At 42.2% G+C, this 60,797-nt stretch overlaps 2 protein-coding genes across 2 annotated transcripts in view; one reads left to right on the top strand and one right to left on the bottom strand.

Moving 5' to 3' along the window:
- The first annotated feature begins 6,579 nt into the window (after nt 1–6,579).
- KPNA1 (karyopherin subunit alpha 1) lies at nt 6,580–49,044 on the top strand. The gene is made up of 14 exons (XM_060763366.2): nt 6,580–6,829; nt 13,686–13,819; nt 17,058–17,165; nt 19,983–20,082; nt 22,185–22,279; nt 24,813–24,944; nt 28,035–28,123; nt 29,825–29,924; nt 31,748–31,911; nt 36,346–36,424; nt 37,831–37,956; nt 40,519–40,646; nt 42,615–42,793; nt 48,062–49,044. The coding sequence occupies exons 1-14, from the start codon at nt 6,673–6,675 to the stop codon at nt 48,247–48,249; spliced, it is 1,779 nt and encodes a 592-aa protein (XP_060619349.2). The 5' UTR covers nt 6,580–6,672; the 3' UTR covers nt 48,250–49,044.
- A 5,909-nt stretch (nt 49,045–54,953) lies between these two features.
- FAM162A (family with sequence similarity 162 member A) overlaps nt 54,954–60,797 on the bottom strand; it is a 17,939-nt gene continuing 12,095 nt past the window's right edge. The window contains exon 5 of the mRNA XM_060763367.2: nt 54,954–57,781. Coding sequence (XP_060619350.2) covers nt 57,686–57,781 — 96 coding nt within the window. The 3' untranslated portion in view covers nt 54,954–57,685. The remainder of the gene's footprint in view (nt 57,782–60,797) is intronic.

The following is a 60,797-nucleotide window of genomic DNA, read 5'->3' as shown; positions in this document are numbered from 1 at the left end:
AGCTAATAGTTACAACTCAAAGGCAGTGTATTGGTATTATTATTATAATTATTATTATTATCTTTATTTGTACCCTGCTAGCATCTCAACACTGACCTTGAGGGAGCTGGGGGTGGTAACGGCCGACAGGGAGCTCTGGCGTAGGCTGGTCCATGAGGTCACGAAGAGTCGGAGACGACTGAACGAATGAACAACAACAGCATCTCCTAAGGGGGGGGGGGTACAAATAAAGATAATAATAATAATAATAATAATAATAATAATAATAACACCAATACACTGCCTTTGAGTTGTAACTATTAGCTACTAGTTTTTTGTACCCTGCTAGCATCTCCCAAGGAGCCCCCGGTGGCACAGTGGGTTAAAGCACTGAGCTGCTGAGCTTGTTGATCGAAAGGTCGCAGGTTCAATCCCGGGGAGCGGCGTGCGCTTCCGCTGTCAGCCCTAGCTTCTGCCAACCTAGCAGTTCGAAAACATGCAAATGTGAGTAGATCAATAGGTACTGCTCCGGCAGGAAGGTAACAGCGCTCCATGCAGTCATGCTGGCCACATGACCTTGGAGGTGTCTACGGACAACGCCGGCTCTTCGGCTTAGAAATGGAGATGAGCACCACACCCCAGAGTCAGACATGACTGGACTTAATGTCAGGGGACTACCTTTACCTTTACCTTTTAGCATCTCCCAAAGGACTCGATGCGGCTTACAAAGGCCAAGGCCTCAAAAACATAGCATAACAAATACACAACTTAAAGCAAATCAAAAACAATTAAAGCAATATCAAAACTACAAAACAATAAAAACAATACACCAAAACACAATAAAACTGGGCCGGGCCAATATAATGGGTACAGATTAAAAGTGCTGATATGACAGGTGGTATGTCGGATTTTAGGGTAAGTGCAGTGTGCAAGCATCTTAAACTCTAATAAAGTGCTTCTGGGACATGTTGTTGGAGTTTTCCTATTCTGGAAAGGCACATCGGAACAGCCAGGTCTTCAAGTTCTTCCTAAAGACTGCAAACGTCGGAGCCTGTCTAATGTCTTTGGGGAGGGTGTTCCAGAGTCGGGGGGCCACCACAGAAAAGGCCCACCAGACACGCCTGAGACACTGGTGGAATCGCGAGCAGGGCCTCTCCAGATGAGCGAAGAGAACGCATGGGTTCATAAACGGAGATGCGGTCACGCAGGTAGGATGGTCCCAAACTGTTTAGGGCTTTGTAGGTAAGCACCTGCACCTTGAATTGGGCTCGTAAAATAAACGTAAGGAAAGATAATTTGCCTGATGCCAAAATAATTAATACTACTGTCAAAGGCTTTCATGGCTGGAATCACTGGGTTGTTGTAGGTTTTTTCGGCCTATATGGCCATGGTCTAGAGGCATTCTCTCCTGACGTTTCGCCTGCATCTATGGCAAGCATCCTCAGAGGTAGTGAGGTCTGTTGGACTATGAAGTGGGCTGAGTCCTTGATGTAGTGTGTAGTGAGCCTTGTAACTGTGCAGCAAGAAATTTTGCAGCAAGAAAAAAAATTACCAGCTGTTAGGATGTCTGGGAGTTGAAGGCCAAAACATCTGGGGACCCACAGGTTGAGAACCACTGATCTAATAGCTCTTGATTCCAGTGTACCCTATATGGTTTCACCAGCTTCCCACTAGTTTTTCGCTTCTTTACCTTTTCCCACTGTATGCAGCTTGGAAAACATTATTTTTTTTCATTTTCTGTCTTTGACAGTTCATCCAGCTGATGTTGACACTGACAGATGTCAAAATCTTCGCTGAGATTTCTACAAGCTCTGATTCACACCTTTGATCTCTGCACTCTGTGTTCTTCTGCAAGCAACCATCAAGAGGCTCCCTGTTGTTTTATGGACTTCCAAAGTGAATAGACTTCCCTTCAGCTACTGTTCCTTTCACTGTGAATTACAACTACCTTTTGAAACAGTTTCCATCGTTCCAAGCCTCAGAATTGTTTGTTATATTTACTTTTCCTTCTTTCAAGCTTTTATTTATTTATTTATTTATTTGCTGCATTTGTTAACCGCCGTTCTCAGCCCTAGGGCGATTCACGGCGGTGTACAACATATAAAAGACAATTTACAATAAGCCATAAGGAAAAAAACCAACATATCACTAATACACAATCATCTAATTACACTAAAATAATCCGCTCCGTCTTATCGTAGAATCATAACCAATCTCGTAGTCCATATTCCGTTCCAGTTGTCATTACCAGTTAATATAGCACTCAGTTAAATGCTTTTGTCTAGAAGATGGGGGGAGGGGTTCCCTATTTGTCCGATTGGCTCTCAACCAAACCCATTTTTTGTCAAGATCTGTCTCAAAAGATTCTGAACACTGGTGATTTCTGCCTGTCTAGTGATTTCACCACCAGCAGCCTTTTTGTGACATGCTCTATAAAATGAAAGATCTAGCCTCTGGTGTTCAGGAAGAGATAGCGCTTGTATTCCTCAGGGATTGGGGCAACCGTCATAATCTTGTCATCTAACATAGACCAATCTGCCTTTCTGAAGTTGAATCGAACTTCCTGAGCTCTTACAGCTGGAAACAACTGGCATATGATCGGCCAATGCTGTGTGTTTAATGTTGGTGATCCCACTGATTGATGCACAATACTGTCGCTCACGAGCAGGTTTGGGTTATATCCTCAGTACCATCTCATACTGTTGTAGGATGATGGGAACTTATGATCATGAATAAGCAATAGTTTATGCAATTCAGCCCAGGAAAAAACAGCCTCTCCATTTTTATACTCCTGTGCATAGCCCCCTACAGCTATTAAAGTCACCAATTACTACCGCCCTTTGATGCCTATCAAAGTTCTCAGGAGAGGAGAAACAAAACTCTTCATTTGGGGGCTTATATAGAGAGGTAATTGTGATATTACTAAGCTCTACTGTTATAACCTCTCTATCAGGCATGGGCAAACTTAGGCCCTCCAGGTGTTTTGAACTTCAACTCCCATAATTCCTAACAGCCATAATTCCTGTCACTCCTTTCTACCTGCTACTAAGGAGGCTGTTCAGGTCCTGAACCGGTGCTTGGCCGCTGTTACGGTCCAAATGTCCAAATCTGTCACTGTTTTTGTAGAAGTCCAAAATGCCTGGAGGGCCAAAGTTTGCCCATACCTGCTCTACATTGTTTTCTCCAGTATTGTGGGCACTGCTGACTTTGAAGCTTAGTTTTACAAAGCCAGAACTTCCATACTGCACATGTGGTCTTTCCGCCACTAAGATCATTCCTGGAACTTTTGGTCATTTCTGTTGATTATCTCTGTGTGTTTCTTGGACACAAAAGAAATTTTGCAGCAAGAAAAAAAAATTACCAGCTGTTAGGATGTCTGGGAGTTGAAGGCCAAAACATCTGGGGACCCACAGGTTGAGAACCACTGATCTAACTGAGCCAAGATAAATGTGATGTTTCTTGGACACAAAACATCACATTTATCTTGGCTCAGTTCATAAAGCAACAGTTCATTGGTAGCTGACATGCTTTTGATGATAATTGAGATTATTGTCAAAGCTGGTCCTGAAAAGGTTTGCTTGTTTGTATACACCAGCCATTGTATACACAGTGTCATCTGTACGTGGATGATGTCCAACTCTGTCACTCCTTTTTACCTGCTACTAAGGAGGCTGTTCAGGTCCTGAACCAGTGCTTGGCCGCTGTTACGGTCCAAATGTCCAAATCTGTCACTCCTTCTCACCTGTCACCAAGGAGGCTGTCCAGACCTTGAACCGGTGCTTGGCCGCTGTGTCGGACTGGATGAGAGCTAATAAATTGAAACTGAATCCAGACAAGACAGAGGTACAACTGGTCAGTCACAAGGCCGAACAAGGCATAGGGTTACAGTCTGTGTTAGATGGGGTAACACTCCCCCTGAAGATGCAGGTTCGCAGCTTGGGAGTGATCCTGGACTCATTGCTGAGCCTGGAACCCCAGGTCTCAGCGGTGGCCGGGAGAGCCTCTGCACAATTAAAACTTGTGCCCCAGCTGCACCCGTACGTGGAGAAGTCTGATCTGGCCATAGTGGTCCACGTTCTTGTTACATCCCGAATAGATTACTGCAACGCACTCTATGTGGGGTTGCCTTTGAAGACTGTTCGGAAACTTCAGTTAGTCCAGCGGGCGGCAACCAGATTACTCACCAGAGCGTCATACAGAGAGCATACCACCCCTCTGCTATGTCAGCTCCACTGGCTGCCGATCCAGTTCCGAGCACAATTCAGAGTGCTGGTTTTGACCTACAAAACCCTATACGGCTCCGGTCTGGCGTACCTGTCCGAACGCATTTCCCTCTACGTCCCACCTCAGAATCTGAGATCATCTGGGGAGGCCCTGCTCTCGACCCCACCTCTATCACAAGTGAGGCTGGTGGGGACAAGGAGCAAGGCCTTCTCGGTCGTGGCCCCTCACCTGTGGAATTCGCTCCCGGGTGAGATCAGACCAGCAACATCCCTCCTCTCCTTTAGAAGGAAATTAAAAACGTGGTTATGGGACCAGGCCTTCGGGCAACCCGGCAGCTAAGGACAATGGACTACTAGAATTAACAGGACTGACAATGTGGAATTGAAACTATGGACTCTGAGACAGCGAACGCTGAATGCTAAACTGGTTTATTGACGTGTTGTAGAACTGAGAACCGACCGTTTAATTGTTTTTAACTTTAATTGCTGCTATACTGTTTTTATTGTTGTATTGTTTTGTATTGATGCCGGCATCGAATTGTGCCTTTGTAAGCCGCTCTGAGTCCCCCCCGGGGTGAGAAGGGCGGGGTAGAAGTGTCTGAAATAAAAAATAAATAAAACACCGGCTCTATATAGGCATTTAGCCTTGTGGGGGGTAAGTTCTTTCCAGTTAATTATTTTTTGAGTGGAGAACATAAATTGGACTGTTAGGTGTCTCGTGTCCAAATTTGGTGTCAATTCCCCCAGTGGTTTCTGAGTTCTGTGAATAGCACAAACGAACATTACATTTTTATTTATATAGATTATCAGATAGATAGATAGAAGATTGTTATTATTATTATTATTTGCCATTGAACGTTTGCCTTTTTATGTGTTGTAAGCCACCCTCTGGGGAGATAGGCAGAGAAGAACTAAAGTTTTAATTCATTTACTCCACAAGGATGATAAAAACATCAAATCATCCGGGTGTCTCCTGGGCAACGTCCTTGCAGAGGGCCAATTCTCTTGCACCAGAAGCGACTTGCAGTCACTCCTGACACATGCGCCTTTCACCTTAAGAACAGACAAGCATCCCAAGCTCTGAGGATTACCTGGGAAGGAATCCCACTGGAGCATTGCAACACACCCAAATACCTGGGAGTCACTCTGGACCGTGCTCTGACCTACAAGAAGCACTGCGTGAACATCAAACAAAAAGTAGAAACATTCGAAAGCTGACTGGCACAACCTGGGGATCACAACCAGACACAGTGAAGACATCTGTCCTTGCACTATGCTACTCTGCTGCTGAGTATGCATGCCCAGTGTGGAACACATCTCACCACACTAAAACAGTAGATGTGGCTTTTAATGAGACATGCTGCATTATCACAGGGTGTCTGCGCCCCACACCACTGGAGAAATTACACTGCTTAGCCGGTATTGCACCACCTGACATCCGCCGGGAAGTAGCAGCCAATAGTGAAAGGACCAAGGCAGAGACATCTCCAGCTCATCCCCTGTTTGGGTATCAGCCAGCACATCAACAACTTAAATCAAGACATAGTTTTCTTAGATCTACAGAGACACTCGCTGGAACACCCCAGCAAGCGAGAGTCCAAAAGAGGCAGGCCCAAACCCAGCACCTCAATCCGTGGGTGATACGAGATGAAAGACTCCCCCCTGGGCACTCAGAAGACTGGGCGACTTGGAAGGCGCTGAACAGACAGCGCTCTGGCACCATGAGATGCAGAGCCAACCTTCAGAAATGGGGCTACAAAGTGGAATCCTCGACATGCGAGTGCGGAGAAGAGCAAACCACAGACCACCTGCTACAATGCAACCTGAGCCCTGCCACATGCACAATGGAGGACCTTCTTACACCAGAAGCACTCCAAGTGGCCAGATACTAGTCAAAGGACATTTAACCAAATACCAAATTTGCAAAATCTGTGTTTTTTTTTCCTTTTTTTAAAATCTCTGTGTTTGTTTTGCTCTGTTAGAATTGTAATACAATGGTTCTTGATGACACGATAAATAAATAAACTCCTGACACGACAAACAAACAAACAAACTCATTCATTCATACTGCAAGTTGCTTCTAGTGTGAGAGAATCAGCCAGGCCACTTGCCCTGCGAGGCCCTCCCCCTGTCACCGTGGGGCGGGGCGTGGGCAGGGAAGGCGGCTTGCAATGGCGCGTCCTCGCTCTCCAGGGGCTTCAGGGCCGGCCTGGCCTCCCCATTAGAAGGGCCGAGAGGGAGAGACACGGAAGGGAGCGGCTTCCAAGGGCCTCTTTGAGGCGAGTGGCGCTGTCGGCCTGCTCCTCCACCCTTCCCTCCCTCCACAAGAGCAGCACTTCCGGGGTGAGAGAGGGCGGGACACCCCGGCTAGCTCTTCCTCTCCAGGCCGCAACATAACCATAGAGATAAGTAAACAAGCCGAGCGGAGCGGAGCTGAGGAACGTCACGCGCGCACCGGAAGCTGCGCCAAATGGCCGGCCCGGTGGCGCGTGCGCGCTGGGAGCGTGCGCAGCCGGCTTCGCCTGGCGAGGAGAGAGGGGCGCCTTTGCGCGCCGGGGCGGCGGCGGCGGAGGAGGAGGAGGGCCTTGGCGTCGTGGGCCTGGCCGTGGGGCCGGCCGCAAGCGCAGGTGACGGGGCTGGCAAGGCCGCGGCGGAAAGAGGCCTGGGCGTGGGTGTGGGCTGTGGGGCGGAATGGCGGCGGGAGGCCCGGGAGTTGGGGGCGGGGCAGCAAGGCCACGCCAGGCCACCAGGCAGCTGCTCCTCACCGTCCCGCCCACCCACCCACCTACCTACCCACCACCCGCTTTCAGGGCAAAATCTTCATCACTCAACTGTCATCCACCGGAGATGCCAGGCTCTGGGCCTCTTAGGGCACTTCCAGACAGGCCCTATATCCCAGGATCTGATCCCAGGTTTTCTGTTTATCCCAGATTATTTGGTAGTGCGGACTCAAATAGTCGAATTTAAAGCAGAAATCCTGGGATCAGATCCCGGGAGATTGGGCCTGTCTGGAAGGGCCCTGAGAGGCCATTCCACACAGCCATATAATCCAGAATATCAAGGCAGAAAACTCAATGTATTGTCAAAGGCTTTCATGGCCGGAATCACTGGGTTGTTGTAGGTTTTTTCGGGCTATATGGCCATGTTTTCGGGCTATATGGCCAACATACATTATATAGGCTGGGATCTTTAGTATTATTATAATTACTTATACAAATGAAATTATATAGTTCCCCCTCGAATGGATCCATGCTCTAGTGCAGTGTTTCTCAACCTGGGGGTCGGGACCCCTGGGTGGGTCGTGAGGGGGTTTCAGAGGGGTCGCCAAAGACCATGAGAAAACACATATTTCTCATGGTCTTAGGAACCCTTTTGGTAGAGAAGGCTGAAGATCTCTCCGCCTGTCCTCATCCTTTTTGGTGTTGGTGAATGAAAACTCCCAGAATTCAAAAACAGCCCCCCCCCCCCAATCCCACCAGTAGTTAATGTTGGCCATGTCAGTAGTGTGCCAAGTTTGGTGCAGATCCATTTTGGGCTGGGTTCAGAGTGCTATTTGATTGTAGGTTAACTATAAATCCCAGCAACTACAACTCCCAAATGTCAAGGTCTATTTTCCACAAACTCCACCAGTGTTTGCATTTGGGCATATTGTGTATTCGTGCCAAGTTCGGTCCAGATCCATCATTGCTTGAGTCCACCGTGCTCTCTGGATGTAGGTGAACTACAACTCCAAAACTCAAGATCAACGCCCAACAAATCCTTCCAGTACTTTCTCTTGGTCTTGGGAGTTCTGTGTGTCAAATTTGGCTCGATTCCTTTGTTGGTGGAGTTCAGAATGCTTTTTGATTATAGGTTAGCAACTACAACTCCCAAATGACAAAATGAATCCCCTCCAACCCCACCAGTATTCAAATTTGGTCATATGGGGTATTTGTGCCAAATTTGGTCCAGTGAATGAAAATACATCCTGCATATCAAATATTTACATTACAATTCGTAACAGTAGCAAAATTACAGTTACGAAGTACTAACAGAAATAATGTTATGGTTGGGGGTCACCAACACATGAGGAACTGTATTAAGGGGTCGCGGCATTAGGAAGGTTGAGAACCACTGGTCTAGAGGCATTCTCTCCTGACGTTTCGCCTGCATCTATGGCAAGCATCCTCAGAGGTAGTGAGGTCTGTTGGAGTTAGGAAAAAGGGTTTATATACCTGTTGAATGACCAGGACTCTTGTCTGCTGGAGCTAGGTGTGAATGTTTCAACTGATCACCTTGATTAGCATATGATGGCCTGGCAGTGCCTGGAGCCAACTTTTGTTGAGAGGTGATGAGATGTCCTTGTTTGTTTCCTCCCTGTTGTTGTGCTATCAGGCCATTATATGCTGTAAATGAATAAATAAATTAATAACTCTCACACATCTCTTTTGACAGGCCTACCCAGTCAACTTTAAACAATGAGTTTTGCATTTTCATTCTGTTACTGCTGTATTTTGATCTTTGTACCATGTGTTTTACTGTGAATATTTTATAATGGTGTGTTTTGATATAGCTGTTTTATTTATTATTTATTTATTTGCTTTGCTTATATACTGCTGTTCTCAGCCCAGGGGCGACTCACAGCGGTGTACAACATAAGAGGAACAAAATTCAAAACACAGTATCAAAACAATTCACACTTCAGCATTATACAAAAACATCATCATTACTACAGAAACCATTCCACGTCGTCTCATCGTCCAAATCATAAACCAGTATCATTTTCCGTTGTTCCATTCCTATAGTCATTACCAATCATTGCACTTCTTGTTCGAACGCCTTCTTGAACAACCAAGTCTTTAATTTCCTGCGGAATATCATCAGGGAAGGAGCCAGTCTGATGTCCACGGGAAGGGTGTTCCACAGCCAAGGAGCCACCACCGAGAAGGCCCTATCTCTCGTCCCCGCCAGCCATGCTTGTGAAGCAGGCGGGATCGAGAGCAGGGCCTCCCTGGAAGATCTCAAAGTCCTGGTGGGCTCGTAGGTCGAGATGCGGTCGGATAGGTATCTTGGGCCGGAACCGTTTAAGGCTTTATAGGCCAACGCTTGTTTTGTTGCATGCATTTTATGTGGATGTGTTTTGACTGTGCCCACCTCAAGCTGTTAGGAGAAGCAAGTAACAAATACAAATTATTATTATTATTATTATTATTATTAGTGCTATAATTAGTATTCTTATTAATAGTGTTTACCATTTTCCTACCATTGTCAGAGACACTTCAGGCAAAAGTCGCAAGTGGAGATTTACACATTTTAGGGCATTAGAGGCATTTGGTTAACAAGAAATTATGCTGCAGTAATTAATGTGATGAACCCTCAATCATAATTGCTGTTGCTTCAGAGACTAATTCCACCATTCAAATAACTGCAGACTTTCAAGTGAATGATTCAAAAATCTGAGGCACTGCTTATAAGTATGGCAGGTGATAATCAAAAGGCCTTAGATTGCCGTTCTGTATACACAAAGTCAGAGCTTTCAAAACTGTGTTGTAATTTTTTTTGTGTTGGCCTCAGAGTGTAGATGCATCACTAATGCAACAAAAAATGTCTGAATCCACATGAAATAAGCAATGCCACTGAATTGTGGAGGATTAAAAAAGGTTGAAGATGAAATGCAAGTGTCTTTAATTTTCAACCAGATACTCAAAAGCCATGTTCATCCCATCAGCCTCATACATTTTATTAAAATGCTAAATGTTGTTTTGTTAGTTAGAATTTTTAAAACTCTTCCACATATTTTCATATTACTCATAAATGACAAAGATCTTAGAAATGTATGCTTTATTTTACCAATCATATATATTTAAAAATATAAATGAAAGGTTTTCATGAGACATGTTATTACAGTTTACGCATGTATGTGTCCATCTATCCAGTTTGATAGTAAAACTGAGTTACTGTATCACCAAATGATTCAGTGAGGCAGAGAGTTCCACTGCTGAACAGCTCTTAGAGTCAGGAAGTTCTTCCTAATGTTCAGGTGGAATCTTTCCTGTAATTCAAAACCCATTGCTCTGAATCCTATTTTCCAGGGCAGCAGAAACCAAGTCTGCTTCCTCTTCCTTATGACAACCTTTTAAGATATTTAAACATGATCATGTCTCATCTCAACCAACATACCTAATTCTTTAAGCCGCTCCTCATGGGACATATTATTCAGACCTTTGATCATTTTAGTCACCCTCCTCTGTATACGTTCCAGCTTGTCAATATCCCTCTTGAATGTTGGTGCCCAGAATTGGACGCAGTGTTATTCCAGTGAGGTCTGACCAAAGCGGAATAGAGGGGTAGCATGACTTCCCTGGATCTAGACACTATACTCCTTTTGATGCAGCCCAAAATCCCATTGACTTTTTAGCTGCTGCATCACATTGTTCAACCTCTTGTCCACTAAGACTCCAAGATCTTTTTCACATAGAGAGTATAGTAAACCACAAAAAACCTAGAGAAAAAACTGGTATAGGCCAATCAGTTTAATGAACCAAGATTATAAAAATTTCACTAAATATTAGCCAACAGATTAGAAAAAAATACTGTCAAAATTATAAAGGAAGATCAGTATGGATTTATTAAAGGTAGACGTATAGGACATTCAGTCAGGGATATTATAAACATATTAGGACATAGACAGAAGGATAAGCTAACACTACTGAAATTACAGGTATATAAGGCCTTTGACACAATAAACCAATTTTTATGGGAGGTAATGAAGAAATTTGGACTAGGGAAAACATACATAAATACAATTAAGGAGATTAATTAAGAAACAGCAGTGGTAAGCGTAAATGAGGGAATATCAGAATAATTTTTCATTCACAGGGAAGTTAAGCAGGGATGCCCATTGTCACCACTTGTATTTATAATAGGCATAGAAGTTTTAGTAGACAGAATAAGTTATAATACAAAAAATAGAGAAAATGTTAGAGAAAAATTACAAAGATGCAGGAAAGAAAGTTATAAAGATGATAAAAGGATGGAAAAATAAGAATCTAAGCACCTCAGGTAAAATTTAAGCAGTTAAAATATTCTTTACTCCAAAACTATTGTAATTATTCCAAGTTCTACAAATGAAAATAAATTAAAGATCAATCAAAAAAACAGAACAAAATAATAAAAGATTGAACTTTTGGGCGGAAAAAAAATCCAGACTCCCAAAAAATGTATTACTTACTCCAGAAAGAAATAGAGTGGGGATTACAAAACCTAGAAATCAATTATGAGGCATTTCAATTAAAATCATTATTAGCAATTAGAACTGACAAGAATTTAAAATGGATTGGGATAGAAAATGAAAGAAACAAAAGTGAGGAACAGCATGGGGTGTTCACCAGTAATTTAAGGTTAAGTATTTAAAAAAATATGGACCTAGGAAAACAGCCCTAGAAATTTGGAAAAGATGGCAATCAAAATGGGTGCAAGAAATATATATATAGACACTAGGGTGGTAGAAGGAAATGAGGATAAAAGGTTAGGATGAAATCAAAGATATGCATGATCTGAATGGCCAGTGAATCACCATAGATAAAATAATAAAGATGTGTGATAAAAACTGCGTAAAATTATTAGGTCTATATAACAAACTTAAACAAGGAAAATATGAAGGAAAAATAGAGATGAATTGGGAGAAATCTCTAAAAGAATGAAAAAATCAAGGAGTAATACACAAATTGATGGTGAAGAACAATTACTATATGGTAAGAACAATTCCAAATAAATGGCAAAGAGAAGGGCCACTTATGAATCAAATAATACAAGATATAATGAATGGGATGAAGGAAATCCAAATGGAGAAATACGAAGAATTAGAAAGGAAATTTATACTAAAATGATATAGGACTCTAGCCCAATTCTCTTATATGATAAAAGGAATATGCCAAATGTGCTGTCATTGTGGAAAGAATAAGGGATGGTACTAATATATATGGTGGGAGTGTTAAAAAAGAACTGTTTAAAACGGGTCCTCAAACTAAGGCCCGAGGGTTGGATACGGCCCTCCAAGGTCATTTATCCGGCCCTCAGTCAGGGTCAACCTAAGTCTGAAACGACTTGAAAGCACACATTATCAACAACAAATAATAATAATAACAGTAATACTCTATTTGTACCCCGCTAACATCTCTCCAAGGGACTCGGTGCGGCTTACATGAGGCCGAGCCCAAATACAACAATACAAGCAATAATAACAACAATACAAGCAATTAAAATAAAACATGGACAATAAAATAACGAAACATTAACAATAAGACAACACACAGCAATCCTATCTCATCAGCCAAAAGCAGGCCCACACTTCCCATTGAAATACTAGTAAGTTTATATTTGTTTAAATTGTTCTTCATTTTAATTATTGTATTGTTTTAAAGTGTTTTTTGCACTACAAATAAGATATGTGCAGTGTGCATAGGAATTCATGTTGTTTTGAAATTATAATCTGGCCCTCCAACATTTTGAGGGACTGTGACCTGGCACTCTGTTTAAAAAGTTTGAGGATCCCTGGTGTAAAACTATGTTTCCAGCTGGAGAAGCAGTAACCGCATGGGTGTGGAAAGATTTAAAAAAATGTGGACATTGGAGAACTGGAACAACTACTTATATGAACGTTTCATTTTTATTGCCAAAGTGAAGTACTGTTCATTTATTTATTTATTTACTTTACTTTACTTTACTTGTATACCGTAGTTTCTCAGCCCAACAGGCGACTCAACGCGGTTTACAACAAGGATAAGAATCAATCAACGATATACAATTTAAAACCATAAAAGCATAATATACAATATTGACACAACAATAGACAACACAATGCATCTCATAACTAGAGTCGTGATCCAATCCGTCGTCCAAATTTCCATTCCTGTAATCATCACATTCATTGCACTGTTTAACCGAATGCCCGTTCAAACTTCCAAGTTTTTAATCTTCTTCGGAACACCATTAGCGAGGGGGCTGATCTTACCTCCATAGGAAGGGCGTTCCACAGCAGGGGGGCCACCACAGAAAAGGCCCTGTCTCTCGTCCCCGCCAGCTGCACCTGTGAAGCAGGCGGGATAGAGAGCAGGGCCTCCCCAGAAGATCTCAGGGTCCTGGCGGGCTGATAGGCAGAGATACGTTCGGATAGGTAACTTGGGCCAGAACCCAAGTTCTGAAATTCATTTTGATAGTTTTGGCCCACCTCTCTAATCTTTTAAGGTCATTTTGGATTTTGATCCCGTCCTCTGGCTTGTTAGCTATTTTTTCTACTTGGGTGCCATCTGCAATTTTGATAAGCATGCTCTTCATTCCATCATGCAAATTACAGAGGGTTGGCTTATCGAATGATAATAATGATGTATTCTGTCTCAAATTCATGGTTTTGTCATAGCTTCTGTTTGAAGTTTAAACTGCAAATTACACGTAGTATAATTCATGATGAATCTCACATTTTCTTTCAAACAATATTATCATTAGGAATCATGACAACTTCAGGAAAAGAGAACTTCCGCTTGAAGAGCTATAAAAACAAGTCTCTGAATCCTGATGAAATGCGTCGTCGGCGTGAGGAAGAGGGCCTTCAGCTACGGAAGCAAAAACGAGAGGAGCAGGTACAGCGGAATGTATTCAATGAAAATGAAAATCCTGTAATCAGTGTGATCTGCTAGTTTGGATATTACCTGTTTGACAGGGGGGAAGCCTGAGATGAAAGGAGCCAAAGAACTGTTTGTTATTAAACCAAGATATACACTACAGTATAATAAAGTGTCACTCAGGCTTGTGTAACAAATAACAGTATCTTTACTTCAGTTCAAACAGGGTAACAATGTATACAACAGTCTCATTGAATTCAGGCAGAGAACAGAGGGAATAAAACAGTCCATTTTTATTTATTTATTTATTTATTCAACTTGCATACCGCTACTCCCAATTTGGCTCGGAGTGGTTTACAGAAACAGATTAAAACAATACAATTAGCTTTAAAATGACCATAACAATAACAATAGGCAGTGAGAACAGGCATAGCCCAGATTGTTCACCCATCAAAAGCTTGCCGGAAAAGAAAAGTTTTACAGGCTTTCCGAAAAGCAAGTAGGTCTCGGATGGTTTGAGTTTCAACCGGCAAGGCATTCCATAAATAAGGGGCCACAATCAAGAAGGCTCTATGCCTAGTAGATGACAAATGATAGGTCCGGATGTTAGGGACTGCAAGCATATTTTGGTCTAATCTCTGGGGTTGGTAGGGGGATAAGCGGGCCCTTAGGTACGCCAGCCCCAGACCATATAAGGCCTTAAAGGTTAGTACCAGCACCTTGAAAGTGATTCGGTACTCAATCGGTAGCCAGTGCAGCTGTTGGAGAATTGGGGTAATATGACACCTCGCCGGCACCCCGGCGAGAAGACGAGCCGTCGCATTTTGCACCAACTTCAGTTTCTGGATCACTGACAAAGGCCAATGTAGAGGGTGTTACAGTAGTCAAGCCTCGAGATGACCGTCGCCTGGATCACCGTAGCCAGGTCGTTCCTAGATAGGAAGGGAGCTAGTCGCCTAGCCTGACGTAGATGGAAAAACGGAGATCTGCTCACAGCAGAGAACTGGGCCTCCATTGTGAGCAGCGGGTCCAATAAGACACCAAGACTTTTTACCGAAGGTGACGGACGTAGTGTCTCGCCATCCAGGGTAGGCAGCTCGATCTCCCATCCGGATGGCACAGAATGAACTGAGTGTTGTCAGCGTACTGGTGGCACTCAAGCCCAAAGCTTCGCACCAGTCAGGCAAGTGGTCGCATATAGATGTTAAATAACAGAAGCGAGAGAATGGCTCCCTGCAGGACCCCGCATACTAGCGGAGACCTCTTGGAAACCATCCCTCCCCTCAGGAAGATATAAAAGAAAATCTCAGACAGGTCACATTACAACTCTTGTCCCCCTGTATGGAATGCACAGAAGGAGAATTAGATTAGGAAATTGACCAAACTTACAGGATATCAACTAACTATGCCAAAAATAACGTAACTCCAAGATATATAATAGTCCAATTTACAAAAAAGAGAATTAGTCGAAATTCTCTGTAAAAGTAACAGAAAACCAATCTACCATAAGGGAACAAAAGTTGTGATTCTCAAGGAATTTCCCCAGACAACCTTAAACAGAAGAAGGAAATATTTCTTCTTAACATAAGAATTTAAAAAGCGCCAAATTAGATTTTGTTGGGAAAGGCAAGAGGGGTAATGGTTACCTATAAAGAGGAAAGGCATTGGCTAACCTCGGAGGAGAAAGCAAAAGTCTTCTACGATAAGCTAATGAAATAAAGTAAGAAAGACCTCCAAGAACCAATGGTCTCAGCAGCAAGCCGGAGACAGCAGCCAATCAGAACTCTGGCCCCTGGCATGCTCAGCCAATCAGCTGCTGACTTTTTCAAATCCTCACAGAATTTTAACTGTCATTCTCTTTCGATACGTTCTCCCTTCCTAAAAGTACCTGGCTTAGTACATATGTTATCTGTGTGTCCATTACTAGCTTAGAATGGAATTTCTTCTAGATGCACAGTTCAACAAACTTTCTAGCTGGCTGTTCAGATGGGTCAGTAACTAAGCAGATTAATGTGCTTTTCAAATCAGATCTATGACAACAAACTAATTGACCCAGCACATTTGGCAGAAGTTGTTGGGATTTAGTTGTTTCCTAAAAATAATTCCCTCCTTATATCATTCATTTTTCTTTAAAAGTTTTTTTTCCTTTTCACCATTTAATTTTACTTTTTCTTATAGATAATTGCTGTTATTTTCATATTTTTAAAGTAAAATTTTCTCTTATGTTGCAAAATATTCTGTCTGAATGATACCGACTCCTAATTCTGTTTTAGATCTGTAAGGATTTAATTCAGGGTGAAAATGTTATATTTAAGCACTCCTGTATTAATGACCAGTGACGACAAGAACTGTATATGTGTATGGGTATGTGGGCAACTCTTTGAGACATAGTTTAAAATCAGTACCCTGCCTGACTGTCCTGCTTGACGATCATAGGATATAGTCGTAGAAGCAAAGAATCTTGGAGTTGAAAGAGACCCTAAGAGCCCTTCTGTGCAATCTATTCTGCCATGTAGGAACACACAAACAAAGCACTCCCAACAGATGGTCATCAAGCTTCTTCTTAATTCCCACCACACTCTGAGGCAGCATATCCCATTGCAGAACACCTCTTCCCATTAGGAAGCTGTTTGGCAGTGGAAAAGAGCAAAAAAGAGTTCTCTCTTTTTACGTACCCTCCCTATAGCTAATATAGCTAGAAACATTTTTGTCTTCCTATTTTTTCTAGAGGTTCTCACCCTGATTTCATTTCATTTCCATCCTCAAATTATCTGATAAAGAAAAAAACACAAATATACAAACCTGCCCACTGAATTTGCGGTAGGCTCCAAGAAGACAGTATTGTTGTTCCAGTGTGTGATTATGATGTGAGGTTTGATAAGTGTGACAGTCTATATAAATAAAAATGTAATGTTCGTTTGTGGGGTTAACATAACTCAAAAACCACCAGATGAAGTGACAACAAATGTTGACATAATACACCTATCAGGCCAACAAGTGACCATCACTCATAAAAACACTAAAAAACACAGCGGAATGGACTTAAAAAGCCAAAAAATAATAAATTCATTACAATGCATGCACATAACTACATATATATACGCATACACACATATATACACAAAAACACAAATATATACACACACAAAGCACATATACACAGACTGGGCCACAGCAATGCGTGGCAGGGGACTACTAGTATTATATAAACGTTGATATGTTGTCAGTATTAATGTCAATGTATCTTTTTTTGTAGTTATTTAAACGTAGAAATGTTGCCACAGCTGATGAAGAAGCAGAGGAAGAAGTTATGTCAGATGGCGGGTTCCATGAAACTCAGATGAATAACATGGAAATGACTTCTGTAAGTAGCAAAAGTCCTGACTTCTCCAATTCAAACATATTTTCTTGAAAGATGTTAACATCAAATGTCTTGAACATTCATATGCTGAGCATATTTGGTGAGAAGATGTTGCCTTCAAAAGAACACATTGCATTCAGTAAGAGATTGTTCTATTACATCTGCTGGTTTTGACCTATAAAGCTCTATACGGTTCTGGCCCAGCCTGCTTGTCCGAACGCATCCACCCTACATCTCATCTCGTAATCTAAGATCATCCAGGGAGGCCCTGCTCTCGCTCCCGTCAATTGCACAAATGCGTCTGGCGGGGATGAGAGACAGGGCCTTCTCGGCGGTGGCCCCTCGCCTATGGAACACACTCCCAAATGAGGTAAGATCTACTCCCTCCCTCCTGGCTTTTAAAAAGAAATTAAAATCATGGCTTTGGGATCAGGCCTTCGGTCGGTAGATGTTTGTAAAATTTAAAGGACATGGACTAGAATGACAATACAACTGGCGAGACTGTTTTTATTATTTATTGTTTTAATGATTGCTTATGTACTGTCTAATTATGATTTATGTTTAATTGTGGTTTTATTATTGTGATTGTTATGGTTTGGCATCGCGTCAGTGTCCAATGTATGGCATTGAAGTTTTGTCAGTTATATGTAAACCGCTTTGAGTCCCCCTAGGGGTGAGAAAAGCGGTGTAGAAATACTGTAAATAAAATAATAAATAATAATTCTCCCATATTCTAATTCTCCTTTTTCAAGGGCCAAGAAAAAAAACAATTGTTGTGGCTTTTTAGTACACCTTTGGGTTTTGTTTCAGTATTTTTGTCACGTGAATGCTCAGGTACTTTGGTGTATTTAGTTTTCCTGCAAAAAAATACTGGAGGTAAAAAGTGGAATATTTTATTCCCCAGAATCATAAGACATATAAACCATATGATAAAATACAAAGACAAAAACGGTAGAGATGCATTTTCTTAATATAAAAAACACATTACTACTACAACTGCTAGAACCCCACACTACTAAACATTACTACATACAAATCTGAAGTACATAAGGGCTTTACATTCTCTGCCTGATGGTTTATTTTCTCAATTTTCCACATCCATAAGAAGAAGAAGAAACATTAGTATATCCTTTCCCCATAATATGACAGACTTCTAGTTCAATAATGAAGGTTTCAACCCAAACCTTCATTATTTATTAGATTGCTAAAGAAATCTAATAAATAGGCCCCAGTCTTTCATGAAATTGACTGTTCTGACATTAGCCTACAGACAAGAGGAGTAGAGAAGATTCAAGGTAAAATTTTATTGCCATCTTATATCATTTTGTTCATTTCACAGATGTGCATACATTTTGCTACAAATAACTACTGTTAGTTTGCTTCAGTAAAATAATAAAGAGTTGACTGACATCTTCAAGAGCACGTAATTATGCTATGTTTCTTAAAGCCTGTTTGTTGTTGTTGTTGAAGGCTTTCATTGCTGGAATCACTGGGTTGCTGTAAGTTTTTTGAGCTGTATGGCCATGTTGTATTGTTTTAATCTACTGCTGTAAACCGCTCCAAGCCAAATTGGGAGTGGCGGTATACAAGTTTAATAAAATAAATAAATAAATAATGTTTCAGAAGCATTCTCTTCTGACATTTTGCCTACATCTGTGGCAGGCATCCTCAGAAGTTGGGAGGTCTGTTGGAAACAAGGAAAAATTGGGTTTATATATAACTCAGACCTCACAACATCTGAGGATGCCTGCCACAGATGTAGGCAAAACGTCAGAAGAGAATGCTTCTGAAACATTATTTTATTTATTTATTCATTCATTCATTAAACTTGTATACCGCCACTCCCAATTTGGCTCGGAGCGGTTTACAGCAGTAGATTAAAACAATACAACATAGATGGAGGTGAAATTTCAGGAGAGAATGCTTCTGGTACATTGCCTTACAGCCCGAAAAACTTACAGCAACCCAGAATGTTTTTTAATGTCCTTTATCTGCTCTTTAGACTAAGGTTTGTACATTTTAGTTGGATTATTATATTAATAGAAACATTTCTTGAAGGCAAATATTTACCAATATTTATTTTAGAAGCACCCATATATTTAATTAACTAAATGTCTTTAATAGGACAAGTGTACTAGTAGAAGCATTTTTTGTTTATACATTTTTAGGGAATGTTTAATTTTAACGTAAAATTTAGATTATTTGTCTAGTCCCTGATCCCTTTCCGGTTTCAGGAATTGTTGTCCCCTTTATCATAAATTGTGTAGCAGATTGGAAAACCTCCATATAAATTCTTTTGCTTATGTGGTTACTGTCAGCTGAGCATAATAGTAACTATTATTATTATTATTATTATTATTATTATTAAACTTTATTTGTACCCCGCTAGCATCGCCCGAAGGACTCGTTGTGGCTTACAAAGGTCAAGGTCTCAACAACACAATAGCATAACAATACAATTCAAAGCAAATCAAAAACATTAAAGCAATAACAGTAAAAACAACAAAACAATACAGCATAACACAATAAAAACAGGGCCGGCCAGGTAATGGGTACTACTATCTTGTATTTTGAATAATAGTAATGGTAATTGAATCCTGCTGCACATTATCTTTATTATTACTATGATGCACTAGATCATTCCTTGAATTAAATTGTGGGGGTGAACAGGAAGTACCTAATCAGTTCTTGGACGTATCTTGTATCACACTTGCTTTAATATGAAAGGCTCATAAATATACCCCAATGGACAACAATTCATATTTTAGTCTTCAGATTGAGGCCAATCTCACTTCTTCTGTATCCCCTTTGGAATTGTAGAGTGCCGTGATCACATCTGATATGACTGAAATGATTTTCTCCAATAGTCCGGAACAGCAGCTTTCTGCTACTCAGAAATTCCGAAAACTTCTCTCAAAAGGTGAGTGCTAGTTGTATCTATAAAAACAAAATGCTTGCGTTATTTATATTCAGAGATTATAGACCCTTGCTTGTCAGTAATCCTTTGAGTATCTTATTGTCATATATGGCTACTCTATGTCTTACCTCTGCTTCTTCTGCTAAGATTTTGGTTTTTCATTGCTTTTATAATAAGCGATTCCTCCATCCCACCCCCAAACAAGCATCAGCACAGCTAAGAGACTACTTTTAATGGTATCTAACTTTCCCCTGCCACGTGTTACTGTGACCCAGTCTGGTGATCTGGAAAATAATGAGAAAGTGTTGGTTTCTAATATATGTAATTTCTTTATGGTTGTGAGTATTTCTTGCTGTTTCTTTGTCAGTGTTGATGTAGAGATTGTCTGGTTTGCCTACTCTGGAATATGGAACATATAATTGTCCTTGTTTAGGGGGTCCTTTTCACATCTATCTTACTATTTTAATTGTCTTGACCCATTCCTTTTCCATGAAGAGCAGGCAGGATTTTTTGAGACATGGAAACAATCACCGTGATGGTGATACATAAAGAAAATACTGACCATGAAAAAATTAAAAATTATATTCCCATTTCCTTGTTAAATTTAGATTATAAAATTTATAGCTTTGTGGTGGCGGAAAGATTAAAAACCTTACTTAAAAAAAGAATAAATGAAGAACAATCAGGATTTTTACCGAATAGGCAGCAAAAAGAAAATGTAAGAATAATAATTGATTTAATTGAATATTACAAAATTAGAAATAAAAAAGGTAATGTTTCTGGCCCTAGACGCTGAAAAAGCATTCGACAATGTGAATTGGAATTTCTTCAAATTATTAATGAAAGAGATGGACATTGGGTATTATTTTCAAAATATGATAAATGCTATATACGAGAAAAAAGAAGCAAAAATTTGGATAAACAGACAAGAAACAGAAAAAATCAAGACTGAAAAAGGAACAAGGCAGGGCTGTCCCCTGTCATCCTTAATATTTATTCTAACATTAGATGTACTACTTGACAAAATAAGAGAAGACGATGAATTAAAAGGAGCAAGAATCCAAAAACAAGTCTATAAATTAAGAGCATATGCGGATGATATCATATGTATAATAGAAGAACCGGAGAAAAATTTAGGAATTTGGATAAAGACAATAAAAGAATTTGGAGAAATTGCGGGCTTTAAATTGAACTTAGAAAAAACTAAAGCATTGACAAAAAATATTACAAAAAAAGAACAAGAGAGAATAAAAGAAAGATGGAACATTCAGATTGTACCTAAACTAAAATATCTAGGAATAATATTGACAACAAAAAATCTACAGCTACTATAGAATAATTACATATAAAGTTGGAAAATCATAAAAAGGGACCTCGAAAATTGGAAAAATTTGAACTTTTCACTCTTAGGAAGAATTGCAAGCGTGAAAATGAAAATACTACCAAAAATATCTTTCTCTTTCAAAACCTACCTATAATAAGAAATCAAAATTTACTAAAAGATTGGAATAGAGATATAATGAAATATATTTGGCAGGGGAAGAGGCCGAGAATAAATTTCAAAAACATGACTGAAGAAACAAAAAGGTCTCTTCCAACTCTTCGATTCTATGATTCTAAGCCAGATGTCATCCATCCTATTTTTGTTCATTTCTTGTTTTCTTTCTAAATGTAGTACCTTACATTTTCCCCAGTTGATAGTCACCTTTTTAGTTTAGGCTCACATCTCCAATTTGTCAAGGTAATTTTGGATCCTGATCCTGTCCTGTGGCTACCCTGGTTACTTGGTGTCACCTGCGAATTTGATAATGCTGCTTCTCTATCCTAATATTGAGGGGTTTTTTTGTTAATATTTCTTATGCCTGATGTGTGGGAACAGCGTATTGCCCTTCAGATTTGTAGTCCCAAGCATTAAATAGGATGACCTTCCAAGTAGGGAAGTGCATTGCTTATCAAGGCATAGAAGTTGTAAGCTACAATTATAGATCTCTGTGGTTGAGTTGTTAAATTATTTCATTTATTCCATTCTTGTTTAAATGTACAACTTCACACAAAAAATCAGAAAGATCTATTCTGATACGTTCATTTTATGTCTCTTTAAATAGAACCAAATCCGCCTATAGATGAAGTCATTAGTACCCCAGGAGTGGTGGCCAGATTTGTGGAGTTCCTAAAACGGAAAGAAAACTGCACTTTACAGGTACGTCATATCTGTGTGAGAGAGAATTGCTTTACATAAAGACTTTGGTGTTCATAAAGTTCAGTATTTGCATTTAGATTTGAAAAATGTCCTAGATACAATTCTAATACTGTTAATCATCCTTCATCTGAAATGCTAAGGACCAAAAGTATTCTGTAGTGTGCAGGATGTCAACAGACCTGTATAGATATATAATGAGATGGGACCCAAGTCTAAGCATGACATTAATTCATGTTTCTTATACATCTCATCCATATAGTCTGCCATTGTTATTGTGATTGCGCTTATTGGAATGTTACTTTATGACTGTGTTTATATTTTTTTCCCCTTTATGTAATTTAGAAGATATTGTTTATGGTTTATGCTCTGGTTTTATCTTGTTGTAATATGTTGTCCGGGCTTGGCCCCATGTAAGCCTCTTCGAGTCCCCATTGGGGAGATGATGGCGGGGTATAAATAAAGATTATTATTATTATTATTATTATTACTACTATTATTGTTATTATTATTATTATTGCCTGAAGGTAATTGCATATGCAGTAATTTAATACACTTGTATGCATGAAACAAAGTTTGTGTATCATCAGAGAGCAAAGTGTCACTATCTCAGCCACTCAATGTGGACAATTGTTGAATTTTGGAACATTATGAATTCCAGAATTCCAGAGGAGGGATACTCAAACTTGTACTCTGCTTCCATTTTAAAAGCCAGTGCAAACGTATCAATCTCTATTGTTCCTTAATTACCACATTTTGTTCTATTTCTGTTGACATACCTGTATTCACTATTATAGTGCTAAGAATACTACAGATAGACGAGGGTGACTGTTGACAGTGACATGCTTCAAAACAGCCACCTGCAAATTCATAGATTTTAAGCTACTATGTTGCACCATCTCTAATTGCTTTTATGAAACGTATTTTGAGAATGGGATTTTAATTGCTATCAATATTACCGTATATTCTGGTGTATAGGACTACTTTTTAACCCAAGAAAATCTTCTCAAAAGTCAGGGGTTGTCTTATATGCGGGGCTGTCTTATGCACGGGAGTAGCCATATACATGGGGGGTGGTCTTATATGCTGGAGTAGTCTTATACATGGGAGTAGTCTTATACGCTGGAGTAGTCTTACACATGGGAGTAGTCTTATAGAGCGGGTGCTGAAACTTCCAATCGGATTGGAGAATCTGTAGTTGCCACATATGGTGGGGGGAGCTCAAAAATGGCAATGGTCGTGTCCCTGCCATAAGCAGCGATGGTATGAGAGCATTAAGGGCGACTCTGCACAAGTACGGTAGAAGAAAATCCATTCATCAGGATTCGTGGACTTAATGCGGTCCCGATGGTGAGGTGAAGGGGCGCCTCACTGGGAAGGTGTAAGTGAAGGGCGGAGCAAGCTGTAGGCGTTCGGGGTACCCGGGGTATGGAAAAAAGAGGTAGAGTGGCTCTGGGCCCAGATAAACACACCTCTTTTACTTGTCTGACCTCCTCCTCTGCCTCTCAGATCTCGCTCCTGAAGACTGCAGTGAAGCAGTGCAGGTGCACATTTGTGCGATCTGAGAGGCAGAGAAGGAGGTACAGTACTAGGAAAATTATCATATTGAAATCAAATCTGATGCTTTAAAAAAAATTGGTGTGCATTGGAAGAGGGGTAGTCTTATACAGCGAATATATCCCAAACTATATTTTAACTGGAAAAGTTGGGGGTCCTCTTATACGCCCACTCGTCTTATATGCCGGAATATACGGTACTGACTTGGTGTCCTTGTCTTGAGTTGTACAAACTGAAGCTTCTCTTATAGGAAATCCAAAATACTCCGAAAGCAAAACATTTTTCCCCCAGCCACCCACCTCTGCCTTTGGGAAAGAGACTAGTCACACGTTTTTCTGCAAGGAGCTTTGCTGAGGGAAAGAAAAGGGAGGGAAGGGGGGGAGGATTCCACTTAGATAAGACCCCTGTAAAAATCAGACATCCCAGATACATTCACACTCCCCTGACAGAGGTCTTGTGTAAGTGGAATCCTCTTGCCTGTCCACCTCACACTTCTTTTCCCCAGGTCAGAGTTCCTTGAGGAAAGATTCAGGGGGCACCCATCACTCATTCACAGTGTAAATACAAATGCAAATATTTCAAAAATCAAAAATAGATCCAAAATCTGAAAAACATGGGGCCCCATACACTTTGTATAAGGGAGACTCAACCTGTATCAGAAAAGTAGCAAAAGAATATACATAGATTTTTCCCTTCCAGCTAGAGACAGGCATAAATACTGTTTGAAGACTATCAGACAGCCTGTATCACTTCTAAGATGTAATTTTTACTTACAGAATTGAATGCAGAAAACAAATACAGGTGTGAAAGAGGAAGGAATGGTGTCTGAAGTATCTGCTAGATAAGGGTGGGAAAGCCATTTTGCCTCTTGCTCCTTCTAGCTACCACGTGCATGTTACCCTGCATCCCCAGGTTAGTGTAGACTTCATGTCTTTGACAAATAGTTATTGAAAATGATTTCTTTTGTCTCCTGTTCCAGTTTGAAGCTGCATGGGTACTGACTAACATTGCCTCTGGAAATTCCCTTCAGACTCGGATTGTGATCCAAGCAGGGGCTGTTCCTATCTTCATAGAACTGCTCAGCTCAGAATTTGAAGATGTGCAAGAACAGGTTAGGTTCTCAACAGGAAAAATCATTGAAATTTCAGTACAGAGATAAAAAAATGAAATGGAAATAGAGAAAATGAAATATGTGTGTATGTGTGTCACCCCTTGTTCTTGGGTATTGTTAGGAAAATTTTCATTCAAAAAGTAATGAAAACATTTTTCTGCATATTTGTTATGAGAATAACAAATATGCAGAAAAAATGTGAGAATAACAAATAACTTCTTATGAAGTTATTTTTTTTATAAATAAAGCATATTCACACACTTCAGTGAAAACATTTCCATACAGATGTATTTCGTATCATGCTAGCAAAACTTGTCATACCATCCAGCTTAGTAAAAAAAAAAAGCTGAGCTGGAAAAATCAACTCAAGAGTCCCCCTAAATCAGGCATGCTCAAAATCCATCCCAAGGGCTAATTGTGGCCCCTGCTTAAATTTCCACTGGCTCTCTTTCTCCAGGACTCTCTCCCTCCCTCCTTTGACTTCCTCCCTCCCTTTCTTGATTTCCTTCCTCTCTTTGTTCATTCCTTTCCTCTTGGGGATCATGGCCCTGGAGAGACGGTGCCCTCTTGTGTCCCTTCACCCTGATAATGCATCACCCTTTGCTCAGGTGGTTCTGAGAAGAGGACCAGCACTGGTATCTCTCCTCCCAGTTTTCCTTTCACTTTCAAGAAACATTGATGAGATGGGCACACAGAGATGTGAAAATAGGCATCCTTGAGATTTAGTTGTAAAGAGGTCACCATCCTTGGCTCAGTCCAAATTGGCCCAGAGATAGATCTGCAAACCAGTTGTAATTTTGGAGTTTGGGCAGAACAAACAGGATCATTTGGTGTGTGATGTAGATCTATGGGTCCTCCATCGGCTGTGTCATGATACATCTTGCTAGTTCATGCTCCTTTTCCAATGAGTGAGGAACATCATGGTCCCCTGGGAAGGAGAGGGGGGCCCAAGCTAAGACTTGTCCATCCATGTGTATGCAAGTGAGTTGCAGTGGTTTTCTTGGGTCCATTGAAGAGATCAAAGATAGCAGTCCAGTGATCTATGAACCTGCAACATAGATCAAGACCACTTGTCATCATGCTGTGGTTTAGGTACATTCCTAAGGTCCCACTATTGAGAGCAGTAAGCCAGGATTGCTGCCAAATGCAGATCTATCTCTGGGCCAATTTGGAGTGAGCCAAGGATGGTGACCTCTTTCAAGCCCCAGGTGAGCTGGTGGAGTAACAGGAAGTGTACCTTTAGATCTGTCAGATTCTTTGGTGTCCTTCATTAGGTCCAGAGAAGTGATCAAAGCAGGAGCAATCAACAGCATAGCAATAATTTAATGTTGAAGAGAACCACAGTGTGATTGTCATCAATGAGGGAACTGTATTGCAGAATCGATCTTTTCTTGGTGTGTTCATGCATCTGGGTGAGAGAGTCATATAATCTCCCCTGTGTAGCCATCTTTTCCAGTGATGCATGGCACTTTTTGGCTTTTCTATGCTGAGCAACTGACTCTTCATGTGAGCATTTAACCACTTTCTCCATTGAAATAGTGCTGGTTATGATCAATAAAGCTCTATACAGCTCAGGTCCAAGCTACTTGGCAGACCACATCTTCCAGTACATTCTTTTTTGTTGCTGTTCATTCGTTCAGTCGTCTCCGACTCTTCGTGTCCTCATGGACCAGCTCATGCCAGAGCTCTGTGTCGGCCGTCACCACCCCCCGCTCCTTCAAGGTCAGTCCAGTCACTTCAAGGATGCCATCCATCCATCTTGCCCTTGGTCGGCCCCTCTTCCTTTTGCCTTCCACTTTCCCCAGCATAATTGTCTTCTCTAGGCTTTGCTGTCTCCTCATGATGTGGCCAAAGTACTTCAACTTTGTCTCTAGTATCCTTCCCTCCAATGAGCAGTCGGGCTTTATTTCCTGGAGGATGGACTGGTTGGATCTTCTCGCAGTCCAAGGCACTCTCAGCACTTTTCTCCAACACCACAGCTCAAAAGCATCGATCTTCCTTCGCTCAGCCTTCCCTAAGGTCCAGCTCTCACATTCCTTGTCGTGGGTGGCATGCTGGTGGTGACGTCCGGAAGCGGGCTAAATCAAGATGAGAGCCAGGTTTTTTCTGCGGACCCAAGAGAAAAGGGGGCTCGCTGGCCACACAGTGTTTTTGACCTGTTACAAGACCCAATTTTTGAAACAGATGTTATCCTTCTTTCTGACTTTACCAACATGTTTGGTGAATGGAGGCTGGTGAATAGAGGCTGGTTTTAGAGCCTTGGTGAGGACTTGGTGGGGGATGGGAGCTAAATAGACATCTGCCCCCAATCTGTGGCGATAATCAGTTAGGAAAAACTAAAAATTGGTATACGCCCCAGGCACCCCCTTCAGGGGTGAAGGACATTAACTAAAACACTCACCTAAGATTCAATTTGATAAGGTGAGGGGAATTATAATGGCATGGAAATAAATAAAATATGGTCTCAGATACACTGAGAGAGACTTCTCTGACCCATTTCCTTCAGAGGTTGCCTAGATTGGGTGTCCAGGGGACCCATTCTTTTTAATTGGAGATAATTAAGTTGCATTTGTTGAAAGTTTTTAAAAAAGGAATTCCTCTGATTTCCAAGTTATGTGTTCAATTTTGTATCTGTTTTCTCTAAATTAACCTTCTAACGCTGATGTATTCCTTAATGTTATATTTTAAAAGTATTTTGATACATTGGTTTTTTAATAATGTAAGTGGCTTAATCTTGATTGTTTAGGTTTTATTTTCTTCCATATTTATTTTTATAATTGTCAGCCTTCCCATGATCTTTGTGGATTGGATCAATTCATTAAAAAGTTGATCCAGTTGGCAAAATAGTGAGAAAACTCATCATGGTCATATGTAACTCTCTTTCTTTGAACATGGCACTGGGAAACAACAGAGGGAGAGGCCTATGGTCGCCATGTTCTTTTGGGGTCTGTCCAAATCCTCTAATTGGCCACTTGGTTAGTAGGTTAGCTCTGAGATCAATTCAGAGTACTGGTTTTACCAAAGTGTTATCAGAAGAACTCCTTATTAATTTGGGTATCAAAATTTACCGCTGTTTTTCTTCCCTTTTAGGCTGTCTGGGCTCTTGGCAATATTGCAGGCGACAGTACTATGTGTAGAGACTATGTGCTTGACTGCAACATCTTGCCCCCTTTGTTACAGTAAGTCTTATAAATACTGTAGTAATAATATTTACAAATCCCATCTAGGAATGTGTTATGGGCATCTCCACTATATTTTGTGCGTCATCAGCAGATTTAGGCACAAGGGAGGGTGTGTGTGTGGCTTTAAAAAAAAAAAACAGGAAGTAAATTTCCACTCTGTCCTTATTGTTGAAAAATTGCCTCTTTTGTAGCTAAAATGGCACAAGAGACAGATAATATGACTGTTAAAAATACACCCCATGTCCTGTAGAGGGCATTTAGGACCTTATTATTTTGTTATTTTTTACCATTAGTGGTGCTGGGCGTACTAATTCCCTAGCTTTCCACACTTACCCAGGTCCTGGCTATTGTCTGAATGTACTTCATTGGTGTTGAAGTTAATGCTCATGGTTGCAATGTATTTCATGGAGAAGAATGTGTAAAAGAGAAGTACAGTGTTCCCTCGCTGTTTTGTGGTTTGCTTTCCGTGGACTCGCTGTTTCGCGGTTAGGGTTTAGAATTAATATTTTTATTTGTATATATTTTGTGGTTTTAAAATCAGAAATGCTTTGGCCGTCTTACTGAGCAAGGGCCATTGCGGCTGTGGGCACCCTCCCATTGGCCATGCTGCTTGCAGGGGGCTTCTTTTTCCCAGAAGCCCCCTGTGCAGCAGGAAGTTTCTCGCTGCTTGGCCAGCTGGCTAACCAGAGCCCTGGGCCTCCACAGGGCTTTGTGGCCCTGGCAGCCATGCAAAGGCTTCCAGGGCTATGTGGGGAAGCCGACCCTGGTCGATCCAACCAGCCCCAGGAATGGCCAGGGACGGCTTCCCCACCTTGCCTCGGCAGCCTTTGTAGAGCTGCCCTAGGCCTCCTCAGGGCTCTGTGGCTGCCGGGGCGAGGTGGGGAAGCCAACCCTGGCCAATCCAGGGGTTGGGTCTGCCGCTGGTTGGATCGGCCAGGGTCGGCTTCCCCACCACACCCCGGCAGCCTTTGCATGGCTGCCAGGACCACAGAGCCCTATGGAGGCCCAGGTCAGCTCTACAAATGATGCTGGGGCAAGGTGGGGAAGCGGCCCTGGTCAATCCAGAGGTGGGACGGGGCCTGCCACTGGTTGGCCAGCTGGCCAAGTGGTAGGAAACTTCGCACCGTGCAGGGGGCTTCTGAGAAGAAGAAGTCCCCTGCAAGCAGCATGGCTGGTGGGAGGACGTCCACCGCCGCAACGGCCCTTGCCCAGTAAGTCGGGCAAGGCATTTCTGATTTTAAAACCACAAAATGTACAAAAATATATTAAAATGTTAATTCTAACACTAAAAGAATATTATAAATCATAAAAAATTGCGATTTACAGTAAATAGGATTGTAAATACTATATGTATTTATATATAGTGTCCCTACTTCATGGATTTTCACTTATTGCGCGTGGTCCTGGAACATAACACCCACGATAAGTGAGGGAACACTGTACTTCCATCCATTATGAATAATACTTTGTCTTGCTTGTGTAAATAAGTGATGTTGCTGGGGGTTTTTTCCCCACCAATACCCATGTGCTCCCATCACTTCAGCAGCTTTTATTATCTGCTCATGCAATTTCATGAAGTGAAGGAATTTCATTATGAACCTACTAGTCGCCATCAAGAAATGTGTGGTTTTAAGCATTTCTTGCAGTCATATATTTTTTATATTTTAAAAAGCTATGTTTTTAACATTGTATTTTCAGATTACTTTCCAAACAGAATCGTCTTACCATGACTCGGAATGCTGTGTGGGCACTCTCTAATCTCTGCAGAGGGAAGAATCCTCCTCCAGATTTTGTTAAGGTGGGAAATAAAGTTTGAATGAAGTTAGGAGAAAGAGTTGTTTTTGTGGATGAAAAAACAACAATAGTTGTTTTTATTACACTTTTTAATGGTTTGTGTGGCTGAAGGCTCCTGAGGGTTGAAGGAGCAAGCTTTCTGCAGAAGGATACTGTGCAAGTATGCTTTAATGTATGTTGTCTAATAGCTCTGATGCTATAACAGAAAACAGTCGCAAATGCTTGTGCATATTTTATTATCTCTCTTATCTAAATGCTTGGGATCAGAAGTTTTTCTGATTTTTTGCATATTTAATTATACATACTCACTGAGGGATAAAAGGGAAGGGGGCTAGCCACGTGTAAAGAACTCCTTACCTTAAGCAGCTAGAATGTGGGCCTGACGAAGCCCTGGCGGCCATCTTAGGATAGGGAAACAAGGAGATGCCGTCTTAGTTAAGGGTTTTCTAGAGGGGGCGTGTCCAAATCCAGAAAATAGGGGGCAGAGCCTAGCATTCAAAAAGAAAAAAAGTGTATCTTTTGAACTAAGGCTTAAGTTGGCAGTTGGAATTTGTCCGTTGGGGAGTTTGTCAGTTGGTGATAACAGTTGGTTAGTGTTAGATAGGAGCTGGGTTAATCTTTTGTGGTATTGAAGAGCTAGAGAAATTAGCTAGGAATACAGATAGTGGAACAGGACCTTGTTTGTGGTCTGTTCTTTGTCCCTGAGGAAGGCTAGGCCAAAGGCTATTGGCTTGGTTCCAGAAAGGGGAAATTTTGTTTGGAATTATTATCAGCGATTAATTTCCTGTGATAATCTCCTGTTTTGTTAACATCAGAATTTGAACCCAGTACCCAGAACCCATCTACGAATTGTACATCAAATGTAACCAGAAGCTTATGTACCAGTAACTTACTGAAACCACTACGCATTTGTGCCAGAAGAAGTTTAAGCCTGTTTAAATAAACATTTTATTTATTATTAATACTCTATAACAGCCTCAGTGTGAAACATCATTGTGATTTAAACCCTCTAAATAAAACAAACACTATTGTAATACAAAAGGGGTGTTACTAAGTATACTCTTCACATACAATTCAGCCTTAATACCAAACAAAAAGGTGGCAGCAAAAACAATTGAAGAAACAGTTTCAAGATCTCCCAGTTGCCTCTTTCCTGTTTTAAAAATTTTCCCCGCACCTATATATATAATTTGGTTGGCAGTTTGTGGGATTCACTATTTTAAAAACCCCTGTTCCTTTCCTTGCTAAGTTCCTTATAATTAACGGTAATCGGCTGGTATAGTTTTCCCCAGACTCCTTATAATTGGTGAAGCAGTGAGGGGCAATTATTTCTATATCTTGCCCTGTTTGATAAAGTCCAATTATTTAAAATCTCTCTACTACTTGATCGTTCCAGAATATCCTTATACCACACATATAGCACTGACTGGATTTTTCTTCAAGCAGCCCAGATCTGGGAAAGGGAAGGGAAGGAAAACTCATCTTACATAAGGTTCCTGCAAAAAGCGGGTGTCCTAGGCTCCTTCTACACTGCCATATAATCTAGATTATCAAAGCAGATAAACCACATTACCTGCTTTGAACTGGATTATATGAGTCGACACTATCATATAATCCAGTTCTAAGCAGATAATCTGACTTTTATATGGCAGTGTAGAAGGGACCTCTCTGAGCTTCGTGCACACATCCTCACATGATTTATTATGATTATCTTTTTCATATTGTTGTTGATTTGTGCACTAAAAAGTTCAGTATACTTGCAGGATGCGGTAAAATACAAACTCTTTGGCATCAATTTATTTATTCAACGTTCTCATTTCTTTACAGGTGTCTCCCTGTTTAAGTGTGCTCTCATGGCTGCTATTTGTCAATGACACAGATGTTCTCGCTGATGCATGTTGGGCACTCTCTTACTTGTCTGATGGACCCAATGACAAAATACAGGCTGTGATTGATGCTGGAGTATGTAGGAGACTTGTGGAGCTGCTAATGTAAGGATTTTTGATCACGTAAATGTGTTAATTCTTTCCATTTCAGTCATTACCACCCTGTTCCTTTCATTCGTGTAGGACTGACATTAGCTATCATTTCTAACTTAAATGAAAAGAGTAATTGGTTCATATGAACTCAATACCTCATTTTCTAAAAACTTTAGGCAAGCGGCTTGTTTGGCTGCAGAATCTCTCTTGACAATGTTTACAGCTTTTAGGCTGCTGCTGAAGAAAGCACATAATCAAAATATAATTCAGGTTAAGGTCCTGATTGGATGTGTTGATGCCCCCTCAAAGTGTCTATATGTACTTCAGTGATCCCGTTATATTATTAGCATACCAACTTGAATTTTGTACTAATAACTATTTTCAGTCTTTTAACCCCATGCTGAATAATGTTGCTGATTTAGTTGAATGAGAATCAGACGTCTTTTTCTCATTCTTCAGTAGAAAAATATTTGTGGCAGCATTTTTAGCTATATATTTTTATACAAGCTTGTACTATACACCAAGTTATGAATGAACTTCCAGGGGAAGCCTATTCAAAGCCTTGTGTTGTTCCTTCCCATTGATAGGGAACCTGTTCCAGGTTCATTTAAAATTATTGTAATTGTATAGGGTGACATTTATATTTAGTTATATCACTTTGCAACCATACATTCAAGCACTGGAGATACAGGTAAGCAGGGTGGGAAGAGAGATTTCTAGAAATAGCTCCAGGATCCCATTCAAAACTGCAATTTTACCAACATGCAGGGAACATAATGCCCATTGTTACATGGAGAATACAAGCTGAACAGAGGTAATACAATTTGAAGACTTTTGAAAGGTAACAAGGAGAAATTAGCATGTTTATGTATAATGGGAGAGTCTCTTGACACCTGGGGAGATGATGATGATGATGATGATGATGATCATATAATAATAATAATAATAATTTATACCCCGCCACCATCTCCCCAAGGGACTCGGAACGGCTTACATGAGGCCAAGCCCAACAGTACATCAATAAACAAAAGCAATAAACAAAAACAATAAATACAGTACAATTAATATAAATCACATATAAACAATAAACAGTAACACACAAGGATTTAGAAACCTATGGCCGGGCCAAATGTAATAGTTTAAAAAATTAAAAAAAATAAGTCTCTGTAAGTTGCACCAGTTAGTAACCTGGCTGCCGCCCGTTGTAGGGCGGAATATAAATAAAGTTTATTATTAATATTATTATTATTATTATTACTGTGGTTTTATGGTCCCTAATATGATATAAGCATCAGAGAAACATAAGTGTAGTTCATTACAGAAAGAAAGAATAACCTGGTTAGCTCTTATGATGCTTATGATGTTTCTCAAAAAAAAAAAATTTCGTGTCAGGAGCTACTTGAGAAACTGCAAGTCACTTCTGGTGTGAGAGAATTGGCCGTCTGCAAGGACGTTGCCCAAGGGATGCCCAGATATTTTGATGTTTTTACCATACTTGTGGGAGGCTTCTCTCATGTCCCCACATGGGGAGCCGGAGCTGATAGATAATAATAATAATAATAATAATAATAATAATAATAATCTTTATTTATATACCGCTCCATCTCCCCGAGGGGACTCAGAGCGGTTCCCAGGTAACATAACAAAACATATAAAGTAAAAAAACAACATAACCATAACAAAACAAAATATAAGCATAAAAATTGTCGCTATAACACACATATATTAAAAGTAATCCTGCCTGTTCAAAGCAACTTAAAAATGTAAAAGTCCGGACCAAGATTTGTGCAAGCCCAAAAATTCTAGGGTGCCCGGGAATTAAGTGCAATGCTGTTGCAGGCAACAATAATATTAGGAACGGGTCTGTGGCTGTTCATTCCGGGGCCGATTAGAGAAAAGAATCTGAGTAATTGGTAGGAAGAATAAGGCCGTATTCGACAATGTGTGGGGCTGAGTAAGAACTGGCCATTTTCAAAGGCTTGTTGAAACCACCAGGTCTTCAAGCTCTTATGAAGGAGGGGAGGGATGGGGCCTGTCTTAATTCCCTTGGAAGGGCGTTCCAGAGACAGGGGGCCACCACCGAGAAGGTCCTCTCTCTTGTCCCCACCAACCGCGCTTGAGACAGTAGTGGGACAGAGAGGAGGGTCTCCCCGGGAGATCTTAGAGCTCGTGCTCTAAGAAGGAGATGCGATCACGGAGATAGGCTTTGTAGGTCATGACCTGCACCTTGAATTTGGCTCGGCAACTTAGCAGCAGTCAATGAACCTGTTTTAATAGGGGTGTTGTATGCTCCCTATAGTTTGCACCAGTAAGGAGCCTGGCTACCGCCCATTGTACCAGTTCAAACTTCCAGGCCGTCTTCAAGGGCAGCCCCACGTAGAGCGCATTGGTCATCCGCACTCTCCCCAGATTTGAACCTACAACCTGTTGGTCTTCAATCCTGCCGGCACAAGGGTTTAACCCACTGCGCCACCGGGGGCTTCTTTCTTAAAATTTATTCCTCAAAATAAAATGTATAGATTATAAGTGACATTCAAGTAGAGGCTTTTCATTTAGTTGACCACTTCTGACAACCTGTTCCCTTGCTTCAATTATAAGAAGTGACAAGTGGAGTGCCGCAGGGTTCTGTCCTGGGCCCGGTCCTGTTCAACATCTTTATTAATGACTTAGATGAAGGGCTAGAAGGCATGATCATCAAGTTTGCAGACGACACCAAATTGGGAGGGATAGCCAATAGTCCAGAGGACAGGAGCAGAATTCAAAACGATCTTGACAGATTAGAGAGATGGGCCAAAACTAACAAAATGAAGTTCAACAGTGACAAATGCAAGGTACTCCACTTTGGCAGAAAAAATGAAATGCAAAGATACAGAATGGGGGACAATGCCTGGCTCGAGAGCAGTACGTGTGAAAAAGATCTTGGATTCCTCGTGGACAACAAGTTAAACATGAGCCAACAATGTGATGTGGCGGCAAAAAAAGCCAATGGGATTTTGGCCTGCATCAATAGGAGTCTAATGTCTAGATCCAGGGAAGTCATGCTCCCCCTCTATTCTGCCTTGGTTAGGACCACACCTGGAATATTGTGTCCAATTCTGGGCACCACAATTGAAGAGAGATATTGACAAGCTGGAATGTGTCCAGAAGAGGGTGACTAAAATAATCAAGGGTCTGGAGAACAAGCCTTATGAGGAGCGGCTTAAAGAGCTAGGCATGTTTAGCCTGAAGAAGAGACGGCTGAGAGGAGACTTGATAGCCATGTATAAATATGTGAGAGGAAGCCACAGGGAGGAGGGAGCAAGCTTGTTTTCTGCTTCCTTGGAGACTGGGACGCGGAACAATGGCTTCAAACTACAAGAGAGGAGATTCCATCTGAACATGAGGAAGAACTTCCTGACTGTGAGAGCCGTTCAGCAGTGGAACTCTCTGCCCCGGAGTGTGGTGGAGGCTCCTTCTTTGGAAGCTTTTAAACAGAGGCTGGATGGCCATTTGTCAGGGGTGATTTGAATGCAATATTCCTGCTTCTTGGCAGGGGGTTGGACTGGATGGCCCATGAGGTCTCTTCCAACTCTTTGATTCTATGATTCTATATGAAATAAGGTAGATCTAGAGGTGAGTTTGTACTATTGAATGGGCTGTTTTCAAAAGCATGAAAGAGATGTTGATAAAGAAAAATGAGTTTAAATGAAGATGTATTATTTCAATTAAACAAGCTTTGCAGAGTCTGATTCAGTATCATTAGTTTTATAGTTCATATTTCTCTACATGCACACATGCAAAAAAAAAAAAACAACAACAACCCAGTAGCTGGGATTCATGCAGTTCCCAAAGCGCTTTCCAAAGGAAAATTGTTGATGCTGCTTTCCAATGTTAAATTGGAATTGCCCCCGGTGGTGCAGTGGGTTAAGCCCCTGTGCCGGCAGGACTGAAGATCGACAGGTCGCAGGTTCGAATCCGGGGAGTGGCGGATGAGCTCCCCCTATCAGCTCCAGCTCCTCATACGGGGACATGAGAAAAGCCTCCTACAAGGATGATAAAAACCATCAAATCATCCGGGCGTCCCCTGGGCAAAGTCCTTGCAGATGGCCAATTCTCTCACACCAGAAGCGACTTGCAGTTTCTCAAGTCGCTCCTGACACGACAAAAAAAATATGTTATATTGCATGCATCTGACATATAGACAGCTAATTATACCATCCCTTCACTTGTACCTATCAGGAAAAAAAAAGTCTTCCGGTGCCATGTCTTAACTAGTGGCATTTGATGCCATCATCAAAATACATGTACAACGTCTGAGTAAATAATATTTTCCTGTGTTTTTTCTGTAACTTGTACAACCTGATAATGCTTTCCTTAGTAGTGTTTCATGGTTATGTTGACTATCGGAGGAGCATTTTCATTCCATTGCATTTAAATCTGTTAAACTGAAGCCTTTTTTATTTGTAGGCACAATGATTACAAAGTGGTATCTCCTGCCTTGCGAGCAGTTGGGAACATTGTTACAGGGGATGATATCCAGACTCAGGTATGCTGCTTCCTGGAATTATTTGTAATGATTTTAATGTTAGCAAATAATTCAACAAAGTCCTATCGCTCCTTTGATCCTCAAAATTTGAGAAATTGGCAGCGCTAAATACATACCGTATATTCTAGCGTATAAGACTACTTTTTAACCCAAGAAAATCTTCTCAAAAGTACGCTGGAGCCGTCTTATGCGCTGGAGTAGCCTTATGCATGGGAGTCGTCTTATATGCAGGAGTAGTCTTATACTGGACTACTGGACCTTAGGGAAGGCTGAGCGAAGGGAGATAGATGCTTTTGAGCTGTGGTGTTGGAGGAAAGTTCTGAGAGTGCCTTGGACTGCGAGAAGATCCAACCAGTCCATCCTCCAGGAAATAAAGCCCGACTGCTCATTGGAGGGAAGGATACTAGAGACAAAGTTGAAGTACTTTGGCCACATCATGAGGAGACAGGAAAGCCTAGAGAAGACAGTTATGCTGGGGAAAGTGGAAGGTAAAAGGAAGAGGGGCCGACCAAGGGCAAGATAGATGGATGGGATCCTTGAAGTGACTGGAATGACTTTGAAGGAGCTGGGGGTGGTGACAGCCAACAGGGAGCTCTGGCGTGGACTGGTCTATGAGGTCACGAAGAGTCGGAGACGACTGAACGAATGAACAACAACAGTCTTATACGCCGGAGGGTACTCTTATTTCCTTAGTTTGTAATATGCCATTTTAACCTTTCAAGGTGCAGACTGCAAAAACATTTTTTTTTTGCAGTTTAATAAACTTTTCCCATGTTCAATGTATTGTCGAAGGCTTTCATGGCCTGAATCACTGGGTTGTTGTAGGTTTTCCAGACTATATGGCCATGTTCTAGAGGCATTTTCTCCTGACGTTTCGCCTGCATCTATGGCAAGCATCCTCAACAGCAAAACAACAGAGAGTAAACAATCAGGCACATCAAATCACCTCTCAAAGAAAGATTTCCCCAGGCACTGCCAGGCCATTAAATGCTAATCAAGGTGGTCAGTTGAAACATTCACACCTAGCTCCAGCACACAAAAGTCCTTTGTCCCACTCTGGTCTTTCCACAGATATATAAACCCATTTTCCTACTTCCAACAGACCTCACTACCTCTAAGGATGCTTGCCATAGATGCAGGCGAAACGTCAGGAGAAAATGCCTCTAGAACATGGCCATGTAGCCCGGAAAACCTACAACAACCCAGGTTTCCCATGTTTTTATGATAGACCCAATTCGGAAATGACATAACCCAGGAACACAAATTGTGTCACATAGTGTTATATATTCTTATGCATCTTTCCTTTAAACTTATAGTTTCAGATATGTATCTGTGCTGATTGTAGCAAACCAAATTTTTGGAGGCAGTCTAAAAAATGTCTGTCTCTGTGTCTTTCCCAAATACAGGTAATACTGAATTGCTCAGCCCTGCAGAGTTTATTACACTTACTAAGTAGTCCTAAAGAATCAATTAAAAAGGAAGCATGTTGGACAATATCAAATATCACAGCTGGAAACAGAGCACAGATTCAGGTAAACACATTGGTTGGTTCAGAACGTTGTTGAACTGTGTAAAACTGCCCCCTAAATCTGCAAGTATGCACATGACTTTGAACAAAGAAGTTGTCTACTCTTATTTCAATTTTTAGAGTTTGCTATAAATGTTATAAATTCAAAAACTAAGCTGAAAAACAATAGTTCTCAAACGTTTGGTGATCCGAGTGTTTTGGTCTTCAACTTCTGGAAGTTTCATGAAGCTTAGGCAAAACTTAGAACTCTGGAATCTGGAGATAGCCATGTTTAAATCATAGAATCATAGAGTTGGAAGAGACCTCATGGGCCATCCAGTCCAACCCCGTGCCAGGAAGCAGGAAAATTGCATTCAAAGCACCCCCGACAGATAGCAATCCAGCCTCTGTTTAAAAGCTTCCAAAGAAGGAGCCTCTACCACACTCAGGGGCAGAGAGTTTCACTGCTGAACGGCTCTCTCAGTCAGGAAGTTCTTCCTCATGTTCAGATGGACTCTCCTTTCTTGTAATTTGAAGCCATTGTTCCATTGCGTCCTAGTCTCCATAGAAAACAAGCTTGCTCCCTCCTCCCTGTGGCTTCCTCTCACATATTTATACATGGCTATCATGTCTCCTCTCAGCCTTCTCTTCTACAGGCTAAACATGTCCAGCTCTTTAAGCCGCTCCTCATAGGGCTTGTTCTCCAGACCCTTGATCATTTTAGTCGCCCTCCTCTGGACACATTCCAGCTTGTCAATATCTCTCTTCAATTGTGGTGCCCAGAATTGGACACAATATTCCAGGTGTGGTCTAACCAAGGCAGAATAGCGGGGTGGCATGACTTCCCCGGATCTAGACACTAGACTCCTGTTTATGCAGGCCAAATATTTGAATAGATGTCACATTGAGGAGAGGGCAAGCTTGTTTTTCTACTGCTCTAATCTAGTAGTGAGGATAGTGTGATCTTCCAGATGTTGTTAAACCTCAACTTCCAGTATGCTGATATGGTTAGGGTTAATACATGACCGCATCTCCATATATGAACCCACACGATCTTTCCGATCATCTGGAGAGGCCCTGCTCATGATCCCACCTGCGTCGCAAGCGCGATCGGTAGGGACAAGGGACAGGGCCTTCTCCGTGGTGGCCCCCCGACTCTGGAACTCTCTCCCCAAGGACATCAGACAAGCCCCAACATTGGCAGTCTTTAGGAAGAGCTTGAAGACGTGGTTGTTCCAGTGTGCCTTCCCAGAATAGGAAACTCCAAGCATCATGTCCCAAATGCACTTTACTAGAGTTTTAAGATTGTCTGCACACCGCACCTATCTCCAAAAACCTATCTACAGTATTTCACCTGTCATGTCCACCATTTTTTAAAATTTTTAATCATTACATTTGGCCCGCCCTTAGTTTTAAATGCGTTGTGGTGTTATTGTTTAATGTTTATTGCTATCGTTTTAATGTTTATTGCTTGTTTTACGAGTTTATTTATTGTTGTATTTGTTATGCTGTTGTTTTATTGATGTGTTGGGCCTCGGCCTCTTGTAAGCCGCACCGAGTCCTTCGGGAGATGTTAGCGGGGTATAAATAAAAATTAAAACAGCAGAGAGAAAAACAGGCAGGGACATCTAATCACCTTTCAAGAAGAGTTTCTCCAGGCACAGTCAGCCCATTGTATGCTAATCAAGGTGGTCAGTTGAAAAGATTCACACCTAGCCCAACTTACAAAAGCCTTTTGTCTCACCCTGGTCATTCCACAGATATATAAACCCCTTTTTTCCCAGTTCCAGCAGACCTCACCTCTGAGGATGCTTGCCATAGATGCAGGCAAAACGTCAGGAGAAATGCCTCTAGAACATGGCCATATAGCCCGAAAAAACCCACAAGAACTGAGTGATTCCGGCCATGAAAGCCTTCGACAATACAAAGTTTATTATTATTATTAGTATTATTAATGGGATTTGCAGTTCTACAAAACCTTTAGGGCCACACAACTCCTTCTCTAACCTGTGTATAAATATGAATAATGTGACATACATCTATTGTCTAAGTATTAGACAGTATTACACAAGCCCTATGAGGAGCGGCTTAAGGAGCTGGGCATGTTTAGCCTGAAGAAGAGAAGGCTGTGAGGGGATATGATAGCCATGTATAAATATGTGAGAGGCAGCCACGGGGAGGAGGGAGCAAGCTTGTTTTCTGCTTCCTTGGAGACTAGGACGCGGAACAGTGGCTTCAAACTACAAGAGAGGAGATTCCATCTGAACATGAGGAAGAACTTCCTGACTGTGAGACCTGTTCAGCAGTGGAACTCTCTGCCCCGGAGTGTGGTGGAGGCTCCTTCTTTGGAAGCTTTTAACCAGAGGCTGGATGTCCATCTGTCAGGGGTGATTTGAATGCAATATTCCTGCTTCTTGGCAGGGGGTTGGACTGGATGGCCCATGAGGTCTCTTCCAACTCTTTGATTCTATGATTCTGTGATTAAATTGGTGTGTTTAAATGAGTTATGGGAATAGAGTTCTCAACAAGTAATCCAATTTGTACTTAAGTACTTTTATATAGTACTAAACCTGTATTTGTTTTTCAGACTGTCATAGATGCCAACATTTTTCCAGCTCTAATCAATATTTTGCAAACTGCTGAGTTTCGAACAAGAAAAGAAGCGGCTTGGGCCATCACCAATGCAACATCTGGGGGTTCCGCAGAGCAGATCAAGTAAGTAGCAGAAAACTCCCCTCAAAACCTGATTGATTTAAATGGGCGGTTCTCAAAGAAGCATACTGAGGAGCTCCCTCCTCCTCCTCCCCCCCTTTCCCTCCTCTTTCCTGCTCCTCCCCCTCCCTGCCTCTCTCGCCCGAAGGAGACTCAAAGCAGCTTAACATAAAAGTATTAGCATACAATTTAAAATATATAAATATTAAAACAGAATCTATATAAATAAATATGTAATGTTCGTTTGTGGGATTAACAGAACTCAAAAACCACTGAACGAATTGCCACCAAATTTGGACAGCATACACCTACTAACCCAATGTATGTCCCTCACTCAAAAAATTGATTTTATCATTTGGGAGTTGGAGTTGCTGGGATTTATAGTTCATCTACAATCAAAGAGCATTCTGAACTCCACTAATGATTGAATTGAACCAAACATGGCATACAGGATTCCCATGACCAACAGAAAATACTAGAAGGGTTTGATGGATATTGACCTTGAGTTTGGGAGTTGTAGTTCACCTACATCCAGAGAGCAGTGATGGATCTGGACCATTTATTTATCGTGTCATCAGCAATCATACCATTGTATTACATTTCTAACGGAACAAAACAAACAAACAGATAAAAAAACCACAGATTTTGCAAACTTGGTAGTTGATTAAATATCCTTTGACCAGTATCTGGCCACTTGGAGTGCTTTCTGGTGTTGCCGCAAGAAGGTCCTCCATTGTGCATGTGGCAGGGCTCAGGTTGCACTGCAGCAGGTGATCTGTGGTTTGCTCTTCTCCGCACTCGCATGTCGTGGATTCAACTCTGCCCACAGCGAAGACATCTGCCCTTGCGCTATGCTACTCTGCTGCTGAGTACGCATGCCTAGTGTGGAACACATCTCACCACACTAAAACAGTAGATGTGGCTCTTAATGAGACATGCCGCATTATCACGGGGTGTCTGCGCCCCACACCACTGGAGAAATTACACTGCTTAGACAATTATGCTGGGGAAAGTGGAAGGCAAAAGGAAGAGGGGCCGACCAAGGGCAAGATGGATGGATGGCATCCTGGAAGTGACTGGACTGACCTTGAAGGAGCTGGGGGTGGTGACGGCCGACAGGGAGCTCTGGCGTGGGCTGGTCCATGAGGTCACGAAGAGTCGGAGACGACTGAACGAATGAACAACAACAACAACAGCCGGTATTGCACCACCTGACATCCGCCAGGAAGTAGCAGCCAATAGTGAAAGGACCAAGTCAGTGACATCTCCAGCTCATCCCCTGTTTGGGTATCAGCCAGCACGTCAACAACTTAAATCAAGAAATAGTTTTCTTAGATCTACAGAGACACTCGCTGGAACACCTCAGCAAGCGAGAGTTCAAAAGTGGCAGGCTCAACCCAGCACCTCAATCCGTGGGTGATACCAAATGAGAGACTCCCTCATTACATTTACATTTTTATTTATATAGATAATAAAGATATTTCAGGGGGAAATAAATCTTAAGGTTTATACTCATCTGTAAAAATTTAACGTTTATATTCACAGGTTTATATTCACCTGTTCTCGCTTTCCTGCTCCTCCCCCCTCCCTTGTCTCTCTCTCCCGAAGGCGATTTACAGTAAACATTATTGTGAAGCATCTTACAGTAAAGTAACAAAATACTGTTAAATAACGAGTCATAATTCACAATCTAAAATCATGTAATTAAAAGAGAAATATAGCATTGTTATGATGGCCTTTAATAGCAAAAGAGAGTTTCGGGGTTTGGGAGTTCTAAGATTTCATACTCAGTGAAGCAGTTAAAGATAAATCACCATTCATACCTATAATATAATATATTTCCTAATAATAGGCCTACATTTATGGAATATTTCAAAATTATGTGTACTTTAAAAAATAACAAAAAATTGCATAGTTGGTGCTATTTTGCCAAGCTGCCATGTTGATTCTCAATTCATTATGGTTTTTCAGGTATCTGGTAGAACTTGGTTGTATCAAACCACTTTGCGATCTCCTTACGGTAATGGACTCGAAGATTGTGCAGGTGGCACTTAATGGTCTCGAAAACATTCTGAGGCTCGGTGAACAAGAAGCTAGGCGGAGTGGCACAGGCATTAACCCATACTGTGCACTCATCGAGGAAGCCTACGGTAAGGGGGAGTGGTCATAGGTGGTGGCCATGTTAAAAATTAAAATTCTGCGTATTAGTTTTTGACTTATTTTCCACTACTCCTTTTAATCAGACATATGAAGATTACCCATCCACAGGCCCGTAGCCAGGATTTTGATTCGGGGGGGGGGGGGGGGGGGGGCTGAGTTTGATTCGGGGGGGGGGGGGGGGTAAGTCTGAGTGAAAGAGGGTCTACCCTAGCAAACCTTTTGTATCCTTACCCCAAAAGCCCCATGCATATGAGATATATTGAGCATGGTGATCAGATCATGATATGAATAAACATAACAATTTAAATAATGTACCAGTAACGCCTTTTCGCAGACCACCATGAGAATCCCTGGCTACATGCCTGCCCATCCACTTATTGTCACGAATGACTTTTCTATAACTTTAAAGCATAGGTTCATGCCGTAGTCACTTCCAGATTGGACTACTGTAATGCACTCTACGTGGGGCTGCCCTTGAAAATGGCCCGGAAATTTCAATTGGTCCAACAGGCGGCGGCCAGGTTGTTAACTGGTGCTCCTTACAGAGAGAGGTCAACCCTCCTGTTTAAGGAGCTCCACTGGCTGCCATTCATTGTCCGGTCCCAATCCCAATTCAAGGTGCAGGTGCTTACCTACAAAGCCCTAAACGGTTTGGGACCCGCCTACCTACGCAACCGCATCTCTGTGTACGAACCCACACGATCTCTTCGTTCATCTGGAGAGGCCCTGCTCACGGTCCCACCTAGAATCATAGAATCATAGAATCAAAGAGTTGGAAGAGACCTCATGGGCCATCCAGTCCAACCCCCTGCCAAGAAGCAGGAATATTGCATTCAAATCACCCCCTGACAGATGGCTATCCAGCCTCTGCTTGAAAGCTTCCAAAGAAGGAGCCTCTACCACACTCCGGGGCAGAGAGTTCCACTGCTGAACGGCTCTCACAGTCAGGAAGTTCTTCCTAATGTTCAGATGGAATCTCCTCTCTTGTAGTTTGAAGCCATTGTTCCGCATCCTAGTCTCCAAGGAAGCAGAAAACAAGCTTGCTCCCTCCTCCCTGTGGCTTCCTCTCACATATTTATCCCTGGCCCTCATCATATCTCCTCTCAGCCTTCTCTTCTTCAGGCTAAACATGCCCAGTTCCCTAAGCCGCTCCTCATAGGGCTTGTTCTCCAGACCCTTGATCATTTTAGTCGCCCTCCTCTGGACACATTCCAGCTTGTCAATATCTCTCTTGAATTGTGGTGCCCAGAATTGGACACAGTATTCCAGATGTGGTCTAACCAAAGCAGAATAGAGGGGTAGCATTACTTCCTTAGATCTAGACACTATGCTCCTATTGATGCAGGCCAAAATCCCATTGGCTTTTTTTGCCGCCACATCACATTGTAGGCTCATGTTTAACTTGTTGTCCACGAGGACTCCAAGATCTTTTTCACACGTACTGCTCTCGAGCCAGGCGTCACCCATTCTGTATCTTTGCATTTCATTTTTTCTGCCAAAGTGGAGTATCTTGCATTTGTCACTGTTGAACTTCATTTTGTTAGTTTTGGCCCATCTCTCTAATCTGTCAAGATCGTTTTGAATTCTGCTCCTGTCCTCTGGACTATTGGCTATCCCTCCCAATTTGGTGTCGCAAGTGCGATTGGTGGGGACGAGGGATAGGGCTTTCTCGGTGGTGGCCCCTCGACTTTGGAACTCTCTCCCTAAGGACATCAGGCAGGCCCCGTCGCTAGCAATCTTTAGGAGGAGCTTGAAAACGTGGTTGTTCTAGTGTGCCTTTCCAGAATAAGGAAACTCCTAGCACTATGTCCCAACGCACTTTATCAGAGATTCAGGATATCTGCATGCCCATCCCCCTCCAAACACCCCACCTTGTCATGCCCAGCACTTTTTAATTTTAATTGTTACAATTGGCCCAGCCATTGTTTTTAATTGCGTCATTGGGTGTTGTTAATTGTTATTGCTTTGTTTTTTGAGTTATTGTGTTGTTGTTGCTGCTGCTGTTTTATTGTTGTATTTGGGCTCGGCGTCTTGTAAGCCGCACTGAGTCCTTCAGGAGATGGTAGCAGAGTATAAATAAAGGATTATTATTATTATTATTGCAATCTCCAATATGAGCAGGTATATCAGATTACAGCAAAACATTTAGACATACAGATTCTATGCAACTACATTGGATTTACAATTACATGGCTAACAAACAAACAAAGGGGAAGTACATTTTCACTCAATATTCACACCACATGTACAAGCATTCATTCTCATGCACCCAAATATTACCGTATCCTTTCTCCCTCCTTGGAGAAGCACCTGCTTAGGCCAGACCCTGCTTCCCTGCAGCCTGTCAACGCACAGTTGCATAACTTACGTAATGCCAAAACTTTAAAACTCCCAAATGCCAAAACTTCTTCCCTAAGAACAATGCCAAGGAACAGATCTCTGTTTTCCACACAGCAGAATCTGACTCCCTGCACAAAATCCAAGACTCCAAAGCACATTTCTTCCCCTTCCCTTGAGAAAGAAGGCCAAAAATGACCAGACTGCTCCCGTGCAAATCTGCCGCTCTCCATAGGTACATTATCTCTCTCCTTCCCATGGAGCAGAGCATAGCGGATGAACAGCGCCTCTGTCTGTCACACTTTGAGCATTATTAGACTGAGTCTTTTATGCGAATATTATTTATTTATTTATTTATTTATTTGATACACTTGTATACCGCTAATATCTCAGCCTGTGCGGCGACTCATTGCGGTTTACAACTTGTTAAAATACAATAGTCACTTAAAAATATAAAATAAGATATCAAAATACAAGACATAAAACATACATAGTATGAACATACTTAGTATCGGGCCACCAATACAAGTCGAAAACATCTCATAGTTAAAATCGTAGTTCAGTTCGTTATCCTTGGTTGCAAGTCCATGGTCAAAATAACCTTACATCGGAAATTAGTTAAAAACTTGCTCGAACATCCAAGTTTTTAGATTTTTCCGAAATGCCATTAGCGAGGTGGCTGATCTTAGTTCAATAGGGAGGGCATTCCAAAGCCGGGGGGCCACCACAGAAAAGGCCCTATCTCTCGTTCCCGCGAGCCGCACCTGTGAAGCAGGCGGGATGGAGAGAAGGGCTCCTCCTGAAGATCTTAGGGTCCTGGTGGGCTGATAGGCCGAGATACGTTCGGATAGGTATGTAGGGCCAGAACCGTTTAGGGCTTTAAAGGTCAAAACCAGCACTTTGAATTGGGCTCGGTAGCTGATCGGTAGCCAATGGAGCTGGTACAGCAGAGGAGTTGTGTGCTCCCTGCGCCCTGCTCCTGTTAATACCATGGCTGCCGCCCGTTGGACTAGTTGAAGCTTCCGGGCCGTCTTCAAAGGCAACCCCACGTAGAGAGCGTTGCAGTAATCAAGGCGGGATGTAACCAGAGCGTGGATTACCGTGGCCAAGTCAGACTTCCCAAGGTACGGTCGCAGTTGGCGCACGAGTCTTAACTGTGCAAATGCTCCCCTGGTCACCGCCGAAACCTGGGGATCCAGGCTCAGCGATGAGTCCAGGATCACACCCAAACTGCGAACCTGTGTCTTCAGGGGGAGTGCGACCCCGTCTAACACAGGCTGTAACCCTATACCCTGTTCGGCCCTGCGACTGACCAGGAGCACCTCTGTCTTGTCTGGATTTAATTTCAATTTGTTCGCCCCCATCCAGACCGTCACAGCGGCCAAGCACCGGTTCAGGATGTAGTCCCAAAGTTGTAAATGAATGATAGATGTCTTCCATCCTGGCACCATCTCAGCTTCCTGGCCAGGTGTTGATCTTCCTGATTGGTGTTGATCTTACGTTGACTTCCTTCTTAACATTGTAAACATTTCTGTTGGACTTTCCTTTATTGATCTTTGATAATGTATCGGGGGTAAGGTACCATCGATAGAAGAGTTTGTACCAATTTTCTTTGTAATCAGTTGAGTAGGTGAATTTCAATGTTCTTGTCCGTACTTCTTCCCATTCAGATAAACTTATTGTACGCCCAATGTCCCTGGCCCATTTTATCATGTTTTCCCTCTTGAAAGTTTCTAAGGTGGGAGCCTTCCTAATCTCACCGGGCAATGAGTTCCAGAGTTGGGGGGCCACAGAGGAGAAGGAGAAATATGTTTACCTCTCCGAACGTATTCTCCCCTACGAACCATCAAGACCACTAAGATCGTCTGGAGGGGCCCTGCTCTTGGTCCCTCCGCCTGCACAAGCACGGCTGGTGGGGACGAGGAACAGGGCCTTCTCGATGGTGGCCCCTCGACTTTGGAACTCCCTGCCATTAGAGATCAGAACTGCCCCCTCCCTCATGACCAGGCCTGTAGCGAGGGGGTGGTTTTAGGGGTTCAACCCCCCCCCCCGAAATGTTTCAGATTTTTTTAAAAAACCTGGTTTACTCATGAATTTTAACTGGTTAACCAAATCCCCATGCTAAGTCTATGAGATGTAAAAAATTAAGAGTTCCTCCAGAACTGTAAGCACTATCTCAAGCAAATATTGACAATTTATTTACACTGTCATTACTTGCAGCAATAGCCGATGTAGTGAAGCAACCAAGTTGGGGGTGTGTGTGTTGAATGCTCTCATTAAGGAGGCCAGACTTGGTGGAGGTGGTTGACAGGGGTGGAGCTGCAGGCTATTGAAGGTTGCTCTGCCCCCTGCTGTGCTCTTTGCTTCAGCGTGAGCTAGGAGGCAGGTTTCAACCCCTCCTCCCCCAAAATTTTCAACCCTCCCCGAAATTTTCAAACCTCCCCCCCCCCTCCCCGAAATTTTCAACCCTCCCCGAATTTTTTTTCTGGCTACGGCCCTGCTCATGACGTTCAGGAAACTAACAAAGACCTGATTGTGGAACGCGGCATTTGACAACTGATTTAATTCTTTGCCCACATGAAAGGAGGAGGATGAATGGGATTGTGATGGTGTCGGACGATTTGGCTCTTTTAACTGGGATGATAATGTTTTAATGTGTATGGTGCTGATATTTTAATCGTCTGATGAAGTGGCATTGTGTTGTTATTGTATATTCTTTGTATGTTAACACATGTTGTGAACCGGTCCGAATCCCTCTTTGAAGGTGAGAGGGTCGGTATATAAAACCCCAAAATAAATAAATAAATAAATAATGAATAAATAAGGAGAAATATGTATCACCTCTTTGGCTTATGAAAGAACATAAAATAGACACCATTTCATGTTTGAGATTTGAGAAAGTTTGTGTGTTCCCCTTTCAGGGCTGGATAAGATTGAATTCCTGCAAAGCCACGAGAACCAAGAAATCTACCAGAAGGCCTTTGATCTGATTGAGCACTATTTTGGAACGGAGGAGGAAGACAGCAGCATTGCTCCACAAGTCGATCTTGGCCAGCAGCAGTACATCTTCCAGCAGTGTGAAGCTCCCATGGAAGGCTTCCAACTCTGAGGTGCTTCTTCTGTGTGCTCGATTGCTCTGCCCAGCTAATAGAGCTGAGTAGTTTTGTTTTCCATAAAGCTGTGTGAGCTCATTTGCTTGCTTTTTTGCACACAACCTCCTTAAACACAACTGGAAAACTTTTGGCTCTTAGTTGTAGGATGCCACTTTGGTAAGGGCTTACCAGAACTGCTGTGCCCATCTCTGAAGAGATGGGGCATTTCTGTAAAGATGTTGGTTTTCCCCTATGAAATGTACACTAACATGGTGTAATCCTAGATTATAAAACAAGGGTGGAGTTGCTGCATTTGTGTATTTGTGTGTGTATGTGACAGTGTTCTTGCTGTCTACAAAAAAAGGCGTTGAGAGACTTTTTCTTCCCGTACACTCTGCTGGGCCATGCCTCATTCAGTGGATTTAAGAATATTTAACATACAGAATTTGAACTCTGGTGGTTTTGTGTGTGGCAAACTAAGCTCCTGTTAATATATATGTATATATATACATATACATATGAACTCTCTGTTCCCTGCACTTATATCCACCAGTGAATAAGCTTCTCCAGATTCTAGGAATACTGAACATCTGATAATAAACTGACTCCTGTGCTGCCATTTTGACTGCTTTGGGTTTGGAGTGCTCTTCTGTCTGCATAAGGAACGGGGAACTGCTCCGTTCCTCTCTACCTTCCCAAGGCACAGCAATATCTATTGTCGAAGATTCCCTAAATTGTGCAGGGATAGAAGAACAGTTGCTACTCGTCTACCACAGTGTAAATTGTCTCTCTGCATTAAAACTGCATTCATATGTTGGTCCTCACCAGTAGCATTATTGCTAAAGAGTTCCCACATGAATTTTGGTACGCCGCATGGTCAAACAAGGCTCTGTATATCACTTTTTGATGTGAACTCTGAATATGCTAAATTTCAAGGACAACAGTAGCTTCTTCTGTTGCATCTGCTTTTATGAACTGTACCTTCTGCCTCAGACTGAGAATCATAAAGTTGGAAAGAGACCTCACGGGCCAGTGATGGGCAACCTTTTGAGCTTGGTGTGTCAAAATTTGCCAAAAATCTGACCATAACTTGGGTGGGGTGTCAACTTCGAGAAAAAAAATAACGTAATTTTGCAATATTTATAGTTTAAATAAGAAAAAATGTATATTCCATGCTGAGTTATGGAGTGAACAATGCTCATACATGCAGATGTTAAATTTGTAGATTTTTCTACCCATACACTCTGCTGGGCCCTGCCTCATTCAGTGGATTTAAGAATATTTAACATACAGAATTTGAACTCTGGTGGTTTTGTGTGTGGCAAACTAAGCTCCTGTTAATATATATGTATATATACATATACATATGAACTCTCTGTTCCCTGCACTTATATCCACCAGTGAATTTGTATATTTTACAAATATAAGGATGGAATTAGATTGGCTCTTATAAGGTGTACTTCTCTGTATGCGGCCACATGTGGCTGTGTGTCATCAAAAATAGCCATGTGTGTCAGTGCTGATATGCGTGTCATAGGTTCACCATCACTCCCCATGTCACGGCCCACTTAGAATCATAGAATCATAGAGTTGGAAGGGCCATCCAGTCCATCCCCTTGCCAAGAAGCAGGAACATTGCATTCAAATCACCCCTGACAGATGGCCATCCAGCCTCTGTTTAAAAGCTCCCAAAGAAGGAGCCTCCACCACGCTCTGAGGCAGAGAGTTCCACTGCTGAACAGCTCTCACAGTCAGGAAGTCCTTCTTGATGTTCAGATGAAATCACTTGAGCTTTAACAAGCCACGCAAACCCTTAGTCAAGGTCTGCATTTCACAACTACTATACAAGCGCTTCAGTTGTAAAGCCATCTGGCTACCATTTTCTTCTCATATCTCTGATTTAAAGCTCAGTGCAGCTGATCTCTGGGGAAGCACCAGTATTTCGGCTTCCCACAGCAGCCATGTGTCACGGCAGTTTCCATGTATTGTCGAAGGCTTTCATGGCCGGAATCACTGGGTTGTTGTAGGTTTTTTCAGGCTGTATGGCCATGGTCTAGAGGCATTCTCTCCTGACGTTTCTCCTGCATATATGGCAAGCATCCTCAGAGGTAGTGAGGTCTGTTGGAACTAGGAAAAAGGGTTTATATATCTGTGGAATGACCAGGTGAGACAAAGGACTCTTGTCTGCTGGAGCTAGGTGTGAATGTTTCAACTGACCACCTTGATTAGCATACAATGGGCTGACTGTGCCTGGAGCAAACATTTGTTAAGAGGTGATTAGATGTGCCTGATTGTTTCCTCTCTGTTGTTTTGCTGTTGCAATTTTAGAGTTTTTAAATACTGGTAGCCAGATTTTGTTCATTTTCATGGTTTCCTCCTTTCTGTTGAAATTGTCCACATGCTTGTGTATTTCAATGGCTTCTCTGTGTATTCTGACATGGTGGTTATGAGAGAGTTGAAACATTCACACCTAGCTCCAGCAGACAAGAGTCCTTTGTCTCACCCTGGTCATTCCACAGATATATAAACCCTTTTTCCTAGTTCCAACAGACCTTTTTATGTCCTCTTCCATGAAGCCTTACTCAGAATAGAAGTTGGAGGAAGGCTTAGTTGCTGCTTTTCTTCATAGACTATGGACCTCACTACCTCTGAGGATGCTTGCCATAGATGCAGGCGAAACGTCAGAAAAAAACAAAAAAACCTACAACAACCCAGTTTCCATGTATTTGTACAGTCCCCTATTAAGTAGTACTAAGGTTGTAGTTCTCTGTTATGCTTGAATTGAAGGCACTGGATATGAAGGAAGTGGTGTTCTTCTTCCCTTCCCCAGTCAGCTGGCCCTGACAACATAGTATTAATATATCAGCAGTTTGTTCCTATGTAAATGTTTGACTATTTCAAAGAGATGGCACCTGCTCCTCAACTGAGTAGTACTTTAGTGAATTCCACCATTCAAAATAGAGAACTAATATTGTGTTCCGTAATCAGTTATTTTGTCAGAATTATACAGACAAACCCTTCATAATACAGAGTGAGGCAGCATAACTTCCTTTTTTAAAATGTGCGCCATTCAGTCGGTTGAAGACGTAGTGGTCTCGTTCGAGAGGCGGGAATATAAAGTTTTGTCCTGACACAGTTCAGTCGCCATCATGCATTGGAACAGTGAGGAGCGTGCTTTTGCCGTTGAGGCCTACTTTTTGAGCGGATTTGGTGTGGCCGGCCCGCTCTTCAGATTTGGCCCCTTGTGATTTTTTTCTATGGGGTTTTTTGAAATCTTGTTTATGTGAACCGTCCAAGGACCCTACAAGATTTGAAGACCAACATCCATGAAGAAATTTCCCCTCTATCTTGTGGGGTTCCTCAGGGGGCCATTCTCTCCCCTCTGTTGTTTAACATCTATATGCGACCACTTGCTCAGCTGGTTCAAGGTTTTGAGCTTGAGTGTTATCAGTACGCCGATGACACTCAACTGGTGCTGAAGATGGAAGGCCGACCGGACTCTGTACCCGATTGTTTCCATCAGTGCCTCGAGGCCGTTACTGGATGGCTCCGTGCCAGCAGGTTGAGGGTGAATCCAGCAAAGATGGAGATCCTATGGCTGGGTCAACCGGGCAGTGGGGATATCCAGCTGCCTACCCTGGATGGCGAGGCGCTACGCCCGTCACCATTGGTAAACAGTCTGGGAGTCCTTTTGGACCCTCTGCTGACGATGGAGGCCCAGGTCTCCGCCGTTAGCAGAACCGCCTTCTTTCATCTGCGGCAGGCTAGACGGCTGGCCCGCTATCTGTCCAGGGACGACCTAGCTACGGTGATCCAGGCTACGGTCATCTCAAGACTGGACTACTGTAACGCCCTCTACATTGGCCTTCCTCTGTCGGTGATCTGGAAGCTCAAGTTGGTACAAAATGCAGCTGCTCGGCTTCTTGCGGGAATTCCGATGAGATGCCACATAACACCAATCTTACTACATCTGCATTGGTTACCAATTGAGCACCGGATCACTTTCAAAGTGATGGTACTCACCTTTAAGGCCTTGCATGGTCTGGGGCTGATGTACCCGAGGGACCGCCTCACCCCCTACCAACCCGAGATCCCTCTGTTCTGAGGACCAAGATTTGTTGGAAATTCCCAGTGTCAAGACCTTGCGTCTAACAGCAACCAGACGCAGAGCCTTCACAGCAGTGGCACCATCACTCTGGAATACTCCGCCACCTGAAGTCTGTGCCTTGCGGGACTTAACAGTTTTCCGCAGGGCATGTAAGACATACCTGTTTCGACAGGCCTTTGATTTTTAATATTGCTGTTTTTAAATTGTTTTAAATTGTGTTAGATTTTAGCCATTCTTGTAAGCCGCTCCGAGCCCCAGGGGAGTGGCGGCATATAAGTTCGAATAATAAATAAATATAAATAAACATAACACCTGCTATGCTGGCAAGAGTTATGACAAACGCCAGAAATCAGTTTACTCAGTGTATGGAGAATGGGGGACGTCAACTACATAATTTGATCTTCAAAACTACGTAAAACAAAACTTTAAATATGCGCCTACATTATAAAAAAAAATAAAAATTTTGATTCATACAATGGGTTTTATTACATTTTGAAAAAAGGAAGTTATGCTGCCTCGCCCTGTACAGTTAATAGAAGACAGCTAAGCTCACCCATAAAGCTTGGAAGATCTAGCCTCAACTTTCTGGGTAAACTACCCCCATTCAGCATTTTGCATTTATATTGTGTGCTTTTACAAAGGAGGCCTTCACAGCTGCCTGTTCTGCCCCTTCTTTAGCAGGTCCCTTCCTCCATGTTCCCTTCTTTAGTGCAGCTTTATACTAAGGGACTTTGGCAGCATATCTTTGGACTTTAAACGTTTGTAGTTTTGAGATAAACATTGTGAATGAACTAAACTAGGGAGAATGTGCTTGGCAATAAAGTCATCTCTCCCCCAGTAATTGCTTGGGTGGCAGGACCAAACAGCAAGTGTTGGAATTCATGGGCATGAGTCCATGGCTACAATGAAAGTGAACATCATAATGCTGTATTGTTGAAGGCTTTCATGGCTGGAATCACTGGGTTGTTGTAGGTTTTTCCGGGCTATATGGCCATGCTCTAGAGGCATTTTCTCCTGACGTTTCGCCTGCATCTATGGCAAGCATCCTCTGAGGTAGTGAGGTCTGTTAGAACTAGGAAAATTGGTTTATATATCTGTGGAAGGCTGAGCGAAGGAAGATCAATGCTTTTGAGCTGTGGTGTTGGAGGAAAGTTCTGAGAGTGCCTTGGACTGCGAGAAGATCCAACCAGTCCATCCTCCAGGAAATAAAGCCCGGCTGTTCACTGGAGGGAAGGATACTAGAGACAAAGTTGAAGTATTTTGGCCACATCATGAGGAGACAGCAAAGCCTAGAGAAGACAATTATGCTGGGGAAAGTGGAAGGCAAAAGGAAGAGGGGCCAACCAAGGGGAAGATGGATGGATGGCATCCTTGAAGTGACTGGACTGACCTTGAAGGAGCTGGGGGTAGTGACGGCCGACAGGGAGCTCTGGCGTGGGCTGGTCCATGAGGTCACGAAGAGTCGGAGACGACTGAACGAATGAACAACAATCTGTGGAATGACCAGGGTGGGACAAAGGACTCTTGTCTGCTGGAGCTAGGTGTGAATGTTTCAACTGACCACCTTGATTAGCATTTAATGGCTTGGAAGTGCCTGGGGGAATGTTTTGTTGAGAGGTGATTTGATGTGCCTGATTGTTTCCCCTCTATTGTTTTGCTGTTGTAATTTTAGAGTTTTTTAATACTGGTAGCCAGATTTTGTTCATTTTCATGGTCTCCTCCTTTCTGTTGAAATTGTCCACATGTTTGTGGATTTCAATGGCTTCTCTGTGTAGTCTGACATGGCGGTTGTGAGAGTGGTCCAGTATTTCTGTGTTCTCAAATAAGCATGTGGACAATTTCAACAGAAAGGAAGAAACCATGAAAATGAACAATATCGGGCTACCAGTATTAAAAAACTCTAAAATTACAACAGCAAAACAACAGAGAGTAAACAATCGAGCACATCAAATCACCTCTCAACAAAACATTCCCCCATAGAATCAAAGAGTTGGAAGAGACCTCATGGGCCATCCAGTCCAACCCCCTGCCAAGAAGCAGGAATATTGCATTGAAATCACACCTGACAGATGGCCATCCAGCCTCTATTTAAAAGCTTCCAAAGAAGGAGCCTCCACCACACTCCGGGGCAGAGAGTTCCACTGCCCCCAGGCACTTCCAAGCCATTAAATGCTAATCAAGGTGGTTAGTTGAAACATTCACACCTAGCTCCAGCAGACAAAAGTCCTTTGTCCCACCCTGGTCATTCCACAGATATATAAACCCATTTTCCTACTTCCAACAGACCTCACTACCTCTGAGGATGCTTGCCATAGATGCAGGTGAAAAGTCAGGAGAAAATGCCTCTAGAACATGGCCATATAGCCCGGAAAAACCTACAACAACCCTATCATAATGCTGCCTGTTTGATCAGATCATATCAGATTTGCTGAAAAACCTGCACCAAATCAGTAAATGCTGGTTTGAACATGAGTTACGAACAAAAAATAAACTGCATGCAAGAAAGATTATGAAGGATTTAACTTTTTGTTGACAAAGTGCAACCCTATTTTAAGTTAGATAGGTAACCCTAAAAAAAATCAACAACCTCAATGTTGCCTTTAAATCCCATAGTTTCTTTTTTTTTGGAGTGTGGTAAAAGCACTAATGAATAGCAATCTTATTTCAGCTTCCATTCTTGTGGCTGGGTTTTTAAACGTGTAAATTTCTTACGACATGTCATTTATATAAAGATTTGTTTTAAATCATGTACTTTATTGAACAGCTTTTTGGGGGGAGAGGTGGGCAAACGACATATTTTGTAAGCCAACTTCAGTGAAGTGTGCATGTGATACTGAAATGTCTTGCATACACAAATACTGATAGTGTGTATATGTGTGCGCAATCCTAGAGTCTATATGCACATACACCGTCCTCCAGTGTGTGTGCCGATGTGTATGTATATATGTATATTTACACACATCCTATATTTCTCACACTGAAAGGTTTTCTCCCAAGCTAGTGAAAACAATGTGATGCATTGGTGTTCCTGCTTAGGAAATAATGACCGTTCTCTCTAAAGGGGTGAATTAAATCATAAATACATTCAAACAAAGTGGTGTGCTGTGTCCCAGTTTTTGTAACAAGGAGTACACATTATTTATTTATATAATATTATAGGGTGTAAGTTACTCAGTGTTTGAGATTGAAGTAGTTGATTGCGAAGAAAAGCCTAGAAATAACCTGCATAACATCTGTTCATCGTGGCATTTTCCAAACAAAAAATAATTGCTATACTTACTTACTTAGGCGATCCCTCGTTTTCCGAGGAGGATTGTCTTCCAATATTCTTGTGGGTCCGTATGTGGCTGTGGAGCCCTATTCTAAGCATACAAGAAGCTCGGCCTGTCATTGAACATTGAGAAAACCAAAGTGCTGTTCCAGCAGACACCAGCCAACCCCTCTCCAATGCCAGTGATACAGCTTAATGGTGTAACACTAGAAAATGTTGATCATTTCCGCTACCTTGGCAGCCACCTCTCCACCAAAGTCAACATCGACACCGAAATACAACACCACCTGAGCTCTGTGAGCACAGCATTTTTCCAAATGAAGCAGAGTGTTTGAGGACCGGGACATCCGTAGGGATACCAAGGTGCTTGAATCATAGAATCATAGAATCAAAGAGTTGGAAGAGACCTCATGGGCCATCCAGTCCAGTCTTGTTTATAGAGCTATTGTCCTGCCAACTCTGCTATATACCTGTGGGACGTGGACTGTCTACAGACGTCACATGCAACTCCTGGAACGATTCCATCAGCGCTGCCTCCGGAAAATCCTGCAAATCTCTTGGGAAGACAGGCGGACAAATGTCAGCGTGCTGGAAGAAGCAAAGACCACCAGCATTGAAGTGATGGTCCTCCGCTATCAGCTCCGCTGGACCGGCTACATAGTCCAGATGCCCGACCACCATCTCCCAAAGCAGTTGCTCTACTCCGAACTCAAGAACGGAAAACGGAATGTTGGTGGGCAGGAAAAGAGATTGAAAGACGGGCTCAAAGCCAACCTTAAAAACTCTGGCGTAGACACTGAGAACTGGGAAGCCCTGGCCCTTGACCGCTCCAGCTGGAGGTCAGCTGTGACCAGCAGTGCTGCAGAATTTGAAGAGGCACGAATGGAGGGCGAAAGGGAAAAGCGTGCCAAGAGGAAGGCACGTCAAGCCAACCGAGACCGCCTTCCACCTGGAAACCAATGCCCTCACTGCGGAAGAAGATGCAGAGCAAGAATAGGGCTCCACAGCCACATACGGACCCACAAGAATACTGGAAGACAATCCTCCTCAGAAAACGAGGGATCGCTTAAGTAAAGTGATCCTTGGTGGGGAAAGGCATTTAAATTAGAATTCTAGTTCTTCAGCTAGATCAGGGGTCCTCAAACTAAGGCCCGGGGGCCGGATACGGCCCTCCAAGGTCATTTACCCGGCCCTCACTCAGGGTCAACCTAAGTCTGAAACAACTTGAAAGCACACAACAACAACAACAACAACAACAACAACAACAACAACAACAATCCTATCTCATCAGCCAAAAGCAGGCCCAGACTTCCCACTGAAATACTAATAAGTTTATATTTGTTTAAATTGTTCTTCATTTTAATTATTGTATTGTTTTAAAGTGTTTTTGCACTACAAATAAGATCTGTGCAGTGTGCATAGGAATTCGTTCAATTTTTTTTCAAATTATAATCCGGCCCTCCAACAGTTTGATGGACTGTGACCTGGCCCTCTGTTTAAAAAGTTTGAGGACCCCTGAGCTAGACATTTCTTGTTCTGAAATTCAATCACAGCTGATATGGGTGCTTAAGATTATGACGATCAGCAAGAAGGACCTGAGGATGAAATCATCACAATTATTACAGATGAATGTAAAAGAAAATCCCAGTCTGTGGATGTCATCATCAATATACACATGTTCTTTTACTATTGCTTTAACACACATTTGCACAACGGGATTAAAATGTGGACTCACAAGCCTTGCATAAAGTGTTAAGACAATCATGCTACTAAATTTGCAACTCTACATATGACTAACCATCTGGACGCCTGGTCTGGCCTCTCACATATGGATATAGCAACATATGTTTTACAAAGTACAGAAATGTTAATATATAGTAAGAAACAATTTTGCCTCTGGTAAAAAATAGTTATTTGATACTAGCAAAATATGGAAACTTCATCAAGAAACATTAATTCAAAATAATTTATTCTTTATATAAGCTTGAAGACAATAAGCAAAAGCAACTGATAAAAATACATTTCTCAGACAGCTGCTTTGTAACTGGAAAGTGAAAATCCATCTTCCCCTTGTTCATGGCTTAGCAGAAGCACTCTGGGCGGCCTCCTCTCTCCAGCGAGCTTTTCTCTCCATGTTCTGGCTCGTCAGGGATTCATGTCTTCCAACAGCCTACAGACAATTGACAAAGGATGCAAAATAAGAGAGCATAGCTTTCATTTCTAGTGACTTGGCATGAGACTTTTTAAGTGGAACTCTGAAATACTGACAAACCAGAGAGATACTGTAATTCAACAACAAAAAGGCACGTTTAAGACGTTTATTTCAGCATGGACTCTATTCTATTGTTGGGTGGAAAATAAACATTTATACAGATTACATAACCAAAATACATGCTCTTAATGAGGAAGGCCTGTATATATTGTGGGAAGGAACTATCCAAAGGTTGAATGTCCACATGCCCAGCTTCCAAATAACTTGGGAAGTCTGATCTGGCCACGGTGGTCCACGCTCTTGTTACATCCCGAATAGACTACTGCAACGCTCTCTACGTGGGGTTGCCCTTGAAGACTGTTCGGAAACTTCAACTAGTCCAGCGAGCGGCAGCCAGATTGCTCACCGGGGCGACATACAGGGAGCATACCACCCCCCTGCTATGCCAGCTCCACTGGCTGCCGGTTCAGTTCCGAGCACAATTCAAGGTGCTGGTCTTGACCTATAAAACCCTGTACGGTTCCGGTCCAGTGTATCTGTCCGAACGTATCTCCCGCTACGTCCCACCTCGAAGCTTGAGATCATCTGGGGAGGCCCTGCTCTCGACCCCACCACTCTCACAAGTGAGGCTGGTGGGGACGAGGAGCAGGGCTTTCTCAGTGGTGGCCCCTCGCCTGTGGAACTCACTCCCCGGGGAAATCAGAGCATCACCATCCCTCCTCTCCTTCAGGAGGAGGGTGAAGACTTGGTTATGGGACCAGGGCTTTGGGCAACCAGGCAATTAAAGACCACCAGGATTGATGAAATGGTATTAAAAGCGGATCTATGAGACAGCAAACACTGACAATGTAAGGGAGGAATTTAGGTTTGTATTGATTTTATTGATTTTTTACTGGAATAATGCATGAAGCTGTTAGTAACTGTGAATTTTACTGTAAGTTGTGATGATTGTTGTGATGCTGGCATCTAATCGTGCCTTTACTGTGTAAGCCGCCCTGGGTCCCCTTCGGGGTGAGAAGGGCGGGGTAAAAGAACCCCAAATAAATAAATAATAATAATAACACTAACGAGGGTGTTCCGAGATTTAAGCATCACCCCTTTAATTGTTTATTTATTTATTTACTTCATTTATATCCCGCTTTTCTCAGTCCTCAGGCGACTCAAAGCGGTTAACAACAGCAAAATTCAATGCAAAACACCATAAAACGATTATGGGACAGTTAAAACAATAGCATCATCAAGAATTAAATATCAATATAACAATCATTAGTGTCTCATCAGTAAAATCAGAATCCAATCTCATCATCCGTTAATCATAGAATCAGAATCAACGAGTTGGAAGAGACCTCATGGGCCATCCAGTCCAACCCACTGCCAAGAAGCAGGAATATTGCATTCAAATCACCCTTGACAGATGGCCATCCAGCCTCTGTTGAAAAGCTTCCAAAGAAGAAGCCTCCACCACACTCCGGGGCAGAGAGTTCCACTGCTGAACGGCTCTCACAGTCAGGAAGTTCTTCCTCATGTTCAGATGGAATCTCCTCTCTTGTAGTTTGAAGCCATTGTCCTAGTCTCCAAGGAAGCAGAAAACAAGCTTGCTCCCTCCTCCCTGTGGCTTCCTCTCACATATTTATACATGGCTATCATGTCTCCTCTCAGCCTTCTCTTCTTCAGGCTAAACATGCCCAGCTCCTTAAGCCGCTCCTCATAGGGCTTGTTCTCCAGACCCTTGATCATTTTAGTCGCCCTCCTCTGGACACATTCCAGCTTGTCAATATCTCTCTTGAATTGTGGTGCCCAGAATTGGACACAATAACCAAAGCAGAATAGAGGGGTAGCATTACTTCCCTGGACCTAGAATCCGTGTTCCTATATTCATTACACTGCTTAATCAAATGCTTGTTCGAACAGCCAGGTCTTCACTTTCCTCCAAAACGCCAATAGGGATGGGGCCAATCTGATATCTATAGGAAGGGCGTTCCACAGCCGAGGGGCCACCACTGAGAAGGCCCTGTCTCTCGTTCCCGCCAGGCGCACCTGTGATGTGTCCTAGTTGGTTCATAGGAGGAGATGCGTTCGGAGAGGTAAGTAGGGCCAGAACTGTTTAGGGATTTATAGGCTAACACCAGCACTTTGAATTGTGTCCGGTAGCAAACTGGCAGCCAGTGGAGCTGGTGCAACAGAGGAGTTGTATGCTCCCTGAGTGCCGCTCCTGTTAGTAACCTGGCTGCCGAGCGTTGGACCATTTGAAGCTTCCGAGCAGTCTTCAAAGGCAACCCCACGTAGAGAGCGTTGCAGTAGTCTATACGGGATGTAACCAGAGCGTAATTCCTTCGCACTGCAGTAATCATATGATAAATCCCAAACAAACTCTTTGCAAGAACCCGCTGCAGACCAGACCAGCCAAAACTCCTAGTACCCTAACAGAGAAGCAGCCTTTGGACCTAAGTAGGCCAACCTGCAACGAACAACAAGACATTGCTAGTAGATTGGACCACCTCAAGAAAATTATGTTAACTATTAGGGACCAAGCTGAATAATAATAATAATAATAATAATAATAATAATAATAATAATAATCCTTTATTTATACCCCGCTAACATCTCCCGAAGGACTCGGTACGGCTTACAAGAGGCCGAGGCCCAACACATCAATAAAACAACAGCATAACAAATACAACAATAAATAAACTCATAAAACAAGCAATAAACATTAAAACAATAGCAATAAACATTAGACAATAACACCATGACACATTTAAAACTAAGGCCGGGCCAAATGTAATGATTAAAAATTTAAAATACTGAACATGACAGGTGAGATGGATAGGATTTTGGAGATAAGTGCAGTGTGCAGACAATCTTAATCTCTAGTAAAGTGCAATTGGGACATGATGCTAGGAGTTTCCTATTCTGGGAAGGCACACTGGAACAACCACGTCTTCAAGCTCTTCCTAAAGACTGCCAACGTTGG

This window comes from Anolis sagrei, chromosome 2 (assembly GCF_037176765.1).
Source record: "Anolis sagrei isolate rAnoSag1 chromosome 2, rAnoSag1.mat, whole genome shotgun sequence".
NCBI lineage: Eukaryota > Metazoa > Chordata > Lepidosauria > Squamata > Dactyloidae > Anolis > Anolis sagrei.
The sequence above is the reverse complement of the archived record's forward strand: the minus strand, read 5'-3'. Positions and strand labels throughout refer to the sequence as shown.

Coding starts and splice junctions, on each gene's coding strand:
- KPNA1 (XM_060763366.2), top strand. CDS start 6,673: ATGGCCGGCCCGGTGGCGCGTGCGCGCTGGGAGCGTGCGCAGCCGGCT. Junction 20,083..22,184: donor CCGAAAACTTCTCTCAAAAG/GTGAGTGCTAGT, acceptor CTCTTTAAATAG/AACCAAATCCGCCTATAGAT. Junction 22,280..24,812: donor AAGAAAACTGCACTTTACAG/GTACGTCATATC, acceptor CTCCTGTTCCAG/TTTGAAGCTGCATGGGTACT.